Source organism: Ochlerotatus camptorhynchus, unplaced genomic scaffold (assembly GCF_037179485.1).
Source record: "Ochlerotatus camptorhynchus isolate MF236.1 unplaced genomic scaffold, CSIRO-AGI_Acam_v1.1 ptg000357l, whole genome shotgun sequence".
In the NCBI taxonomy this organism is placed as follows: Eukaryota; Metazoa; Arthropoda; class Insecta; order Diptera; family Culicidae; genus Ochlerotatus; species Ochlerotatus camptorhynchus.
The window spans coordinates 5837251-5909169 of NW_027040845.1; the positions used below are offsets into that span (position 1 = coordinate 5837251).

Consider the following 71919-nt stretch of genomic DNA (forward strand, 5'->3'; position numbering starts at 1 on the left):
TCAAAACAAGTTTGCACTCACGGCCGGCGCCGGTGGTGTAGTGGTAAGCGCGACTGCTTTCTAACACCCCGATGGGTCTGGGTTCAATCCCAGCCGAGGTCGGTGGGATTTTTCTGAGGCATAAAAATCTCTGGTCACGTCTTCCTTCGGAAGGGAAGTTGGTCCCGCCCCATGTATGTGTGTTGAATGGGTGCGATATCCTACGCAGATGTAGAAGCTGCCTTCCTGCACATTCGATTACCGTCAATGGTTGGCATTCGATGTCCGTCGGTTATTGGCACTAGATTGCGGAACAGAGACCGACGTTAAATAAAAGAAAGAAAAAAAGAAAACAAGTTTGCACTCACAGGGAGAGGTTATAGAAATGGTGGAAATTAAATGAATTTACTTCGGAAAGCTTTTATGTTGAAATGGTTGCCTGGGTTGTGCAAATCTCGGTGCCAATATTTAATAAATGTTCATTTTGATCTTTTTTAGGCAAACATATTGATACTCACAATTTTGGATGGAAAACGCAACGGAACTTCATTTACTCAACACGTACTATTCTCAAAAATGGTTCTAGATGGTTTTCAAAGAGATGACAAGATGGTAAATCAACTTTATTTTGCGTAATTTAGCAATGCTGCATCGCAAATAAGTTGTAAACAACACAAATGTTTACAACTTATTTGCGATGCAGCATTGATGATGTCGTGAAATGAAATGAATACATCATATGAAAGTTCATCTGAAAAAGTAACAGATGCACCCCTAATAAAAAAAAAAATTAAAATAAACGAATGATAACCCAAATGATTTAACCATTCCACAAATGGTTAGGATTATACCAGAACACGTCGTTAAGCAAAATAACCATAACTATTTTTTTAGAGACAACAGTCTGATCGGTAGAACGTTTTCCTCTTCAATTTGAAGGTTATATTGGAAAGATTTCACGCAGGTTTGATCAAAATTAGGATTTAATGCTACTTTTCACGAAATTTATATGCTACCTGTCAGCATTATCATCATCATGCAGGGGCGACATCTGCACTGAGCTCTTACTGAAATCTCCCAATAGAAATAGTGACGGTTAACGCACGCGCACTCGGGAGCTTCGCTGCCCTAATAAAAATGTTATGGTTATTTTGCTCAACGACGTGTTCGGGGTATCATCCAAACAATTTGTGGAAAAGTTCACCAATTTGGGTTATTGTTCGTTTATGGCGAGGTTAATGGTATTTACACAGACAAACAGACATAAAAAATTGAATATATCTCACTGTTTAACCTCTTTGCTAAAACATTACCGCCATCTGTTGAGTACACTGTGTTGGGTAGTACGCTGAACAGATGGCGGTAGTGTGTAAACGTCAAACGCAAGGTAACTGACTATGCGCGCCACAGGTGGCGGTACTACCAACTACAATACTTTTTAAGATGACCGTAAAATGCTTGTTCGATGAACCTCGCGATTAATATTTGCGAGTGTTATGTCTGTTTATCTGTGGTATTTATTTTTAGGGGGTGCAATGTTAATAATTATTTTCCTCTGACTAACCTTAAAAATGTATGGAACTAGAACTGTCAAAATGAGTTTGACAGTGATTTGTTATTTATTTTCCTCGGATTTTCACTAACACGCTCTCACATATCTCGCGTCACTTTTCAAATAGACCAATGTAACAAATGTAAACAAATCGAGTTAAGCGATACAAACTATTGCTCTTCTATCATTGTATGTGATACAAAAACATCCATCCAAATTTACTTTCTTTTGTTCAAGATAATCATACGTAAAAAATTGTCCAATGTACAGTTTGAAATGATGGGTACATGTTTGTTACTTCGGTCATTCGGACTGCCTAACATGATTGGTGCTCAATTTCTAAAGGCGGGGCCAACCTAAAGTTAGATACTCTACTCTGAAATCTGTGAAAGGGAATCTAGTATCATGTAGACAAAACGTCCAATGTAACACTCATTGATTATGTCATTTAGAAAAATCGTCCAATGTAACATGTCCGAAGTACAACGTGACTTGTCAAAACGTCCTATGTGGTTTTTTCTTTGTTGTAGCATGACATTCAAAGTTAAATTGTGATTTTATCGTTTCTACTGAATTTTCAATGTTATTATTCACTGACTCCATTAAAAATGGTTTTGCAAAATGTACACGAAACGAAAATCAATTATTTTATTCATGTGTTTCACTTATACATTTTTGCCAAAACATCAGCCTTATACATTCCACAAGATGAACCGCATATGTTCTATAAGAATGCATAAAAGGTATATGTGACCGCTTATACATTTCATTTGACACATGATCTTCATTAACTTGTTGCAAGCAGCTGGGTGATATGCCGCCATGTTATTGAAACCAACATCTGAAACGTCACAATTCAAGTGTGAACTGCAAAAATGGCGTGACTGCATTGTCTTATTTTTATCAAATGAAATTATTTTCCCTTTCATGCCATATAAATGGTTGACTTCGTGGTAGAAAATCAACACAAAATGTAAGCAAAAATATTAAGAATAACTAAAATATCAGTCACGTCTTTTTTGAAATTCTGGCATGAATCTTCTATTTGTTTACAAATTATTAGCTGTCAGTGGGGCCCACGACTCGCGGGCCCGCAGCGAAGTTAGCTCTTTTCAAGGCAAGGCAAACAAGATAGGGATGCCACCCAGCTGGTTGTAAGGCGTCTGCTTATTAGTTGACTTATACATTTTATGAATAATCAGCAATAGAAATTTGCCAAAAGGTATAAGGAGATTTCTAACCGTGTATTGTTTCTAAGCAATTTAAATAATAATCTGTCGAACTTCAACTTCGATTTTCTCAAAATGGTGGATATGTTACATTGGTCTATTTGAAAAGTGACGCGAGATATATCGAACGTGAAAATCTCTATTAATGATTATTTCTTTGATCAGAATTCTTTGCCTTGGTTTTTCAACGAAAATACAGTTTATCCGTTTGCGACGGGTTCCACTGTTCCTGATGACGTTTGAACTTGACGAACGATTCCATCTGATTCAGACGTTAGCGCGCTGTCAATTTTGACAGCCCTGTCATCGAACGCGGGCACGCAAATTTCGCCCGTCTAGAGAGCGACAGCATCATCGCTTCTTCTCTTGCACTCCTTCGCGTCGTATAGGCGACCAAAGTGGCCGACGAAAATTATGGGAGAGTAACCGAGCGAAGTTTTATTTCATTCGCGTATTCGATACATCGCAGTGATGGCGGCGTAGCAATAAGACGAGAGTGTATTGAAAAGTATTAGAGATTCCGAGACTTGACTGTGCGCGAAAAAAGAGATCCGAAATCGTGAAACGGCCAGCGGAAGTTAATTTTTTTCCCCGGGAAACCGATTGGAGCCATTTCCGATTCGTTTGGTGCCGTCGAACCGGAAGCAACAGCGCACTATCGGACTTGAGAAAAGCTAGAAAGAAAATTTTTCTGGGCAGCCTTTCGTCGCTCGCTCCTCCAACATTACTCTTCTACTACAACTAGGCGTACGCACACATACACAGCAGAAGCAAGAGGAGAGAAGAAGACGACGAAGAAAAGAGGGGCTGCTGCAATTTTTGTTGTACCCCAATTTTTTGCGTTTTCTACTTTATTTCTACGCTCATTTTTTTGATAAGAAGGACTAGTGGGCAAAGTGCTGACTAGTGCTTTCGATCGCGGACGATTCAATCGCTTCCGACGATCCGTGTGTTTGGTAGAAAGGTGTCCTCTTCCCAAGGGGCCCTCTCGAAGCGAGGGTCCGCCGTACTGAGAAAAGAGTATCAACTGGGGGCAGCAAGCAGTAGAAGCAGGAAAAAGAAACGGGAACCTTTCAGTGTGTGCATTAAATGGTAATGCATGCCAGGAAACCGCAGCGTTTAGTAAATGATGGGTAAATTCTGATTTTCTAATTATCTTCTTCGGTCGACGAGAAAACGTTCCGGAATCGGGAAGATTTCTCTTGACGCCCAGAGGTACAATCGAAGGCAAATTTGACACTCCACATCAAGAGGAAAAAACGGGGCGAAAGCAGTTTGCCTTCATTTTTCTCTTTCTCTATTCTCTGTATGTCATGATGGTGAAATTTGCCTTCGCCGTTTTCGATTCTACTTAATTATCATCGGGAAAGAGTGGCGACTAATTTTTGTTTTTATCCGTTTGCTTCTCCCTCACAGGTACCACCAATCCCATCAATATCAGGTAATTATGAAAGGGCAATTCGCACAATTATAAACAGTCCGCCTCCGTCCCGTCTCGGAAAGGACCCGGGGTCAAATCAATCGATTTTTTTCCACTACACTACTGCTGTTGTGTTCCCCCTGCGTTCCGCCAGCAGAAGTTGATTGAAAATAGTAAAATTTCGCCCTTCCGGGATTGCAACTCTAATACTGGGAAAAAGCTAATCCCGTCGCTGAATTTGTCTAATTCTTCCGACATTTTACTTCCCATCACCTCCTTCACATCCCCCACCGCGCGCAGCTGGAGAAGGAGGGCGATCCATCATTTTGGGAGGCTTTCTAAACATTCTCGCCCCCAAGTCTCGAGCTGTCTAGTAATATGCCTACGTTTTGTTTTATTGTTTCTTTCTTCTATCACGAGACGATCATGTTTCTTGCTTGTTTTCGGATCGTTGGACTTTCTGTTTCTGCCTATTTTTTCGTGCCGCGGTGTAAAATAGTGTAAATAAATCGAAAAGGAGGAAATTTACAGTTAGCAGCAGCAGTACCACTGGAAAAGTGCATTCGAACAATAATGTAGGGGTAAAATTGGTGTTCCATGGATCGATTATGGTGCACTGTTTTCAGGGAAATAATTTAAAAAAACAAAGTTCATTGTTCAATTAATTCGCTGCTTGATGATGGTTCGATAGACATCTCAAAATGCGGTATGTTTTTATTGAATTACTTATATTACTTATTCACTAAGAAGTGCCATCAAATCCCGCATATAAATGTGATTTTTCAGTTATTTGAAGTCACAGTAGTTGTAGTTCTTGTGTAAAGTTATGACTTTCTCCAAATTGTATGTGTTTCTATCGAGGATTCTATTTTGAAGAAAAGTTCGCATGAAGAATTCAAGAAAAATAACTTCAAATTAAAGCAATAACATTTCTAGAGATTTTTTTAAAGAAATTTACGTAAAAATTCTGATGCAACCTTGAATCATAACAGTGCATTTTCTTGAAAAACAATTTATATGAAACTTCGTGACGTATATGTACTTCAGTGATTCCAGATAATAACTTCTAATAACCATAGTAAAATCCAAAGTGATTGTAGTGGCAAAATATATCTCGTGCAGTTTTATAAGCTTTTCGGTAGAAAATTCAAGAAGAAAGTTAAACGCACTTTTCACATGAATTCTAAGGAATTCTTTATAAAAAAATCTCTCATAAGGCCAACGTGAAAGATCTCCATCCTGGACGACTGGTTGCTTTCTCATTAACCTGGGCCTAGGTCAAATTTTTGCCAACTTATTTTAATTGTTGTGATGCCATCGCCATCAGCCCCCTGCATGGATCTTCCTCTGTTGTGATGACCTGCGCTGAATTACAATCCACTTACGTTCTAGAATGTTTGTTATGTCGGTTTCAGATGACATATCAAGAGCCACATGTGAAAAGGGCATACAAGCTTTTTGTAAACAAACCTTTGTAGACCCTCTTCTCGCCAACCGAGGGTCGCCCACGCAAACTAACAACATCATCAGGAAGGGGAAACCTTCCCCTATCCGGCGATGTTTTTGGTTTGCGTTGGTGTCATATGCGTGGCGAGAAAAGGGCATAAGAATGTTTGTTTACAAAAAGCTTGTATGCCCTTTTCACATATTGTTCTTGATATACGGTGGAGCTCAGCATTCGAGATCCAGTTGTGAGACCACCAAGCACGAATTATAAGACCAGGCAGCTTTTGAAGGTTCTGTGTTGAAGTGCACCGCGTTTCATTGGCGGGCAACAGCATAGATTTTCACGTTGAAATTGATCTCCATTTATGTCGTAAATTCGCAAAAACAGCCTCCTGCCTTCTTAATTAGTGCAGCTATGCCTAACGTTATCTAACGTTCAAAATTGAAACCATTAGGGTTGTTACAAATACGCGGATTACGCGATTTTCGCGGGTTTGACGCGCATTTGTAATTTCGGTTTGGTGTGCAGTGAAATGGACGCGGAATACCATGAAGTGCCATAATTCGGGCACATAAGCATTGTTGAAATTACAAACCAAATTTTTAATATGAGGATATTTTGAATTAAGATTGGTATTAGTGTACCTATCGCTCAGTGTATGAGGAAAATATAAATTTAGAAAATATTACAATGCGCGGAGTTGGCGACGCGTACAATTATGGCACTTTATGGTAGATCTCTTAGCATGATCTCAACTAATAGCGAATTCGTTTATTATCAGGGTTAACACCAGTTCCAACCCAGTGCGAAACCGAACTTTTTGTCAGTGTGAACCTCAACCTGAGCTAGGTTTTAAAAACAAACGAGCAAACTGACGTTTGTCAAAAAACAAGCAGACTCAATCTTGATACCCGATCCAGGTTGGAACTGAATAATAAACGAATTCGCTATAAGTTTCAATTTGTATTATTATAATTATAGAGTTTTGGCACTCAACAAAAATGCTGTTAAATTTAACCTACCCCGAGCTGGCTTTATTCGAAGACAACACAACAGTGGGAGAGTTGCCAGTCTTCTTGATTTGTTGTCTTCGCTTTATTCCAAGGGGGTTAGGCTCTGTGGATCTCATTCGTCAGTTGACCTACATCCTAATTTGTTTGCTTCAGTCGGATCAGTTATGATGATTCAGGAACCACCGGACAATACAACAGGTTCCAAGAATCATTGCTTTCTGAAGGCTGTTCAGTTCTCTTCGTAGTTCAAACTCTTCAAGAGTACGGGGAACAATTCCGGTCGCTGAGATTACCATCGAAACTATACGCACATCCTACAGGTGCCACATCTGCTTCAACTCCTCCGCCAAATCGTGGTACTTCAATATCTTGGTCGGGAACGTTGACTGAACATTGCGAACTAACGGTACCTAGCGATATCGATGACGGTTACCCGCTTCATCCTTTTGTCGTAGATCACAATTTCAGGATGATTGGCACGAATGTGGACATCCGTAATGATCTCGCGATCCCAGTACAGCTTTATGCAACTATTTTCCAGTACCTGGTTTATTTGCTTCTACATCAACAGACTGGGTTTAGTCCTAATGATGGATTAAGCAATACTAGGAAAGACAATATAGTCAAGAAGTAACAAGCTACAAAAGCCGTGTAGTCCAACTTAATTCCTAATTCTTAAAAATATATCACGGTATCTCTGACGCAGCGTCTCGCGTGCCAAGTGAAAATCAAATAAGGAAGCAACACGATTAAAAACCCTTTGTAGCCCATTGATAGCACCATACGAACTATAGTTTGTACGACGAAAAGGTATCCACAGCATTGCGTTGTTACGGAGTGCTCGTGGTTAACGTCGATTTGTTGTAGAATAGAAAGACAATCGATTCTGCCCTGTAGAATGTCTTCCACAAACAGGGCCATTGTCGTATCTCTTCGACTCCACAAAGGATCCAGGTGAATTAACTGGCACCGACTTTCGTAGCTTGGAAGGCGATGAGGATCCTTCCAAGGCAATCGTCGAAGGGCAAACCAGATGAATCGTCGTTGAATGGACTCTACTCTTTGTACACTGTTTTGGTAATTTGGATTCCATACAGGGACGAGGGAGCAGTAAAGCGACTTCAAACAGTAGATGTCCGTGAAACTTTTAGCTATCCTGAAAATGAAGCCGAGCGTTCTGGATGCCTTGTCGATCACGTACGAGATATGCTAGCGGTATGTGAGTTGACAATCTAAGTTGACTCCCAGAGCCTTAATGTGATTCACACGATGTACGTCAACGCCTTTTAGGATATAACTGAATGGAATTGGATGTTTCTTCCGTGAGAACGTGATTACTGAACATTTGATTGGATTTACAACAATGCGGCTCAGTTAGTACCAGTTAGCAAAAGCGTTGAGTCGGAGTTGGAGAAGGTGGCAGTCAGCGATGGCTCGGATTCGGAGATAGATTTTCATGTCGTCTGCGAACGACAGTCGTGGACCGTCGAGGACGAAATTGACGTCGTCGAAATACACAAGAAATATCAACGGGCCGAGGTGGCTACCTTGCGGAATACCCGAAGTGGCAGGGAACGAAGGAGATCGGCAGTCGTCGATTGCAACTTCCAGGAGGTAGGAGACTGCCGTTTATACCGAGCCCATCCAGTTTGGCGATCGCTATAGGATGGTTCAACTTGTCGCAGGCGGCTGATAGGTCAGTATAGATGACATCTGTTTGCATAGGGTCTGTCATACTTTCCGTAATGTACGAGGTGAGACACAGAAGCTTGGAAGTAGTCGATCGCCCTGCCATGAAACCATGCTGGTCTTCGCTCAAGTGCTGCTTGAAGTGAGAGACTAATGGTTCCATAACGACCAACTCGAACAGTTTAGATATGGCACACAACGATGTGATGCCGCGATAGTTGTCAGACATTTCTTACAGAAGGCAGAGAGGAACCACCAGGCTATCGATGTGTTGCTTGAGAAAGACGGAAGGAACTCCGACAGGTCCCGGCTTAAATGAAGACATCAGTTGCCCCGTAACGTGGGTAGATCACCTTTTCGTGGTACGTTACGGGATGTAAGATCTACCACCGATTCCTAGTCCCGACTACTTCAAACTAGGGGAACAGGATTTTTCAGTAATCCAAGGAACACATCTTAGTCCTTGTTACTTTTTATGCCTTGTTGATAGTGACAAGACTCGGCTTTGTCTACCAAGGATGATCTTGAAACAAGGCAAAAAATGAGTTAGTTGTCTTCATCTATGTGATTCCTAATCTTCTATCCGTTGTTCCCTAGTTCCTGACTACTTCAAACTAGGGGAACAGGATTTTTCAGTAATACAAGGAACACATCTTAGTCCTTGTTACTTTTTATGCCTTGTTGATAGTGACAAGACTCGGCTTTGTCTACCGAGGATGATCTTGAAACAAGGCAAAAAAATGAGTTAGTTGTCTTCATCTATGTGATTCCTAATTTTCTCTTCGTTGTTCCCTAGTTTGAAGTGGTTAAGACTAGGGTTCTGATGCATGGTCATTATCGGTGTCATACCTTAATTTTGTTGCTAAGGAATCCAATTTTGACTGACAAAGGGGCGCGCCTTTGGAGAGTGTTTCAACACTCTGAAGGATATAAATAGCGGGACCTTACAATTAGAGTCGGATCCTTGCGATAAATGCAAGAGTGGCAACTGTAAAAAAATCGAATACTTCATCATATCACAATAGACATGCACTAAACTAAGGACACGGGATATACTACAATAGATCAATTTACTGGTCGCAGTAGTGTTAGGTCCCGAACAGAGGAAAAAAAAAAAAAAAAAGACTTCAGTAGCGAAGCCGCTCTAGTTATCATAGCGAGGTCGATGTTGATAGCTGCTGCTAGAGACACGTGATCGTCAGGTAGATTCTCATCCGAGAATACAATCGCAAACTTGGTTGAGAACAGACGGCAAATGTCCTGAGGGGATGAAGCTTCTTCGCCGTTCAGTACCATAGTCGATGGAAGGCCAGACTCCTTTCGTTGCTCATTCACATAATTCCAAAAAGTTTTCGGGTGAGATCGAACATCTCGTTGATAACGCCGATAACATTGGCGACTGGTTCGTTGATACGCAAGATTGATCCTCGCACAATGGTCCTTGAGTTGTAGGGTGTGGTACTTGGTGTAATTTCTTAGCGCGGCTCTTTTGGAAGACTTTAACATACGGAGTTCACTTGTTTGCCATGGATGATGATTACCTTGTTTAGGAACTTAGGTCGCTCAGTGACGTAAGCCAAAATATGCGAGAGCGTTTGGGCAGCTGCATTGTCATCGGTAGGGACGAGTATCCTGTGCCAGTCCAAATTCGAAAGAAGTTCCCCGATGCTGTTGTGGTCAGCATTTCGGAAATCGTAGGAGACTTCTAGGGGGGAATGACCTCAAGAATTTGGTTGTCTTCAAGTGTAATAACTAAAGGAGAATAGTGTGGAACAGTCTTTATCAACGGAGAAACAGCCATAGACAAATGCGGAGCAGTATCCTGAACGGTGACGAAGCAAAGGTCTAAGCTACGATTGTTCTCATGAACCACGTGTTAACCATGATCCAAAAGGCTTACAGCTCCAGAGTGAAATGTAGAACGGTTGTGGTCCGGATACAGGAATCCACCGTCGCCAATGATTATCATCTCGTCAGCAGCTGTAGCGATCTCCATTATAGCTCGAATAGACTGATTGTGGGACTCAATTAGCGTAGAGTCGCTGGACTGGTAGGTACTTGTAGTGCGGTACGTACTGGTTCACCAAGTTGTGCTCCAGTGCAAGTTGTTGGTGCACAATCTTAGCGACATCGTTGTGACAACCGAGATACGCTACTTCTGCCAACGCTTGGCAACCTGCAACAACATGTCTCCCCCTTGGGGCAAGACAGCTTTCGAGCAGGGGTATAATCGGAGTTAATTTTGAGTAACTCTGAGTAACTCGCATTGCTCAACAAAATTTACGCATAGCAACCAGGTTGTTGTGTTGAGACCAATGCTGCAAGCAAAGATAATTCAGCGGCAACATTTCAAAGGGGCGTAATTGCATTTATAAATTTGTAATACGTATTTCAACATTTTAAGCGGTGCCCTTTCAAACTAAAGCTTAACCGAAAAGATATTTCGGCAATGGAAAGGCAATTGCACTTTCGTATAGCACGCTGCGAAGCATTAGCAACCACGTAATACGGACAAGGTTGCAAAGACTCATTTCAGCTAAAATAATGTTTTTCGGAATAATAAAACCAAAAGATGGTATGATGGCATGTTTTACTTGTAACTTACAAGAAGAGGTTACAAAGTATGCGTTGGAAACATAAAACCTGTAAATTTTGCTTTCTATGAGTCACAATCAGCGATTTGCTGATCGCTGAGTGAGTGAGTGAGTGAGTTTGTGAAAAATCGCTGATTGTGACTCTCATGAAGTGAAATAGACAGGTTTAATATGTCAAACACATTCTTTGCAACCGCTTCTTGTATCCTACCAATTCAAAATTTGATCATGGCATCTAATTATTTCATAATTTAGAAAAACATTGTTTTAGTTGAAATGAGCCTTTGCAACCTTGAATACGGATTCTGATGGACCATCACAACAAGGATTCAGGGCAATCTCTAAGACTTCGGAGAATCTCTGGAAGGATTCCAGTCAATCGAAAAGGGGATTTATGACGGAGGGACTCTGAACTAGCCTAGGGTAGAGTCGGTGTATAATGAGTCACGCCAAAAGAAAAACAGTTGAACTCGCATCATGGTTTTCGAAAGATTCCCTTTCTTTTAACTTGGCAACAGAGGACTTCTGCATCAACTTCAAATGACTTCTAGCGAGGAAAAAAAATAACGGCTGTAGTATATCATTATATCAGTGATTTTGTGGAATTATCTTAAGGAAAAATAGTAGAAATTGTCATTACTGATCATTACAAAACGTATCGCATGACAAATGTAATGCTCACTGCGTGTATATGATCATCTCTTCGGTTATATTTAATATTTAATATTGCAATACCTTTCGTGGACCTTTCATAGCATCGTAATGCTTGTTTACTTTGCACGATAGGTAGCCGGTTTGACAGTTCAATAGGTAGACTTGGCTTCACTCTTGGCGTGACTCATTATACACCGACTCTAGCCTAGGGGTGATTCCAGACAATTATTATCAACAAAGATTGCATACACTCTCAGTACGGCTTCCTGACAATATCAAAGGGGACTTCGGACAAACCCAACAGGGATTTTGGGCAGTCATAAAGACGATTTCAGTAAAAATTTAGGGGCATTCATGACAGTCCAGAGAGGATCCCAAACAATCCCAGAAAGGATTCCGTACAATTCCAGGGAGATTCCAGACAATCTCAAGGAGGACAACAGTCATCCCAAATGGAGGATTCTGAACAATTCTAAGTAGCATGACAAAAAAGAGATGAAGGAATCCCTGCATCCCTTCGACGATCGCTCATGTAGGTGTCGGAATAGAATCAACTGTGAAGTTGGCCAAAACTAATCTATTGTGACAGCAGCAGGCGATGAAAATTTAACCGGTTTCTGATCACAATCAGAAAACAACGGAAGTTTCTTGTGACAGTTGACCATTACTCTGACTTTTTCCAGCGAAAAATTTTCCGGAGATTTATATCGATCTTCCATTATGGAAGCTTGTAAATGTAATGTTGCTGGTCACTGTAAACCTCAATTATAAATAAATTAGTAATGTTGAGTTTCCTCATGCCAGAAACTAATTCCACAGAACAAGAAGCCTCTTGGATCGATTTTGGGAGGTTGAGTATTAATTTTCATGAGCTAAAATAATATTAGGTCAAATTTCAACTTCTTTAAGAGGCTGTTCATAAACTACGTAGACAGATTTTTGGGATTCTTGACCCCCCCCCCCTGCGTAGACAATTGTCCATACAAAAATTTTGAAATTTGTATGGGCCGTGGATAATTGTCAATCACCCCCCTCCCAACTGTCTACGTAGTTTATGAACAGCCCAAATTGGCCTGGAAATCACACCACCACATCACGAAAAACTTCGAAGATCATCAATCCCTAGAAAGCAAAACAGGCCCCTGGCCTGGACAAAATCAGTATCAGTTTTTGTACTCAGTTTTTGAGTAAATATGAGCAACTCAAATTTATTCGCAGCAAATATATTTAGTCTTAGTACAGCTGTCTTGCCCCTTGGTCTCACCTGCATTGCACTTTCTATACCGGTCTGCTACTTCTTCGTGCAATATGTATCTACGGTAGTTCTTCGTCGCAATAATCCGATCCTGGATGGCTACCATGAACCTTCATTCTCTGAGAAGAGTTCACCTTGCACCAACCCCGAATTCGATGCCACTTTGTCGACATGCGCTTGTTCCAACTTGTGGGGATGCGTCCCATGCAGCTCCTTGCACGATGCGACAGTTTTTAGGTCGCAATTCAACTGGTAGTCTTCCTACGCCAGATGCAGGGCGCTGAACCCGTGGTCTGCCTCACAAACAGTACGGTATACTTCGTGACGGTTCTGGCTTTCTGCGAAGTTGCTCCGCAACTGCTGAATCTGGGAAGCATATAGCGCTTGAATATCAGTGATGCCTCTTCCTCCTTCATTACGTGGCAAGGTGACTCTCTCGACGGTCGACCTTGGGTGATGCATGTGATGCTTAGTGAACGCCACTCGTACGCTCGTTCTATCACCTCCAAGTCTGTTTAGGTCCACTTTATCACCCCAAAGATGTAGGTCAACAGGGGCACGGCAAAAGTGTTTATCGGTTTTATCTTGTTGCCGGCCGACAGGAACGACCTCACGATTGATTCGATACAAGAACTTTTGCTGCAGCTCCTTCTTGATCATTGTAGGTTTCGCCGTCAACCATATTCTAAATCTCCTCCTGTTCGTTGGTGCGGAAACTACCAGTATCCATTACTTGACCCCGACGGATATTGATTGTTCGACATTTATCGACTCCAAACTCCCTCCGGATGGCATTACTGAACACCGCTACAAGTTGCAAGAGTCGGTGCAGCTTCTCCACTGTTTCCGCAAACAGCTTCAAGTCGTCCATGTAGAAGGTGTGGGTAACATTTGTGCTTCTTCCTCCACGATTCATGGGAAGGCAGAACCACAGCGGACTAAAGGTATCGCCTTGGAAAATCCCCCTTCTTATGCTGAGAATTCTGGACCGTAACAGCACTGCTCCATCAATAACGTGGAGAGATGTACGCCACATTCCCATTACGTGCTGCATAAGCCTGATGACTCCACCGTCCACATTGTACAACTACAGTACCTTGAGAAGGTACTGAGTCGTACGCGTTCTTGTAGTCGATGTACGCCATGCACAGGATCAGTGTCTGTTTTTATCATTTACCATCACACGCAAGGAGTATCGCTTCAACCCAGTGTAGATGACTTGCGTTTGTTTTGAAACTCTTCGCTGTTACGTACGAGCGAAATAAGCAAATAAGTTCATTATACATCAACGAGTACGCGTTTGTTGATATTCTCCAGTGCTTGATTATCCAACCCAAAAATTTTAAAATCAGAAATGATCCTCAAAAGCAAAATAATCAAATTCATTTAGGGCAAAATGATTATTTTGAATATTGTCGACTCCAGAGCCTAAAACCGGGATTTTATATCCGGTTCAGCTTGAGGCAATAATTTGCCATCGGTTTGTGTGTAAAAACTAACACAACACGTCCTTCAGCGCTATATTTGAGTAAAACGAAAATAATCATTTTGCATTTGATACCCAGAATCATCCCCACCAAGATGAAGACGAATATTAATATTGACAACAACGGAGGCGATAATGAACATTCAGCCACGAATGAAGAAAAACAAATCGACAGTGAGCATGCATAAGGGTCTATACGCGATGATCAATTCTCTTCGTCAATGTTCTCTTTCGTCAATAACTCGCTAGATTTAACGTTTATCAGTGCGTTTGCTGTTGCTTTTGATATCCAATACAACCTGTTACTACTCTGCATTGAACAAATTCTAGAAAATTGTTTCGTTTAGCTGTAGCAATGCAAAGAGAAAATCGATGAAGAGAATCGATCATCGCGTATTCGCCCTTATGCATGCTCACTGTCGAAATGTTGACTACGATACTCAGAGGTTGCCTTGACCAAGAGAATGTTGTTATGTCAAAATTCAGATTCATGCAGGTAGTTGGTCTATCTGTTAAGTTTGTCTTCATTTTCAGATATGTTGAGTGTAGAAGGAATGTTTTGAATCAGCACTGCTCAGGATTCTCTTTTTCTGGCGGCCCTTCTGTTCTTCGGCCATAACGTTGTTTACATTGCAATGGTTCTGTATCTTCCGATTTATTACTAATACTGACGAGAGCACTTTGTACAGGCCTGGGGGGGACGTGCTGTCAAATCAGCCTACTGATCATCTTGTATGAAACTGGTTCCAAACGTAAACAAACGCTGTAGGTTTCTTATGGCTTGTTTACGTTTGGAACCAGTTATGCGAGGTAGGCGAAGATTGTTCGTATTTGACAGCCACCTCCCCCCTTAGTACAGACTCGACAGACATGTTATTAGTCTGTATTTGGCTGAATTAGTCGTGTTTTGGTACTTGGGTAGAAGATAGGTTACCTCTCTGGTAATGAATTCTGGTAGCTGTTGGGGGTCTTCTAATACCATATTTAAGCATTCCGCCATCCGCCCATGGATTGAGGTGAAATTTGTTGTTGTGCACAAAATCTTCCTCTGCCATCACTGTTATGTTGAACAGGATTGTTACATCGCCAATCTCCGGGAGTCCTTCGCTATAGTCGGTTTTGTTGTTACGGATGTGGTTGTAGAACTCCCTTTCGCTAATGTTGATCATTCAATTTTCCTTCTTCCGCTTCGAGCTTTCTCCATAACGTCGCTCCCGTTTAGCAAGAGCACTCAACCGCTGTACATGGGTGTCAATGACCTCAGTTATATCGGCTTCAGTGAGGTCATGGAGCTCTGCGAGCTTGACAATTTCAGCAACGTCACGATGATTGTACTGTGTCAACCGACCATTCTTAGTTTGAAGAGTGCCGATTCGACCCTCTAGGCGTCGCATCCATGCGGGTTTTTGTGCGTTGGAACGTGTACGACTTTCGCCGTCTCCTTGTTGGCACGACCGCATGTTCAACGTTTGTACCACGGCCATAACTGCACAGTACACCATGAACTGCAGGTCCTCAAGTTTCTCACCGGCTTCCAAATGCTGTGGCAAAATATCCTCGGTGAGAATGCTTACTGCATTCGTTAGCCGGTAGGAATGGTGCAGTTTTGGTATCCTGTGCCGGGACATGGGGTCTGTCCCTTGGAACTGTGTAGCCGCTGCGTCCATACGAAAAGCTAGCTCATCCCGTAGTTGCCGTCGTGCTGGTCAACTGCTTGTCCAGGAGCGGTTGGCTACTCCATTGATGTGTTTACCGACTCACGTCTCTTACTCTAAAGTGATGCATTCAGTCCAACAGAACTCCTTCTCGACGTATCGCTCGATTCATTCCCTTCCCTCCGCACTTCCAGCAAGTTGTGCGACATGATTGCTCGCTGCCTAGTATACAACTTGTTCCGCTCAAGCTGGTTGGCAAATCGAGGGAACCGCTCATTGAACATATCCAGCATCCTTGATTTGCCGGACATATCCATCTCCAACCTCGTGCAATCGTAGTAGCAGCGCATCACGTACTGGTACATCTCCCTCGTCCGCATGATCCGGTGCCTTTGGCGGCCTGCCAAAATGAGCGATTGACGCCGGTCAACCACAGCATCATTAGCAGGTGCAGCATTGTCTTGGTGTTGTCCATTGCTGCCTGTTCTGTTTCGCGTATGAGTTACCCGTTGATTGCAGGGCCGCTCTTGCACCTCATCTTCCTCCAGCCCCTTCCATCTTTTTTTTCAATAGCACAGCTCAAAAAATATAGATGATAAACTGAATAATGATGCCAACTCAAAATTGATACAAATACAGATTGGCGGTTACCTGTAGCTGAGTCTTCCAGGTTTTAGAAAAACATCCTGAAAAGAAGATCAGTGGATTTTAGAGATACTCAGCAAAATACAGACTCAGTGATCACTTCAGAGATGTTTGGGAGAACTTCAGATATCTTTTGGAACTTCAGAAAAACTCTTCGGAGACGTTTAACGGATCCTCAGGGAAGCTAAGGGTAAGATTAGAGAAGGTCAAATGAAGCACAGAGTTGTTAAGATTTCTTCACAAACGTAAAGATAAAATTAAAAAAAAAAATGTAATCTTGATAAGGCTTTGGAATCCTTTATTAAGATTAAGGGACCTCTGATAAAATCTTAGAAATTCCAGAAAATTTAGGGAACCTCAGAAAAGTTCAAGGTACTCCTAAGAACTTCAACAAAGCTTTGAAATCATCAAAAAGTTCAGGAAATTGAAAAATATTCCAAGAAAGGTTCATTTTCAAATCTTTCAGTGCGGATTATACATTAGTCGCGGGATTTGCTACTACAAATTAAAAGTCATGCACATAATAGAACAGTTTAGTTCTGTGACATTCGGGCTAATCTCTCTCTATTTGCGCATATCTAGATAGAGCTGGAATTAGGGCGTAACAGCTTTTGTAAACAATGGCTTCTTTCGATGATTTCTAGAAAGTCAAGGCTCGTCAACGCAAATCAACATCACCATCGGGTAGAGAAAGGTTTGTTGGTTGTGTTTATTAAGGAGATTTTCAGCCAGACGTTGGTTCATCTCCGGGAACCCCTGAAGAGGTTTCCCCAAAGGGTAGAGGAAGACTTCCCCTACCGGATGGTTATGTTGGTTTGCGTGAGCGTTCCTTGAATTCCTAGAAATCATCTAGAGAAGTCATTGTTTACAAAAGCTGTTACGCCCTAATTCCAGCTCTATCTAGATATATCAATAAGTTCTTTTAAATGCAGTTTCGTTCGAGACCGTTCGCGGGGATTTGGCATGATTTAGATACAAGCTTTGCGTGAATTTTATTTCGAATTTCTCATAAACCCTGGACTATTTGACTTTAATTGCTGCTTGCCAAATTACCGTAATATTGGAAAGTGTAGAGCAACATCAATCGGTTCAATCCGTCAAAGAAGTCGTCGAAATAAACCATAGTGAGAGGGTTTCAAAGTAGATCATCCTTTAACGCAAGCTCAACTTCACCTATGAATCCATGAGCTCTTCGGTTACGATGAGAAACAATAGTGATGGTGAAATATATTTTCACCTCACGTCAGAGTCTTCACGGATAGGATCGGACAATGCTCCTTTATGCAGAACTCTGCTCGTGATAGCCTCGTATTGCTCTTCGATTAGGTTGATGTCGCTATTACACCTTGGTTGGAACCTATCAGAATATCGCTGCAGAGGCAGACCCAGGAGCCCATGGCGGCGGAGACTCATCTAAGAAATAAGTCGACAGGAACTTGACCTGGGCCCAGTTAAAGCAAAAGCAAGCAGCTGCCCAAGATGGAAATTTTTCACGTTGACCTTTTGTCTTTGCACCACTGAAGGTGCGCAGGATAGTATGGTGTAGAGAGGGTCTAGTATAAGAAAGGAGCGGATTCAAAACAAACTACCTTGGCAACCTATGCCTATGTGATTTCTAGCAGCACTACCAATGCAATCAATATAGGCGCTGCTCGATTGGCTCTGGCTTTGACAGTTCATTTGGCTCAAAACCAGCCAGTCCGCTCTTCTCTTATACTAACTAGACCCTCTCTAGTTTAGTGAGTGAGCCCCATAGAGTCGATCCAAGTTTTTTCGTAGTCAATGAATACCGAGAAAGGGATTATTGGGCTTTGCTGATCTTCTCAAGGCTCCATAGCGTAACAATAAGGTTCATGCCAGATCTTCCGTTCTGGAATCCTCCCTCCAATCACGTTTATTTGTTTATTTGTTTATTTAATAATTCAACTGACAATTAATGTCTTAATGAATAAAACTTAATCTAAATAGTTATGGTCAACGAAACGAAAACGGTCAAGTAACCGGTGACGAAACACATTTGCTGATACGTTAAAGTCAAATTCGCAATAAAAGTAGTTAAATTGTCGGCTGATTGCACGAATTGGCTCATTCTGCGTATTATTTCTGCCTCGTGGCTCCAAAAACAGAAATTCGCCTTGACGAAGAGGTCTCTCAGGAGCATACATATTTAGCTGGGCCAGCAACGTTGGACAGTCGATGTCACCCGTGAGAAGCTTTCCAGCAAACATAGCTTGAGCGACCGTCCGTCGCACCACTAGCGGTTCGATGCCCAGAAGACGGCAACGCTCCTCGTACGGTGGCAGGTTCGATGAGTCACGCCAGTTCAAGAAACGAAGAGCATATCTCACAAACTTTCGTTGAACAGATTCGATTTTAGCGATCCAAGTGGCTTGGAAAGGGCACCATACAACTGCACTTGATTCTAATATAGGCCGCACAAGTGAGCAGTAAAGTGATCTGAGGCATAACGGGTCCCGGAACTCATCGGCAATTTTGAAAATAAAACCCAGTTGGCGATTGGCTCGGGAAATGATGTCGTTATAATGGATTTTGAAGGTGAGCCCGCAGTCCAGAGTAACACCGAGATCCTTTATTTGTTCTACACGGGCAATGAAACGTCCAAAGAGCACATAGTCAAACATAATTGGATCGTTTTTACGGTGATAGGAGATGACGTTGCATTTTTCGATACTCAGGCTCATCAAATTTCTCGTGCACCAGTCAGCGAAAATACATAGCATACGCTGGAGATCCCAACAGTCCGAGAGGCTTTTGATAATTTTGTAGATTTTGGCGTCATCTGCGTAGAAAAGACGACGATGGTAACAACAGCGATGCCGTTTAAAAAGATCGAAAACAGCAGAGGTTCCAGGTTGCTGCCTTGCGGGACTCCCGAGTTGTTTGAGAAAACATTTGATTCCGTCGCGCCAATCTTGACTCGTACAGAGCGATTTACTAAGTACGATCTGAACCATTTCACAGCCGTAGACGAGACACCTAGTATCTCCAACTTAGCAAGCAGGATTTCATGATCCACCCTGTCAAAAGCGGCTTTTAAGTCCATGTATGCAGCATCAACTTGCCATCCAGCATCATCGTTGACACCTGCATCCTGAAGGTTAACGTTGAACAGAACATTACAATACACAGTCACATGATGCCATGCCGAGGAGGACGACTCTATCTACGCTGCAGGAAAGATTGTGTTGTGCTGTGGCTAGCTGCTCGCACGCTGAGTAGATAGAAAGAAGATTGATGACGATTCTGAAGATTTCCTGCAAAAAGATGATGCGCGCTGCAAGTATATGCGAGAAATGCAAGAAGATTTTTCGAAGATTGATTCGCTAGTGTGAGATTTTTTGAGCATCTAAAATTGAGATTTAGATGTGTCGCCCCCCTCGTGCCATGCCAATTGTTGTCACACACAGTGAGATTTCCCTTCCTAGACACCTTCACTAAGGCGACACTCCAGATGCAATATGCACGGATAGGATTGCATCAGCTTTGTGTATCATCTCCGCTTATATGTGATCGACCCAAGGGGTAGGTCATTCCGCACACCTATTTTGTGTCAACTTTTTTCTCAGTGTTCCGATTACGGCAGTGCCGGTGATAGAGCAAGCTGCGATTTTTTGTTAAATACTAATGTTATGGTATATTTGGCAACCCGGTATTACTGACAGCTTGAATGTTTGGGTTTGCAATCGCAAGAATAACATCGGTCTAGCGACAACCAAGGAGAAATGCTGGCGAGATGGACCGTGAGCGGTCTCAGTCGTCCAACAGGACACAACAAAGAAAAAAAGCCGGTGAGCAACCGGAAGTGTCCCCGCTCCGAAAATGTTGAATATTGCACTCAAACTGGAAGGAACAAGAGTTTTCCCATGATGATTCGCTGCAGAAGGTGGATTGCATTCTGACGGCAGTCGGCGTAGACGAGGGAAACATCTACAGCAAATGCACCTCGCTGCAGACCTGGCTGCTGGGATACGAGCTTACCGATACGATTACGGTCCATATTTTTCCTCACCAGCAAGAAGAAGATCGACTTCTTGAAGCAGATCGAGCAGGACGGTGAGGAGGGCAATCCGTCGGTGAAGCTGTTGGTACGCAATAAGAACGACAAAGACAAGACCAATTTTGAAAAGCTGCTGGAGGCGACCAAGGGATCCAAGGATGGCAAAACGTTGGACGTCTTCTCAAATGACAACTTTCCAGGTGATTTCTGTGAATCGTGGTGACCCTTCGTCAAGGATAAGAGCTTCGACCCGGTAGACATCAGCGTCCCAATAGGGTTCAACATGTGCTCCAAGAATGACTCCGCAGTTATCACCATCAAGAAGGCCTGCCTGGTGACGGTAGACGTATTCAACAAGTACCTCAAGGATCACATCATGGAGATTATCGATGCTGTAAAGAAAGTAAAACATGTCAAACTCTCGGAGGGTGTCGAGCAGTGTTGATATCGAACTAGTTGGACATGTGCTACCCAGTCGGGTGGCAATAACAGCTTGAAGTTCAGTGCATTCAGCGACAAGAACTATCTGCACTTCGGATCGATCATCCGTGCTCTGGGTGCGCGTTACAAGTCCTACTGCTCCAAATGTCGTCCGAACGTTGCTGGTCAATCCGATGGAAACGATTCAAAATCTGTACACCTTTTCTGCTCAATCTGGAAGATTGATGGTGATGATTCCGGGTAAGAAACTCTCGTTGGTTTTCGACGTCGGAATGGATTATGCCAAGAAGGAGGATGCCAAGCTAAAACGTTCGACTTTACCATCGGGTTAGAGTTCCGGGAGAATTCGATCGTAGTACCTCAGCCAGTGAAATTCGGTTTAAACATTGTAAGTTAATTAAGTTGAGTGAAAGCAATAAAAATTCCGTGTGATTGTGCCGTGAAAAGTAGTTCGGTATTGTTTGAAACTTTCTTGAACAATGTCTTACCGAACTACTTTTCACGGCACAATTTGCATTGCTTTCGCCTCAACCTAATTAACTCACAATTTTTTGTTTTGTTGCAAAAATAGAAGATTATTCTTGCATTCCGGTTCGTAGTACACTCCATTTGCATAGTAGCTGAAAGACTTGTGACCGGTATCGATAGTAATCGACAGCCCTCGGAAGTGATTCGGGCAGTGAATTGCTGTTCTGAGTTCCTCTAGTATATTCAATTAGAGTGAAATACACAGTCAACCAGCACGTAATGTTTTGAATAACTTCATTGACAGCTGTCCAGCAGTGCTCCCATTTTATTTAATGAACAATCCAATGCCTACGAGATTGTGCCGATGGATGTGCCCAAGCTGCGCTAAATCTACTTTCGGCACACTGTGTTGAGTGACTTGTCCCTTTTATCGACCCCTGGACCCTTTGTGGATTTAATACTCACCAAACTATTCCGGGTGGAGTCTCAGATAGCTTAGTCAGTTAAAGGTACGTTATTAATAAGCCGGAGGCTGCAGGCTTGATTGTTGGTCCTGTCGATGAAATCTTTCGAGTAGAAAGTCGACAAATCGCTCGCAAAACAAGCGTAAAAATCCTAGAGGAAGAAAACTATACCGGCTAAGGCCAGTTTGTCCTTTGTTGTTCATAAAAGTCGTCTCGCTTCCACTCAATCCATGACTACATGTCGCCAGCCTGCTGTCTGCGGATGTTGTGTAGGTCACTTGTCCTCAACATGTCGCTGTATGAAGGGCCAAGAACGGATTGGGTGGATCGATAGGCAAAGTCGCCTATACGCATCTACGGGACCGTAAAGAAGCAACATGATCGCACAATTGGTCAAAACGACGAGCCCCTAAACAGGAAGTTGCTCCAATGAGTGGGGAGAAGAGCCCGCCCTTTATCCACGAAATGTTAGGTAGCGAGTTGGCATTCCCACTCTCTTCGTCCAAATTGATTCAATCGGGTGTCCTGTTGCAACCTGGTCTATACAAGGTGTGGAGATCTAGCCCTCACGTATGTGTTGGTAGAGGGAAAAAAGTAAACATTGCTGGAGAGGATGACCACGACGTCATAGCAGTCGAAAGCAAATTTGTGAAATATGAGGTACAGCAAATTCTAGATATGTTTGCTTTATGATTGCTCTTGCTTGTATGCTTCTGTAAAGTATCCGGGAAATATCAGCAGCCGTTTTGTATTTTTATAGTAGCTACTTACTTGAAAACGGGCAAAAACTGACCAGGAGGCTGCTTTTTCCTGGTATACAGTGTGCTAATAAAATAATCAATACATTATCTCAACATTCAGTGGAAAAAAAATCATAAATGTTGGCTTCATACAGAAATTCTATAATTCATATTCAATTTCCAATGCAAACGCTTATTGAAACAAACGTTATGACGTAACTACGAGCGTGTTTGAGCGTACGGAAGAAGCAAATCGTGCGAAGCCGACTGAAAGCCGAGTGAAAAACGAACTGCACCAATACGCACAGGCCATCAATTCCACACCTTGTATAGACCAGGTTGGTCCTGTTGGACCCTCGCTTATCAGTTGTATATGTATGTAAATGTATAGTTAGGGGAAATGGATGTAATGTCGGTCTAAATGCCCCTAATTTGGGCCCATACATAAGTTCAGCAATCGACTAAATTTTCAATAGCGACCAAAAATATCCATTAGTACCGTCCCAATGACGCGTTCATCTAGATAAAATTGATAAATAGCAGCTTTTTAGCGATGGTCCCAATCTTAGATCCATAGACCAACATTAGAGCCATTTCCCCTATTTGGTTTTGATACAGTTGAATCCTGATGAATGTGGGCGTCTTAGTGGAATACCTGTATAATGAGAGAGAGAGAAGGATTAGTATTTTCCATTTAATTCCACCACTTTATTTGCTTATCCTTGACAGATACGCGTATTTCGTCTACAATGTGCAGACTTCTTCAGTGTCTTGTACTAATACTCGACTGTATTAGTACAAGACACTGAAGAAGTCTGCACATTTTAGACGAAATACGCGTATCTGTCAAGGATAAGCAAATAAGGTAGTGGAATTAAATTGAAAATACTAATCCTTCTCTCTCTCATTATTTGATACAGTTGTTATTCTTGTCTTACTCGCAAGGATCCGACTCTAAAGGGTAACCCAAATTAGATCCGATTGCGTTGCGTTGACGTAAATTTGACTGTCAAACAATAGATTTAGCTGTCACTTTGTCGCAACGCGTCAGATCCGGATCTAATGTTAGTGGCCCTAAATTGAAAGGTCCCGCTCTTTAATACCGGTGTGAAACCGGTGTAGTGTAAGCAGCAATAAACGCGAGTCATTGACAGCTCTTTATTTGTAAACAAAGGTGCAACCGATTGCTACACCCTGATTTGTTTTTTGTGTACGGCGTACAACGAAAACGACATTAGTTTGAAGCTAAAAGGGAGGGACACAACTGGCTTCTTTTTTGTCTGTGACGTGTTCTTCTTCTCTCGCGGAAACGACCGTACAAAAAATATCTCATTATGGGCGACGCAGTCGACTGTCAAAATACAAGAAAATAGATTCCCTGATTCTCGCGTTTCTATACGTTCGCCCGACCAATCAGGCGCTGGTTTTGCGTTTGACAGAACATTGGTTCATAAAAGGCCCCCTATTGTCCTATTGTCTCCTCTTCCTCTTAGGTTTGAAGTAGTTCGAATTAGGCTTCGATTGCTTCGATGGTAGATCTTAATGCCAATAACGGATAATAATGGAAAGGTAATCTACCAGGCGTTACTGGGCTCACTATGCATTATTCTATGCCCAATGCTTTACCAGCAACGTTTACCGAACGTATTCTATGGTTTTACCCTCCCCACTAAACCTCCAAACTCCTGTGACACTTATTAGAGGTCGTAGAGTTCTCTGCATCTCTCTTAAGTGAGTGTCCAACTAACATTCCTCCCCATCCTCAGCAGTTGCAAGGACGTGGCCAGGACAGTTCTCGATTGATGAAGTTATTGCTGCTTCCATCTAAGAGGCCGATCCCCAAATCTCATTCAATACAGTAGTAGTCTTAATCTATCTATATATATATATATATATATATATATATATATATATATTATATAAATGAATTTCTGTCTGTCTGTCTGACCCTGTCAGAAACTACAGAACCGATCGGCGTGAAAATTTATATGCAGGGGTTTTTGGGGCAGGGAAAGGTTCTTATGATAGTTTGATACCCCTCCCCCCCCCCCTCTTTAAGGGGCTCCCATACAAATGAAACAGAAATTTTCGCATAACTCGACAACTAATCAAGCAAATGGAACCAAACAAGTGGTGGTCATAGGGGGTAGTCCCTTAGATAAGAGGGGGACTACGTACAATATAGCATGTTTTTTTTAATTGGCGCATAAACTCAAGCTAATATTGAATCCCGAGCAAGGTCGGGCACACTCAGCTAGTATAAAATATAAAACGATGGTCTAGAGGACTTGTACCACCAATGAATTTGTGCAACATGCTTAAAACGAATGCAAATACCTAGTTATCTTCTAGAGCCGTCACTCACCTTTCGTGCTGCTTTTCTTCTTGCGGTCATTCAAATTTCACATCAAATAACAACCGTTTCTTTCCTTTTTCTTGCAGAACTCTAAGTACACCTCCTCCAAGAGGGACTACGAACGAGAGGCTAGCCGATCGGGGGGCTATGGACGCGATCGGGATAATTCTCCGGCAGGAAGCTCGCTAAATAATGGTAAATTTATAAAACCTACCTTACTAAAAGACCATGCTTGGTTAACAAAAATGTGTCTGCATTTCCATTCAGGCAATTACAAATCAATCTCACCAGACTTGGACTCACCGAGGGATCGCGATCGTGATCGAAACCGCGATCACGATCGAGACAGGGATCGCGATCGAGGCAGCGACCGGTATCAATACGGAATGAGTAAGATGCGAGATAAGGACCGGGATCGCGATTATAAGAAGGACAAATATTCAGGTACTCGTTGGTAGTTCATGAATGACTGTTTTGCTGCAGAGGTATACAACATATAACTTCAATTACAGATTCCCTACGATCACCGAAGGAAAAACGAAGTCGCAGCGATCGGGATACAGACCATCGATCGAATCACGACCGGCGGTTAAAGTTGTCCGTATCGGAGAAGCGCGGTGGCTCGAGCTCGAATTCGGACGATCGCGAACGGGACCGGGAACGGGAGCGTAGCGAGCGTGAACGCGAACGGGAACGGGACCGTGATCGATTACGAGATCGCGATCGCGATCGTGGTGGTGGCGGCGGTGGCGGCGGCGGAGGCGGTGGTGGTGGAGGCGGAGGGGGTGGTGGAAGCGGAAGTGGAGGTAGTGGCGGCGGTGTAGGTGGCAGTGGTGGTGGCATAGGTGGCGATCGGGTTAGTCGCATTGGTGATTGGAGTGAACATGTCAGTTCATCTGGGAAAAAGTATTACTACAACTGTAAAACGGAGGTGTCCCAGTGGGAGAAACCGCGGGAATGGATCGATAAAGAAAGGTACGAGCGTTTTTTTGTTCTATACAGAAGCCAATGACTAACCGGTGTGGGCTAATTGTTTCAGAATCATGTCCAAGGACCAACATAGAGAGTATCGAGACAAAGATCGCGATCGGGACCGGGACCGAAATGATCGCGATCGTGATGATCGGTACTCGTCCTCTGCCGGCAGCCGGTCAACGTCGTATGGCAAGCATTCCAGCAGTAAAAGCAGTAATTCGAGGATAAGGTGGCCAGCACACGAGTTGCACAGGCGGAGGCATGATGGTAAGAATGGTCACACACGGTAGAATATTATGTTGTTACCAGTTTGTTTCTTTTTTTTTTAGAAAACCAAGACATGGACATCAGCCCCGGCGATTCAACGCCAACATCGGAGGCAAACTATTCCCACTCGAGTACTCCAACCAACCAACAGGGACACGGCATTAACAGTAATAATGCGGCCAATAACGATGGCAACAATGCCGGGACGGGACTGATGGCAAATCAGCTGCCCCGCTTGTTATCGAACCCTATGTCAACGCAAAGTGGTATTGCTATGCCACCCCATTCACAATCACAATCCTCATCCAGCTATTCGGCAACGGTGTCCACTTCATCTCCATCCGTACTGCAACAGCAACAACAGCAGCAACAGCAACCGCACATGCTTGTTGGTCCCAGTGGCGACCCTATGCTGAGCTCGAATACTCCTGGTCCGCCAGGATCACAGCAGCATCATCATCATCATCATCATCAACAGCAATGCCAACAGCAGCTACAGCAACATCAACAACAGCAGCAGCAGCAACAGCTAGGCCAGTCACCACATTCATCTGCAAATGCATCTGCCACTAGCTCGAACGTGTCGTCGTCGTTAGCCGGGCTGCCGAAAATCCTTTCACAAATCACCGGCAACAAGACGATAGAACACAACGAACTGAACCCGCAGAAGGCTCTGCAGACCATCAACAATGCACTGATGATGCAGTCGAGGCAAAATCCGAACGGACCTGCGTCCGGATCGTCGATGGTGGATGGCAGCGGGGGAGCGAATAGTTTAAGGTAGGTGGATTATTTTGGATTTGGATGTTGCTATTTCCTTGGAAGTGTTGGGTCACATTTCTGAAAGCGAGATTTCAGATACATTCCATCCAAGGTGCAATTCGCAAGTGATCAATTGTTGCTTAAAGTCACCGCATATCATTCTGCTCCATGCTTTCTTACGCCAGTACTGGCTGTACCTGCTACCAAAAACAAGTCAGTTGTATTTCTGCCGTGAATGCGAATTTAATTCGTTGTTAGGAGTCGAACTCTTTAAAAAAAATGACTAGACATCATCAAGTACTTCGTTTCACGATTCTATAACATTCCCCAGAATGTAGCATTCCCCAGAAAAGTATGACATGTATTAGATTGACTATTTTTGTTTATTATAGTCACTCTAGAGAAAAACTTCTTAATGGATCAAGGGGTTTTCCCTTCTTTGAAAATATAAGAAAAGAAAATAATTAATTCTTTGGATATACGATAAAGAAGGGAATATTCCCTTCTTTGAATATATGAAGAGAACATCATTAATTCGTTAAATGTATGATAAAGAAGGGAATATTATCTTCTTTAAAAATATAACAAAAGGAAATAATTAATTCTTTGGATAAACGATAAAGAAGGGAATATTCCCTTCTTTTAATATATAAGGAAAATATATAATCAATAGTTTTTCGCAAGGGATTCGGGGTAATGCCCATTCGGGATAATAACGTGTGGAATAATGTTATAAATTTGTAATCGGTCGTTCAACGTTCCATGCACCGATTTTTTAATCCATCACGAGAAATTCTTCAACTCAGATCGAACAATTCTTCGATAAGGTTTAACAGTTTCCGACTGGTTGAATTGGATTGCATAATATACCCTTTGACTTTTTAAATGATGTACGAAGTGCTCGAAAACTTGAAGGTTGTTGAAGGTTTCTAAAGAGCTATAAAATGGTTTGGAATTGATAAATACATAGTTCCATAAAACTAAACGTAGTGTATCGTCAATAGTAAAGTGAAACTAATCAGAGTTTTATCATGAAAAATATATTAAATCAGATATGTAAAATTTATCAAGAAAATTGGTATTCAGAAGATGTATTACAGGTATACCTCGATAAAACGTAACTGTCACTTTTGACTTTCATCGGCAATATCTTGCTAAAAACAATTGAAACATATACATTATTATTACCAATAGATTGGAGATTATCTCATCTGTCCGATGTTGTTCTTACTTTGCTTGTTAGAATGATCGTTTGCTAGAAATCGGCGGTCAATAGTGACAGTTACGTTATATCGAGGTATACCTGTATTCAGTGTACAAGATACTTGCGGACCTGTTTATTTATGGACGCCTGTTCTGTAATATAGAACTGAAATATAATATCAAATGACAAAAAAAAAAGTGATAAATTACTAATTTCATCATCTTTTCTGGGGAATGTTATAGAACCCATTTCACAGTTTCCCTGATAAAACATACCAAGTCTCTTCCGGGAAAGGTTTAAAGTAAATTCAAACAATGATGTTAAACTTCCACAAAAGTTACACGCTTATCGAAAGTAACTCAGAGACTGAGTCAGGTTGACTCACTCTCTTTTCTTCCCATAAAAATTTTACTCACTTTCGTAAAACAGTTGAGTTACTCAGTGCTATGAGTATTGGAGATGAACTAGCCAGTTGGCTCAGAATCTCCTTAATAAAACTTATGACCATACTTGAATGTATTGTTTTCTTACTATAGTTGATAAGGTTAACATCATTGGGGCTTCATCCAGCCTGTTGAAGTAAAACAAAAATAGAACTGGAAACTCGCTGGAAAGCGAGAATGGACGGTAACCGCACCTCGATAGGATCTTGCTGGCTTGATGTCCTCCGGCTTTGGTACTGAAAAGATATCTTCGGTACAGTTTTAGCTGAACTTGGCTTGTCTGGTAGATGTCCTACTTGTTGTTGCTCATTAGACTGCGAAATTAGCTTCGACCCTGAGTGGATTTCAGTTGACATTGGGGCCGTCTTGAATACCGGACGTGTTCCGACCTAAACGCCGGATGGGTTCCGGTGGAAATCGGCAAAGGTTTGACCATCGGACGGGTTCCAGCTGACATCGGGAACGACTTGAACTTCGGACGTGTTCCGGTGAACATCAGGAAAAGTTTCTACACCTGACGAATTCTGGATGACATCGTCAACGGATCGATCACTGGACATATTCCAGCCAACTCAGGGCTGGTAGCAGGTCACTTTTTAGTGACTTGGTCACTATTTTGAAGCCAGTCACTAAAAAGTCACTTTTTACACCAAAAAGTCACTAAAGTCACTATTTCCCTAAAAATAGTCACTAAAGTCACTTTTTCACTACTAAAATACAGTGAAATTTAAAAATATCAACAAAATGTTTAAATTGGGTAATTGGCACTAAGAAAGTGTACAGTAGTTTTAGCAAAATATACATATATGTTAAAAATTGAAAATTTTGACCAGGGTCACCAGTGAACCGCAAAGTTTAGAACACCAGAAAAACTATTGGAAAATGTCTTTAATTTTGATTAAAAATCGGGGAAAATATACCTCCTTTCCCAGAAAATAAATTGTAAGCCTTGGAAACTTTCTAAAGGTATTCGTCTGTGATAGATTTTCAAAAGTCTTTCAAGGATGATTAAGACCTAAGTAAATTTAAGAGAATTTTAAAGGATTCTAGGGATGACACCAAGATATATCAGAGAAGAATAACAAAGTACAAAGTAAGAAAGTCTCATGTAAAATTAAGTGCTCTGATGACCGGTTTCTTTATCTCCGCTTAAATTTTAAGCCAGGTTTACCCACATAGTTAAACTTGGTGTAACACATATGAGCGTAGCTTTTGATTATTGTTTAAATTATTAGAGACGTAAAATTCAGCTCCGAAACAATTGTGGAAATAATTCAAATATAATTGAGAGTGAATTTTAACGAGAGTTCTGAGAAGAATGATTGGATGAGGATTCTAGGTCCAAATCTACTAACAATTCAAAATTAGTTCTGAAATTTGGCTTAAGGGAGCTCTAATGAAAATTGCATGAAAATCCCGTGAACTCCAAAGATGGTCTCTGCGGATAGTTCTAAAAGAATTCTAGGATGATTTCTGAAGATACTTCCAAGAGAATTCTTAAGAGTACGAAATAAATTCCGAGAAGATTTTCAAAGTTATTCTGTGATGGATTTTTGTTTTGAGAAATCTGAGGAAAAGGAAATTCTAATGAGAATACGAATTGAATTTCCAATCAAATGCAGGGGAAAAGTCCAAGATTATTCGAAGCAGAAATTTATGAAATTTCTGAGGTCAATTGGAAATTCTAAAGAGAATTCAAATAAATTTAAAATGGATTTATGGAAGGAGCCTTCAGGGAGTTCCTAGAAGAATCAATCAAACACGAAAATAATCTACTTTAAATAATCAGACATAAAGTGGAGATTTTATACGATAGACGAGGAGATTAAATTATGGAGTTGATAGTTCCGTTATAGTACGACAGTGTGAAAATTGTATATACAAATAGAGAGCGAGCAAAGGACAATTTTGTGGAAGGTACGAAACGGGTAGATGTTTACGCCAGAGACTTGAGTGTGAAACAACATCCCTTTTGCCAGTGGTGGCAGGGGGGAACTCCCCTCACCATCCCTCATTAACGGATGAGCTTGGTAAAGGAGATGCTCTACCCGATTCGTACCTTCCTCAAAATTGTCCTTTATTCACAAATTTCACACTGCCGTACTATAACGGAACCATCAACTCTTTACTTTCATCTCCTCATCTATCATATAAAATGTCCACTTTTATTCTGATATTTGATGTTAAGCCTTTCCAACTTCGAAAATAATCTATTTTCAAGAATTTTGTTGATTGTTCTGCGAAGAATTTCAAGAATACAATATTATTTTTGCAAAAGCTTATTTGCCTCTAAGTTTAAGAGAAGGGGAATTATCCTAAAAAAAATTCTTAAGATCATTCTGAAGAAATTCTGTGAAAAGAGCGAATTATCAAAGTTATCTGCCTAGATATAACAAAATTTTAAAAAATTCGAACGCAGAATTAAATTAAAGCTCATAAAAAAATGGGAATTTCTGTTTGCTAGTCATCATACAGATGTAAATTATTCAAATCACTTCAAATGCTCTTCACAGGAGATTCCGTTGTGAGATTCGATTAAATTAAAGGAATTTATGAAATTTGATTTTAAGTTCCATGACATATCAAACTGTATTTGAATTTCTAAGTAACCATATAAATGGTTCCTTATTTAGTATTTACAAGTCACTATTTGGTCACTATTTCCATAATTTTAGTCACTAAAGTCCCTACTATTATATCGGATCAGCACTACCAGCCCTGGCTAACGATTGTGCTACATTTCCCCGAATGTCGTTTCCCCGAATGTCACTTCCCCGAACGCCATTTCCCCGAATCCCAAACAAACATATACCCCATTTCCCCGAATGCCATTCCCCCGAATTACATTTCCCGAATGTAATTTCCTCGAATGAAATCCAAAAATTTATAAAATACTTTGACTGTATTACATTTCTATGGTTGGTTTCGCGAGCATTAAGAAGACATCTTTGAATATTGCAACAATTAACCTTAAAAGAACAGCTCATGATAAAAAAAAGGAAAATCTCTGTACCAGAAGTGGAAGTGTAAAAATTGGTAATATATTTTTAGGACATTTTCCCTTATTTTATACATGAGCAGTTCTTTCGAGAACTTTGGCAAAACTAATATCGATGATTTGACGGATTGGTAATAAATTTTTAGGAGATTTTCCCTTCTTTTTAAATTTATTTAGGAGATTTTCAGCCGTAGACATATTTTATCCTTCTTTTATAAATGTTTTTTCGAAAACTTTCTCAAAACTTGTGAGATTGACGTAATGTATTTTGAGGAAATTTTTCCCTCTTTTATAAACGAGCAGTCTTCCGGGAACTTAGACAATATGTGAGGTCGATGGATTTAAAATTGATAACATAGTTTTACGAGATTTTTTCTTTTATAAATTCAAATCGAGGAATTTGGCGAAACTTCTGAGATATATGATTTGACAAATGAATCGAGGAATGCTGTGAGTTTTACACTCACAACTACTGACAACATAGCGCCACCTTCTATGGACGAAAAGTTAAACCGAAAAATAATGTATGCAGATTTCAATATTTTTATTAAATTTTCGTTTGTGGAGGCGAAACGAGAAAAAAATATTTGGTAGGGGTGTTGCGCCATAATATAAGCCACCTTCGGTACCAATATTTTTTTTCAAAGGGCCAAGAAAAAGGCTCTAATTTAATAAAACAATCATTTCCGACTTTCTGCGTACAAAACAAATCGCCATAACTTCTGTTTATTACTGTCACCTGTTGACATTTGATTGCAATAATTTCCGAAACAAGTTTTGCTAAATTTCCCGAAAGAACTGCTTATGTAAAAAAGTAGGAATAAACATATTTTACCATTTTGTCAAACCATCGATCTCTCATGTTTTTCCAAAGTTCTCGAAAGAATTGCTCGTAAATAAAAGAAGGCAAAACCTCCTTAAAATTTATAATCAATTTGTCAAACCGACGATATTTTGCCAAATTTTTGGTGCTCTTTGGTTTTGGTCTGTCTTTTTGGTTTTGGATTATTATTCTATATATAAAAATGAAAATGCTTTTAACGGCTCAATACATTAATATAGGGGAAAGCGGGGCATAGTCAGCATCATGTGCTTTGGCAATGCGTTTCTAGCTACTCGAAGCAAATTAATTGGTAGCTGGGTTAATCTCATAAACATTCCATTTGCATGGCTTGAAATTTAATCTGGTTTGCAATCTGCTCACTATGCTCAAAATATAGTAAGAAAATTGCCAGCAATAACGGTTGGAAATTTCCCAACTTTTTTTTTCGGGGAAATGGCACATTCGGGGAAATGGCGTTCGGGGAAGTGACATTCGGGGAAACGACATTCGGGGAAATGTAGCACAATCCTGGCTAACATATACTTAGGCTAGGTTTGAACACCGCACGGGCTACTATGGATATCGGACACGGTTTGAAAATCGGACGGTCTCCGGCGGACATCGATAAAGGCGTTAACATTGGACGGTTTTCGATTGACATCGTCGAACGGCTTGATCACTGGACACAACTGACATGGGTTAGACTTGAACACCGATCGGTTTCTGACTGATTCCACCACACCAGCATATGTAGTACCTTCTGTATTTCATTCTATTGGTGCTTTTCCGGTTTGTTCCGGGTGCTCCGCTTGAGTAGGAATTCATCTCATCTGACTAGCATAAAAAGCATTCGTTTTTAATCCCATCATAAAAAACATTCCCCTTCCGATTGAAGCAATGAATTCCATGTATGTAAGTCCAACAGAGGATCATATACTAATGGGACAATCAGGATGGCCATTGTTCAATCGGGAACGCAAATTTTTCATTCCTTTAAATGTTAGTTTTGAAGAGAAAATTGAAATCATGAAAGTTAAATGGTAAACCCCCTATTCTCAAAAATGTATTTTCATGGCAGTAAAAGGAATTGATAATTAAGCAATAATATGAAATCAATTTTCAATTTCTCGAAAATCAAACATATATTACACAGAACATTCCTTGGATTTTCTTTCATATTTGTGGGGGAAATGTCGGCTTCGGCCTACTATCGTCAAGGGGTAAACAAAGTCTCAGAGCACTCAAATTTGGCCAATAGATGCTTTGAAACACAATGTATCCACATGCCAAAATTGAGCTCTCAATGATGTTGCTTACCCCCTGACGATAATAGAATAAGATATTACCGAAGCCGTCATTTAACCTATATGAAATGACCAAAATCTGTAAGTAGCGTTTTGCTTTCGCTATCCGCAGATTTTGTTGTTTTCCGCGTGCTTTTCGACTTTTACTAAAGCAATAGAGTATTCGTTTTAAATAGTGTTAACCGATCATTCAATTGATAATCATCTAATGAAGAATATTGTGAAAATTCGATGACAAAAGATTGTTTCACGTAGTTCAGTTGCTGTCGCGTCGCGCTGGTGCTTCGGTCGGATTTCCTCAGCATTTGTTTCGGTGCTCCGCCTCCGCTCTTTTTCGTTTCTTGCTGCTGGCGTTCTGCCTTCTGGACAATTGGAGTTCACGAGATCTCTGTTAACGTTGCTAGATGTATCGATTTTCGAACTTGATACCGATATACAGATATGGTTTCTCAGAATACCGATTTTTTAAATAATCAAAATGATTGCCTGTCCACGCTGAACTGTTCGAGAAAACCATTGTGAGAGATTTTTACCTTTTTGAATATCTCATGTTTTTAAAGCCTGCTCAAAACATTATTCTTCAGGAACTTCTTATACTTGATACTCTTTAGACTAATGTTTCCATTTCCTTGCCGTTTTTGGCTAACCAGGAACTTACCCCGTATGTTATTTTCCGATTCCTACGAGAAAGTTATTTCGACATCCCTTGGAAGTTTCTTTTGACTTCGCTCGAAAGGTTCTTCCATCTTCTATCGCCAATTTTTTTTTTTCAATTTCCCCGGAACTTCATGCTTAAAGTGTTTTATTGCGGCTCCATGTTTGCTTCAGGAAACCTGCAGGAACTTTTAAAAAGTATTGAATCTTCAGAATACTCTAGACTTTTGGAATAAGTTTAAAGATCTGTCAGGGTAAGTTCCGATGAATTAAAGAAAGTTGCATTAAATTCTGTTAAAATTCGAGAACACCGGGAATTTCAGGATAGTGTATAATTTTGGAAACTTCACAAGTGCAAAGCACTTCAGGAAAATTTAATGGTTTTCAGGACTGTTGCATTTTTTTCCGGGAGAATTCAGATAACTTAAGGAAGCAATTAATTTAAAGGAAATTGATGAACCTTTAAACGAGTTCCGGGTTTATGAAAATTTTAGAAACGTAAGAGAAGTCAAATGAAGATTATAAAATTGTGCGATCATATTAAGGGAAGTTCCTACAACTTTTAAACATTTAAAAAATTGAGAAGATCAGAGAATGTCATTGCTGACGTTCCATTCATTTCAAAAATACTGTCAGAGCACTTAAGAAGTCCTTCAAAGAAGATAAGAGATTTTTTTCTAGTAGTTTCATTATAATCAAGGAAGTTCCGAGTACCTTGAGGATGATCAGAGAACTTCAAAACAGCTCCATAACTTTAAGAAAATTGCAAGAACTTTCAAGGAGTTCCGAGGAATTAAGTGATATTCCGAAGCAGTGGCGTCGCGTAACCTCACTTTTTACCTGTTCAACAACTTTGAAAATGTTATTTAGGGTCATGTTTACATTCATATCCGTTTCAAAAGGCACAGGGTATTCTAGTTTCACTGATTTGTATCCATTTGATCCAATATTGTTTTGTTTGGTTACGTGTTGAGAGTTGTTGAACAGGTAGATTGAGGTTAGGGCGACGCCACTGTTCCGAAGTGCATTTCAGGAATGTTCAGGAAACTTCAGGGGCACTGTTGGGTCTTCAGGGATGTTTTATAAAAAATAAGGAAAATTACTCAGGATCATTAGAACATGTAAGAACTTCAGGGAGTGTTGCGCAAACATCCCCAAGATATCTGTTTCATCCGGATTTTTTCCCCAACTTCTCCTTGATGTTTCTTTCGACTGATCCGTAAGCCCTATGTCTTCCGACTTTCTCCAGAAGTTTCTTCCAATCTACCTTATAGTACGTTCAGATGTAATATAGGCTTTCGTGCAATGAGCACTCATACGTCAAATTTTCACCGGAAATCGTAGGTATGACTGTATATTACATGATATCAGCTCAGCGCTGCCATTTATACAGATTTATCTGTATTATACAGATTTTTTAATCTTAATACAGACCCGATACAGAATACAGATTTATCACAGATTTTTAAATTACAATACAGATTTATACAGATTTTTATAAAATGAATGTTATGGTGTTTTTGACAGCATTCACAACCAGAGGATCAACCGCTTTCGGATGCATATGGAGCTGGTAGTAAACGATTTGAGATTGTATGGGGATTTACAGTATTAATCGAATATTTCCAATATAAGCATGTATGTTAAATACAAGAAAAGTGCCCGAGCACATTAAAATGGTACAAATACAAGTACTCGTAAACATTTTATTTGTATTGAAAATGTATTTCGTAAGAAATTGCGGATTTTCTGATATTCTCCATACTGCAAAAATGATTTTACCAGCACTGGCGGGGCGATATCTCTCGACTTTTCGGTGTAACTACCACACAAATGATGTAATTAATTGTATTCATCTATATTAAAAATATCAAATAGTAATGAACTCGTGCACTTTTTTGCATTTAAAACTGCTTATCAGGAAGATAATGAATAGAAACTAAAATCTCCATACATTTTCAAACGGCTTCATATCACTCTTATAAATAAGTACGGACGATATCACAAATGGCGCAATTATATCCCGTATGGTTAGTACGATAGCCCGAATAGGTGGTTAAGCACTTTTTATGGTTATTTTGTATGCACTGTATTTGTAAAACAACAAAACATGATTAATTAAGAAAAAAATCGTCAATACAGAAAATACAGATTTTTTAATAGAGTGGATACAGATTTTTTATAAAACCACCTGGCAGCTCTGTATCAGCTATAGTCTGAACGCACTATTAGGAAGTTTCTTCCAGCGTCTCCAGGAAGTTTCTTCCGTCTTCTCCAGGAAGTTTAATTAAACTTCTACCAATTGTATCTCCCAGAAATTCCGTTCGTCTTCCTCTGGATCTTTCTCCATAAGCCATTCTCTGTAGGTTTTTTTCGGCTTCTATTGGAAGGTTTTTCTGAGTTTCTTTTGGCTTTCCCTAGAAATGGCTACTCCTGGAATTTGTTTCAGATTTCCGAATCTTGTTTGGCTTCCTCTGCTTCCGAAAGCTTCTTCAAATTGTCACTAGAAGTTTCTCAATATTTGTCTTGGAAGTTCCCCGGAAGTTTTTCCGACTTCTCTTAGAACTTTCTTTAAACTTTCTCCAGAAGCACTAATTTATTCTTCCGCTGGAGGTTTTATCGGCTTCCTCCAGAAACTAGTTCAAACATTGCCCGAAAATTTCTAACGACTTCTCCTGGAAAGCAAATTTTCCTTTCTTGTTTTTGTTTACACGTTCATTAACTACGTAGACAGTTTTTTTTTTTTTTTATTCATGACCCCCCCCCCCCCCCCCTTCGTAGACAATTGTCCATACAAAAATTTTATAATTTGTATGGGCCGTGGACAGTTGCCAAATTCTGAGGAGAGTTCCAAATGAATTCAGAGAAGAGCTCCAACTAAATGCTGAACAGAAATTCGAATTGAATCATAAAACATTCCAATTATCGGTTACAGTAAACTTTAATGAACGTACACTTGTGTAATGATATAATATTTGTTTTCAATTATCCTCCGGATCGGAATTCTCGGCATAGAACTCCACACTGGTGCTGATCTTGCGGGGATCGAACGTATTTTCAAAGCACTTGCGGAAAATGTCCCGTAATTTTTCCTTTTTCCGCTTCCGATCGGCAACGGCTTCCGGCGACTCGGGCACCGTTTCGGGAATATTCAACGAAACACGGGACGACGTCGAAGGAACAGGAGGCTGTGCGTCTCCGGTGAAGAGAGCTTCCGAGCGCAGATGCGTCAAGTTGGGTCGTTTTGCCTTTGGGTGTTGCTTTTGGGAATCGGTCCTTCGTTTACTGGAGGTCGGTGTTGCTGCTGCCAGCAGGTTCTGGCTTTCAGAATTCGGATCATCAGAATTACCTGCAAAGACGACGTCATACGAGTGTGGATCATCTTCCGTTCGCAGAGGTGGATTGTTTGGCAGTGGGACCGCCGCTGGAGGGTGATCGATATTTTCGATGGATGCTGGTGTTGAGAGGCTGTGTAAGCCCTCGAGGAATGGTTCTTGGTTGGGTTTGGAATTCATTCTGGAAGGTGCTTCACTTCTTCTTGCATTCGGAGTCTGTTCGTGTTGTACCGTTTCCAGCCCCGTTCGATGGCGTGTATCATCACCTCGCAAACAACTATTTCTGGATTCCATCTCAGACATTTCCGTTTGATCGCTAGCCTGTTGGAGGTGAAAAGAAATGATAAAATTAATTTGTAAAATGCAGACAAACTGCCAAACAAACCTGACTGATCGAAGTACGGCAAGTGTCGATACGTTCGCTATCGGTGGTCCTAACGGTTGTCCCCTTCTTCTCTCCCAGCTGATCCGTTAGCTTTCTGTTCGCTCGCTGGACGCTTCTGTTCTGCTTTTCCAACCGTGGTCTCATCGTTCCCATTATGAACCGAATCTGCAGAACATCATCTTTCTTCATCCGGATCATAAGAGGGCCCCCTGCCTGGTCGAAATTCATGTCCACTATCATCCGATTGTGTTCAGCGTAATGAGCCATAGCTTTGAATTCCTTGTAGCAGAATGTTATGTTGGAAGGAGATTCCAAATCGTATAATTTAAACGCTGAGCATCCAATCGATAAAGTGGATCTCATAGTTGTTCGGTCCTTGCTGGTGTTTTCAATGTAGTTAGAAACAATTGTTTCATCAGTTTTAACATCGAAATTGACTTCCTTAACCGTTCTATGAAAGTGCATCAATATCCGGTTGAATACTTTGTGATCCCCGACCACCTTATTAGCGAATGTCTCGGGCAATCGCAACGAATTGATGTGTTCATGTTCCAGCAGTGGAATGATGTGTGTTTTCAGAATGTCCGACTTACACTGGAACTGGAAAATGATCTTCTTTCGATCGACCTGCAGCCAGATCTTGCAAACCTGAATCGTTGCCAAGCGTTTGAAGATTTTCAACATCGGTTTGATGGATACTTTGCAGTTGTTTTCCTCGAACCGATCGTTCGCTCCCTGCCGGAAGCTGATGAAGTACTTCGTACTGAAGTTGGCCATCACGTAGGCGGTGTTGATTGAGTTGATGGCTTTGAGCGACAATCCCGTCGGAAGCGCTTCCAAGTAGAGCTCATTCCCGATTTTTGAGAAGAAGTTTACCGTTCGAGCGAGAACTGACACGGAAGATTGTGTGTTTTAGGTTAGGCTCTTGCAAGCGTCTACAGAACGAACGAAAATTGTACTTACTCTTCATGTTCCGTCCGGTGATGATGCAGTTCATTTTCACTGGTAACTTTTTCGATTTTCAATGTAAATTGGGTGAAAATTGGAAAATTATCACAAACTAGCGGATAAACAAACATTTTTTCGTGTTGTCACTTGACAAGCCGCCACTTTGACGGACGAGTGACATAGTTGATCGATCATGCTGTGTGTAGTCCCGATTGCTGCCAGCTCGTACCGCTGTGCAAATACAGCGGTTGGGCGATAGAAAGTATACTGAAACAAGGACCTTAGTTAGGAATGCTATTTTGCAGAAAACACTTATTTTTAATATACTCACGCTTATTGCCGTTAAATCTACTATGAATTCAGTATAGTTGACTATGAATGTTCACAAATTTACTATCATTCTGGCAAAACTACTCTGCTTGCTCAAAATGCATAGTAATTTTGATAGAAATACATAATTGTAAAATTAAATGAAATTGTTTTCTGCAAAAATCTATTGGTGAAGGTATTTGATTTAAAGGAATTTTTTTCCAATGGATTTTGTTTCAGTTTAGTGTCGGTTTTCAATTTAACTTTGTCCAGAAAATTAATTTTATTCCATTTTTCCACACAGGGAACACGCACTGAATTCACCGTTGTATAATGTTTCCAACCTGTCGCATCCTTCGACGCCGATGTCGTGCGGTGGCAGTGGGCTGCATAATCACAGCAACCATCAGTCCAACAATCTGAACTCGTCCACCTCGGCGGCGAACCTGAGCGGGGGCAGCAATAGCAGTCAGCTACTCAGCGGGGATGGTCCTCCCACGCCCACCCAAGAGATGGACCTGGTGTTACCGGATCATCGGAAGAGTAAGTACCTACACCTGTTTTTTGCCATCTAGGTTACATTCACATTACACATTGAACCGTGAATTTACAGTGGAAGGTACGAGCACGACTACGACAAGTGCCGTGAGCAGTCTGCAGGGAGTGATGACCTCGTCCCAGAGTGGCCGATCTCAAGGACCGAATCTGACGCCCAGTTTAGCAAAGTACTTCCGTGCCGATTTGATATCCCACGTGACGGGATGGCCGTCGGAAATACTGGAAAAGACGGTAAGACGGCTTTTCACCACTGAAATCTCCCGATACCATATAATCAATCGTGTAATTCAACTAATGCGAGCTAGCTGGCTTGTGCGGCTGTATTCTTTTCTCCGTTTCAGGTCCAGAAAATGTCGGAGGAGGCCCACATTCTCGGTGATCTACAGTGCAGCAAAGTATCGGCAGATTTAAAATGTGCTAGGAGTGTAGTTAGAATAACGGAAATCACGGCGACGCTGCAAGAACAGAAGTGAGTATCAAGTTTTTCTTTCATGTTCAGAAATAAAAATTTACTTTAATTTGACGGTTGAACAATGTTAAACGTTAAAAATTGTTCACTGGCATTGAAATTGGTTGCCAGGGCTGGTAGTAGGTAACTTGTTAGTGACTAGGTCACTATTTTCAAGTGAGTCACAAAAAAAGTCACTTTTTTATGACCAATGTTCAGAGTAAAGAATTTGCCTTTAAAAACTCACATCAGAGCTGAATTTGGTCACAAATTTGTGTTAGAAAGATTAATTACAAATCAGTGTGTAAACAAAAAAGGAACGAGAGATTCGACCCAACGATATAGTTTAGTCCAATAAGATACTTTTGAGTGAATTGCATATACCTACTCAAATTTACGTAAATTAAACTTAATTTTGGGTAGAATATACTTAAGAGTAGGTTTTTTTTTGCTGGTGAAACTAATATATGAGATTTACTCAAATTTGGGCTATTGGGCTGAACCCCGGAATTGAGTGAAAAGTACTTAATTTTGGGTAGTTTTTCATCTCCGTGTAACGTTGGCTTTGTTACATCTTGATCCTTAAAGTTTGCCAGGCCTAGGATGCCAAAAAATGGTTTATCAAGCTCTCGACATTTTTTTCAAAAGGTCAGGAATTTGAAAAATATCCGGACTTGTAATCCGGAATCAAAACATTTCCAGGGGCAAATGCTATGTTCAAGACCATAAAATGTTTTCAATGTAATAGTCACTACTATTATATCACATATAGGGGTAAGAGGGGCATAGTGAACATGTGGGGCATAGTGAGCATCCCGTGCATCAACTTGGACTTCCGGCCGTTCGGAACAAATTGGTTGGTAGTATGATCAATATCATAATGATATTGAACCTACTACCAGTTGATTTGTTACATGCAGTTAGAGATCCAGGACCAAACTGCGGGATGCCCACTATGCCCCACCTGTTCACTATGCCCCTCCTTCCCCTACCTACTACCAGCCCTGGGTTGCAATAAATTTCGATTGTCTGCAACTAGGGAAAAGTGGGGCTAATAAGCGAGAATATGAGTCGATCAAGGTGGTCACTGAACCAGGTTGCAGAGATACATACATACATTTATTTGTACAACATCACATTTAAGATAAGACATAATCAACAATAGTACGCCACAATTCTCGGTCATGCCCAATGCTCGCTAGATCACGCTCTACCTGATCCGTCCATCGTGCTCTCTGCGCTCCACGCCTTCTTGTGCCAACTGGATCAGTATGGAACACCAACATTGCAGGGTTGTTGTCCGGCATTCTTGCAACATGCGCTGCCCACCGCATCCTTCCGGCTTTGGCCACCTTCTGGATGCTGGGTTCGCCGTAGAGTGCAGCGAGCTCGTGGTTCATTCTTCGCCGCCACTCACCGTTCTCATTAGCACACGTCGCTCGAAAATTCCGAGTGCTTGCAGGTCCTCCTCGAGCATAGTCCATGTCTCGTGTCCATAGAGGACCACCGGTTTTATTAGCGTTCTGTAAATGGTACATTTGGTGCGGGGGTGTATCTTTTTTGACCGTAGTTTCTTCTGGAGCCCGTAGTAGGCACGACTTCCACTGATGATGCGCCTTCGTATTTCACGACTCACATTGTTGCCAGCCGTCAGTAAGGATCCAAGGTAAACGAATTCCTCCACTACCCCGAAAGTATCCCCGTCTATCGTGACATTACTTCCTAGACGAATCCCGTCATGTTCGGTTCCGCCTACTAGCATGTACTTTGTTTTTGACGCATTCACCACCAGTCCGACCTTTGCTGCTTCGTGTTTCAGGCGGGTGTATAGTTCTGCCACCGTTCCAAATGTTCTTGCGATAATGTCCATGTCGTCCGCAAAGCTCACAAATTGACCGGATTTCGTGAAAATCGTACCCCGGCTGTTGAGCCCGGCTCGTCGTATTACACCTTCTAGAGCGATGTTGAAGAGTAGGCATGAGAGTCCGTCACCTTGTCGCAGTCCCCGGCGAGATTTTAATGAACTGGATAGTTCACCCGAAACCCTTACGCAGTTTTGCACACCGTCCATAGTTGCTTTGATCAGTCTGATCAGCTTCCCAGGATAGCCGTTCTCGTCCATGATTTTCCATAGCTCTGTGCGGTCGATACTGTCGTATGCCGCCTTAAATTCGATGAACAAATGATGCGTTGGGACCTGGTATTCACGGCATTTATGGAGGATTTGCCGTACGGTGAAGATCTGGTTCGTTATCGATCGGCCGTCGATGAAGCCGGCTTGATAACTTCCAACGAACTCGGTCATTTTAGGTGATAGACGACGGAAGATGATCTGGGATAGCACTTTGTAGGCGGCATTCAAAATGGCGATCGCTCTGAAGTTCTCACATTCCAAATGGTCGCCTTTCTTGTGAATGGGGCAGATTACCCCCTCCTTCCACTCCTCCGGTAGCTGTTCTGTTTCCCAGATCCTGACTATCATCCGGTGCAGGCAGGTGGCCAACTTTTCTGGGCCCATCATGATGAGTTCGGCTGCGATACCATCCTTACCAGCTGCTTTGTTGTTTTTGAGGTGCTGAATGGCATCCTTAACTTCCTTCAGCGTAGGAGTTGGATCAGTTCCGTCCTCTGCTGCACTGACGTAGTCGTTTCCTCCATTGCGCTGCTTCCACCTTTCAATCACCTCACGTCCGTCCGTCAAGAGGCTCCCGTTCTTATCCTTGCACATTTCGGCTCGCGGCACTAAGCCGTTGCGGGATGCGTTGAGCTTCTGGTAGAACTTCCGTGTTTCTTGGGAACGGGACAGCAGTTCCATTTCCTCGCACTCCGCTTCTTTCAGGTGGCGTTTTTTCTCCCGAAAGATGCGGGTCTGCTGTTTCCGCTTCTGTTTATACCGTTCCACGTTCTGTCGGGTTCCATGCTGCAGCATTATCGCCCGCGCTGCGTTCTTCTCCTCCAAAATCGCTCTGCACTCCTCGTCGAACCATTCATTCCGGCGACTTCTTTCCACTTACCCGATGGTGCTCTCGGCTGCGTCGGTGATGGCTGCTTTTACTGTACTCTAGAGGGGACACATCGAGCTCGCCCACCTCTGCGCGTATGCTAAGGCGACATCCGGTTGCTTCAGTCGCTCTAGGTTGTACCGTGGCGGGCGTCGGTATCGTACATTGTTGATGACGGAAAGTTTTGGGCGCAGTTTTACCATCATCAGGTAGTGGTCAGAGTCGATGTTAGCGCCACGATAGGTCCTGACGTCGATGATGTCGGAGAAGTGCCGTCCATCAATCAGAACGTGGTCGATTTGCGATTCCGTCTGCTGTGGTGATCTCCAGGTGGGGAGGCTGTGTTAGAAAAAGGTGCTACGTATGGCCATGTTCTTGGAGGCGGCGAAATCGATGAGTCGTAGGCCGTTCCCGTTCGTCAGCTGGTGGGCGCTGAACTTTCCAATCGTCGGTCTGAATTCCTCCTTTTGGCCTACCTGAGCGTTTAGGTCTCCTATGATGATCTTGACGTCGTGGCTGCGAACTGCGCGTAAAATGCGTCCTTCTCATCATCAGTGCTTCCGGAGTGAGGGCTGTGCACGTTGATTATGCTAAAGTTGAAGAATCGGCCCTCGATCCTCAACCTACACATTCTTTCGTCGATTGATCACCAACCGATCACGCGCTTCTGCATTTCGCCCATCACGATGAAAGCTGTGCCCGGCTCGCGTGTGTTGCCGCAACTCTGGTAGATGGTATGATTACCTCTAAACGTTCGCACAATGGATCCTGTCCAACACACCTCCTGCAGCGCTACGATGCCGAATCCGCGGTCCTTCAGTAGATTGGCGAATATTCGGGTGCTCCCGATGAAATTGAGAGATGGACAGTTCCACGTGCCGAGTTTCCAATCGCAAGTCCTATTTCGTCGCTGGGGTCGTTGCCGTTGGTCTCGGTTCGTATTCCTCTGTTGCTGATTTTCCGTTGCAATGCTTTTTTTACGGCTGGCTCGCAGGGCCTGACACCAACCCCCTAACTTTCCGGAGGACCAGGGTGCACAGTTGTGCTTAGAATCCTTCACTGGTACTCGAACATAGATCAGCCGCCCCTAACATGGGGAACAGATACTGTTGTGAGCCGCTCCTCCTGGAAAACAGACGCTCAGGCTTGCCGAAGCAAACCCCCCCCCCCCCCCTTCCCTGTCAGCCTATGACCAAAGTTCTCACCGGGGTTGGTTACACGATCTTCCCTAAGGTTGCTCACAGTTCCCGGCCGGTACCACGGGGAGGTAGGGATAGGAGTTGCTGGGAAGAGGTTAGTGATCTCAATGGGATCTGTACTGCGCATTACCCAGCATTTACCGACCAGAGACCAGGTTGCAGAGATATATAACATTGATAACTGGTGTTTATTATAAATCGACAAAAAAGGGGTGGTCTCCAGCGGCGGGGGGTAGGTCGATTGGATTAAGACTTTGGATTTGCCAATATTGGTCCATAATAAGTTATTCCACCAAGTTTGGTTCAAATCGGAGAGGGTCGATGCAATTTTGCAAATTTACTCGGTCACTTGAGATGGAATGACCTAGGGGAAAAGTTGGCTTCGGCAATACTTTAACCTATTATCGTCAGGGGGTAAACAACGTCCTTGAGAGCTCAATTTTGGCATGTGGATACATTGTGTTTCAGAGCAACTATTGGCCAAATTTGAGTGCTCTAGGACTTTGTTTACCCCCCTGACGATAATAGGTTAAGGTATTGCCGAAGCCAACTTTTCCCCTATCTAGAGAATATAAAGCGAGCAAATGTCAATTTTGAGAAAGGTATGAATCGGATTGATCACCGCTTTTACCAAACTCCCCTGTTGGAGAGATATGGTGAGGGGCATCTCCCCCCGATCAACTCGATTCGTGCCTTCCTCAAAATTGATCTTTGCTCGCTTTCTATTTTCTGTATACAATTTTTACACTGCTGTACTTCGTGTAGGAACAGGGCATTCTTGAAATAGGTCACTGGATGTACAATAGAGCTGTCACCTTCCATCTCATGGGCTAAAAATGTTTGCACCTATGATATAGGATAGATGCAGACAGGTTTCACACACACACACACAATTTTTACAATGCTGTACTTTAACGGAACTATCAACTCTATACTTTCATCTCCTCATCTATCGTATAAAATGACCACTTTAAGCCTGATATTTGACGTTAGACATCTCCAACTATGTAAATCTGTTACCTTCGCGCATGAAGTAATACAAACATGATTAGTTAAAATGTGTTATATTAACAATATGATCCACTTAGCTGGCGAACCGAATTTTTAGCGATGAATGCGCCTTTTGTCGAGCTTGAAAAATTTCCTAAACCATTTTTTGACATCCAGGCCTGGCAAACTTTTTCAAGTACAAGAAGTAACAAAGCCAACGTACTTTTGTGTGGCCAAAAAGGCTACTAACGTATTTGTTTATCTTCACAAGGGATACACCAAATGAAAAATTGTATAATATTTTAAATGTGCGTATTCCAGCATATAATTTTATTTGATGACAATAGTGACAAATTTACATGTGCTAAATGTAATTAATGCAAATAATTTGACTTTTATTTTTGTAATAAAGCACCTAGATTGTAATTGCTACTGACCTTATTCAACGTTAGATGGTGCGTGAATCAATATTTTTTGTTTCGCTATTGCCATGTATGGGGAATGCAGAATGGATCATATTGTTAATATGATATATTTGCTGTCAATATACAGTTTCTCTAATAGTGGAGAATATTTTACCGCAAATAGTCTAAGAGATGTTACTGAAGATTATCAGTTGAACAACACTGTATATTTTATTCTACATCGCATATCTGTCTTTTTTTTTTTGCTATTCCAGAATCATGTATCTACGGCAACAAATTCGTAGACTAGAAGAGCTAAAGTCGGAAAACTCTTTTATGTCCGATGATCTATAGCGCTATTAAATAAAAAGTTAAATTTATATAAAAAAATATAGAAAGCCCTGCAAAAAAAATAAACTAGGAATCATCCTTTCTTTTTAAAGGAAGATCAAAGAAGAAAATTTAAAAAAATACCTAACTGGGATGCATGTTATACACTGCAATACAAAACTGATTGATACAAAGCTAAAACATCAACAACAAATTAACAGTCGGACAAACATAAACACATCCATGTATAAAAAATGTAGAAGGGATTTTTTAGAAACAACCCTGCTCGGATATCCGCGAGTCGACAGAAGGATGCAAGGAGAAAGAAGCTGAATCACATAAGCATACATTCATCATGATAGCCTCCCCCCATTCACACACACACATACACTAATAAATTGCGCAGAGAGATTCACACACACACTTTTACACATAACCGTTGGGAATTTCTAGGATGACTGAAGATATAAAGCAAATCGTACGAATCATCAAAGGATATGATTTTAAACTGTTATTATTATTATATTTATATGAAAGATAAAATGGAAGGTCAAGTTTATGTTCTCTTTTCTCAAAAAAAAATGTAACCTATCAGATATTTGATCAAAACTTGTTTAATGTTTTCTAAAAAAAAATCAAATAAAAATATTGCACCCGATGTTGAAAAAAAAAAATCATTCAGTAGCATATATTGAAAAATAGTTATAATCAGCCCCCGCATCTCCCCATCTGTCTCTATACGAACTGCATTCATGCCGGGAAGAGGACGTCGTCGGCAATATCTCTACAATACTACTACACACTTTTATAGGGCCTCACACGGATGACGGTGAAAGGCACTCTTCCGCGAACTGTTTAGGTAAACAAAAAAAAAGAATAAAGAGGATACATGCAACAAAAAAGAAGAAGAAACAAGTTGAAAATGAAACTGATACACGTTAGAAGCACTTTCTAGAGAAAAAACAAGTAAAATACAAAAAATGCTAAAAAGTAGTCTAATATTCATGTATATTTCATTACTCTATAAGTTACTATTAAGACAAAGTAAAAGCGTAAAATCAATTAAATAAACAAAAGTTGACAAATGATTGAAAAAAAAACATCAGAGCAACGCGAAGAGAACACAGTTTTTAAGCAGCGCTTGACGTACGTTCAATTCGTCGTCGTTGGAGCAGATGTAACTTTTTTTTTCTGAATAACCTTGGTAATCTTGCATGCAGATAAAACTAAACAAACAAAAATATCGGGAAATCAAAGTAATCTAACTTAACGAAATGTACTAAAAGTAGAGAATCATAACTGTGAATACAAAAAAAAAAACGGCGGAAGATAGACCGACCAAGACGGACGAGACTGACGAACGGACGAACGCGGACGGAAAGCAGCAAAATTGAAACATCTGGATCCATCTCTTTGATATAACGACAGAAAACAAGAATCGATAACAAAAGAAAGAAAAACATGAAAAATAAGTCATAGGGAAAATAGTAAAGTTTAGTAATATGAAATAATACAACAAAGTATATTTAAATCAAATGACGGCGAGGTGCTTTTGTTGGAAGTGTATAGAGAACGTTCCGGCGACTGCTTCGATCGATTCTAATAAAAAATAATCCCACATTTATCCACCTGCGGTGAGATCTGACTCTTCTTTAGTAATTTAAATTCCTAACAAAATGTGCCAACAATCACTGAATAATGTCAACGTGGATCTGGTAACTCACTGCGGAAAACGAAAAAAAAAACCCTTGATGCCTATTCTGCGCCGCGAATGAGGTGAGGTGACAAAAGTCACCGCGAGTGAGATGACTATCCATTTGATTTGCACGACCCAGGCTGCAACTCACTCCCAAAAATCAATTTTTGAACCTCAAATGAAAGATTAAAGTTCCTAGAATGGCACCCTGACCATTATTTCTCCAATTTGGCCATCTAGGTTACCTGCCATCTGTTTCAATAGGGCACAAAAGTAAACTTCCATAACCTCATGTAGTGGTACCGTCCGACGGCTCTAAATTTATGATTTTTCATCCAGAAGTAAATAGACGGTACCAGTACATGAGGATCAGGAAGTGGTCTTTTTGAGGCCCTGCTGGAACCGGTATCTCGTATCCAGATGTAGCCAGATCCACCTGTTGGTCGATGGCATGATGTCCATTTACTTCTGGATGAAAAATCATACATTTTGAGCCGTCGGACGGTACCAGTTATTAGGGCTCGGGCCAAGGGGTAATCAACTCTGCACACTGTGCCGAAACATAGCATGGCGCACTATTCGGTTCTTTAGGACAAACGTTGACAAGTAGGATACAATCAACATAATATAAACCGGCCTCACTGTCGAGAGTTGACGTTTTGCCAATCGTTGCTAAGGTTGACTTCTTTGTTTACTCCATTGGGGTTCACATTGGGTTCGGAGGAAAAATGCTGTGAGTATTCCCCCTTATACTGCGAGTCACGTGACTCTCTCTCACCGGTGAGGTGACAATTGTCACCTCGTGTGAGGTGACTCTCCATGCAAATCAAATGGAGAGTCACCTCACACGAGGTGACTATTGTCACCTCACCGGTGAGAGAGAGTCACGTGACTCGCAGAATAAGGGGGATTGTCTGCACCATGAAGCTAAGTTTCAGGGCTATTCTGCGCGGCGTGTGAGGTGAAGTGATGGTGAAGTGACAATTGTCACCTCACAAGTGAGAGCGAGTCACCTCACCTCACACGCCGCGCAGAATAGGCCTGTTTATCTCATCCGATTCGTAGTAAAAATCCCAGCGGCTCGTGGTTTCATCCAGAACAGCTTCACGCCAACAAAGTTCTTCCACACCATGGTTGGTCAAATGCCTGTAAGATCGTCCAATACGACGGTACGGTGCGGAATGCGATCGGCGCACTGAATTTTTGTCCTCAGAACGGCGACAATATTGTGAAAGCTGCGGAGGATTTTTGTTTTGTTTTAACAGGTTGTTATGCAGAACGAACGATAAAGAAAAAAAAAACACATCATAGGGGGTAAGTGATGGGTTTTGTATGTCGGCCTGGTTTGAATCGCGGTCTTGCCAAGGGGGGCCTTCCGGGATAAATTTTTTAGTGTTTTCTCCTACGTTTTTCCTTAGGTATCCTTGCCAGTCATTGGTTTCAATTGGTATGGACTTCGATGGAAAATCCACAGGACTTTATAGGGAATATTCCGTCAGGTCCGGACGATTACCTTAGCGAAACAGTATAGGATTTATAAGAACAGATCAATGCAATTAAAAATGCAATTACATTCTCTTCCGTGAGTACAACCCGTCTCAGTTCGTCTCAAAAGGATCCGGTGTGATGGGTGCCCTAATAAAAAATAACCATAAACGAACGATAACCCAAATCATTGAACTATTCCACAAATGGTTTGGATGATACCCAGAACACGTCGTTAAGCAAATTAACCATACAATTTTTATTAGGGAATCAATCAATTATAAGGCCTTGCGCAATCACGAAAGTGCATGACGCATGACTACACTGGCGGTTTTTTTAAACTTTTGGTAAAAAATTGACAGATGGAAGGTTATCTTCTTCTTCCCTTTCCTTTATATACCGACCTCGGCTGGGATTGAACCCAGATCCATTGGGGTGTTAGAAAGCAGTCACGCTTACCACTACACCACCGGCGCCGGCCCACACACTTTCATCTCGATTTTTAAATCAAGATTTAAAGCTAAATAATAACTTCACTGTTTGACACTAAACAGACAAACTGACAGCTCACTCCCATACAAAGTGACACCGAGGGGCGCTAATAATGTGATTTTTGCAAATGTAATCGTACTTATTTAAAATAGTTTCAGTGTACCAAAATTGATGAAGTTTTGGGTTTGGGTTCAACTTTTAATGCAGATTACGAATATGCATTTACCTGAATACCCTTAAAGAACCCAATTATTTTGTTTCGAACCATAAGAAATCTAAAGCACAGGAAGCTTACTATGCCCTTCCTTCCCCTACAAAGAATATAAATAAAATCGATGTTGTTTCATTAATAGAAAAAAAAAACTAATCATATTTATTAATTTCCTCCAATATTCACGTCGGCACTCACAATTCGAACAGGGCGGTCATCGCGGGACAGGAATTTACACTTGACAGGAAAACGAAATTTTTGATACATTTTTATTTTTCGCGAATTACATAATTCATTTGCCGAACAAAATTACCAGATATCCGCCTGGGCAGCATCCATCTGCTAACTTATGCCTAATCACTATCTCCCAGAAGCAGAACCATACCCCGGATCCAGCCATACGTCGCTAGGAATCGCCGTTCTTACATAACGATGATTTTGGTCGGTTCTTGCTTCTTCCTGCTGGTGCACCGTTTAATGGTACTTGTAGTTCCTGTGGTGCTTCAGCTTACCGTAGTTGATGGCATAGAAGAATACCATTCCGCCGAAGATGACCTGGAAGAATGGGGCGATTCCCATCCGCTTCGGCTGCCAGTACTTGTGTTGCCATCTCCAGTAGGTACGGCTCAAGGCACCAGCGACAGCCTTTGGGTTCTTGTCCCGACGGCCGAACCAGGCACCGATTTCGTTCAGCTTAACCTGTCCGAAGGGGGTTTCCGACTTGCCATAGTAGCGGGCTGGGTCGTACGGTCCATGGACCTTCGGATTGTACTCCGCCGGATAATCACCGAAAGCCATCGCGCACTCTTTTCTGCAGCTTCACTCGTTCGAACGTTCCGCAAATGGAGGGTGCGTGCTTCTCTGGCACTTTTCGTGGTTAGACTGCGAGCTGTCTGGTGAGCCGATGGTCGACGACAGGTGATGGTGAGAAAAACGAACAAAACGGTAATTTATGTCTGACTGACATTGATTTTTTTGAAATATTTCGTTCTATTTTCAAATGCTGTTCAATTTACATTTTCATTGAGTTTTACAGCGAAATAGTTGTAAAGATAATGTTCACCATCTGCCGATAAAATATAGAGATAAATCTGACGAAAACGCTGCTCCATATAGGCAAAAAAACATGTTTTTATAATCCATTCAATCTGATAACAAACGGAACCACCCACTGTGCATTTGAAATATTTCCAAACAACACAGAGAAAAGTGACAAGGCGAGAGAGAGCGAAACATCACCGCTGGAGGCACACGAAAAACGAGTTTTTCACCCGATTGAGCAGTCTCGCGCGGTGGTAGGTCAGAACGAAAGAAAAATATGTTTCACATTTTTCCGTATCAAGTGGCCATCTAGGAAAACCAAAACAGGACCAGTGTGTTCCCGGCGGAAGTGGTCAGTCGGTGCGGGTGGACATTGATGGTGAAGTGAGTGTTATGGTTCGGAAAAGGTGAAGTGAATTTCCAACTCGATTCGTCGCGGAAGAAAAGTGCATTTTTTTCTCATGTGGATGGTATTTTGTGTTTTATTTTTTTATGCTCTCGCCACCCCTTCGAGTGGGTTGGGGAGGAAGAAGATTACCACCCTGCTGTCAACAAATCGAAGCATAAAATGTATAATGCACAAGCCGGAGTGAGGAATTTTATGTTGCGATATAGCGGTGTGCGGTGCTCCGATAGTAGAACTATTGGTGCAAACAATTTGCTTATTTGATTAATGACAAAATATAGGTCCAGATTTTGGTTTTTCTCCTAAATAGTTAAAAAAAAAGGTGTGATTTTCCTGTGCATTAACATTCCCTTTTTTATCTTTATTTCTTGTATTTGTAATGTTTACATGTATGAGTTATCAAGCGACACAGATGCGTCTTTTCAACTCTAGTTCTTTTGAAATTTCAATTATTATTAATTAGAGTTCCTTGTCCTATCAGGCTTGTTTAGAGAATGACCACCTTGGTGGGATTGATTTGTTTTAAATTGGAAAAAGCAAACTACTTATAACTACTATTAACAACTACAACTACTGTATACACTTAATCTACTTTATACAAATTGCTTAACAAAGCATGTTCTTATATATTTCATTTTTGCACATTTAGTCTTAACTTTGTTAATTCTGGAATCTATTTTGGGAATGCCTGCCTCTTCGTGTAAATTTATTATTCTAGTGTCGAAAGGGCGATCAAGAACCATCCTCAGCATTCTGAGCATTGACATTCCTGAAGACTGTTTTTATAGTTTGCTTATTTGTCCAGGCTCATTCGCAGTAGCTTTACGGACGCGATATTCAGTTTTTGTATAACAATATTCCTAAAGGTGTTTCGCTGTGAGTTCCTTATTCTCACTACCACTTTGAAACTTTAAGTGCACAAATATCAGCTTCCACGACACGTACTACAATGAAACTGTTACTTTACGCGACTGTACGTTTGCTGCACTGCAGCATACATGCAGTAGCAATTTCAGGTGAAATGGGTCTCTAATTTCCGAGATTTTTGTAATTGAAATTTCGGGGTAGGAGTGCATTTATAGCCTATGTGGCGGCCATTTATGGACTCTACAAGGAATCACCTTAAAACTAAATTTAGTAGAGCGAGGACCGATTCCTCACGGCGTGCTCGAGGTTAGTGGTAACAAATAAAATATGGACTGTTGGATGATTAAATATTCATGCTTTGTAGTATGTATAGTTTCGGGCTTGATTGATTGAGTTTGAGCAAGTTTAGTAATTATTTTTTAATGCCTCTAATGCCAAAAAATCCTTTTTTTATGGGTATTTTCACCTAAATAACTATTTACTATATCCAGTATTTTACGATCGCTTATGGCCGCCACAATCTGGCTGAGTTCAAATTTGAACGTTTACACGTCAAACGACACAACCCAAACGTCAAATCATATGTTCCTACCAAAAACTCAGCAAGATTGTGGCGGCCATAAGTGCTCGTAAAATGCTGGATTCAGAAAATACACTTGCACACTAGCACCGCGTAGTGAGAAACTTCTGTCCACCAATAGTCAATAACCTACTGAACAAATTTACCGAAGACTGTAACTTTGTATGACCTGGAACACAATATATAGCATATTCAGGAAATACACTTGCACACTAGTGCTACATAGTGAGAAAATCCTGCTCTTCCGTCCACCAATGAAAAGTCCTTGCCCACTGAACAAATTTGCCGAAGGCTGTAGCCATCTATATGGCTAGGATCCCAAGATATAGCATATTCAGGAAATTTACTTACATATTAGCGTCGCGTAGTGATAAAATGCTGAGCTTCTGTGCACCTACCAAATGTCCTTGACCCACTGAACACATTTGCTGAAGACAGAAACCTTCTGTATGGTCAGGATAAGGAGATATTCCATCTTGGAACCATCTATGACAAACTCCGTATTCTGTGTATTGGTCCATTTACGCGGATTCTATTTAAACAAAAAACATGCTATTATGTTCAAAACCAAACTTCTTTAGCAATACACGTTGGTTTGACATCGATAGGTTATTTTGCAATAAAAGGGTAACGGAAAATCTACATAATATGTTTTTTTTTTTTTTTTTTTCTTTATTTTTGTGATTTTTAGCCGTAGGCTAGTTAATAATATGTTGTACATACTAAGTGATCAAATAAACATATAATTTTAGATAAACGATTAATAATTATACGGAAGACTCGGCAGAGATGTTAGGATGGTTACCTAATGCTAGAAACCTATACAATAAAAACACCTTCGCGAGTTTCAAAGGTTGATTTAGCAGTCGCGAATTCAGGCACCGCTGCGCCGACATCAAGATGAAAATCAACGGTGCCGCTGTAACCGTGCAGAAGACCGTTTTTGACAACCGCCAGTTTGCGCAAAAGTGACCGATGTGTGTAAATACACCCGTCGTCGTGCAAGAGAAAAGAGACAACAGTGCGAGAACGAGAGCCGCAGTTCGGCTGAGTGCGCGAGAGCAAAACGGAGAGACTTTTTTTTGTTGGGTGTCGAAACGCGCACGCACACAGGCTCACAAAAAGCAAGATGGCCACCGTTGTTCGCTCTTCCTCGTCGTCGACCGTCGTAACAAAAATCTGAAAAAAGTGCAAAAATCAGGATTAATATCTGTGTTTTCTTGGCGTAATTGTGCAGTTAAGGTGCCGTGGAAGTGATTAAGGTAGAAGATTGTGCCCCGGGGGCAAGCAATAGGACATAAATTGCTCCCGAAAGTAGGTGGAAAATTGGTGTCTCTTTTTTGTGTGGTCTGTTCGGGGAGAAGTTGCAGCAGCAGCAGCACGAAAGGAAAAGTGAAACTCAGCGCAGTGTCTTCCTGCTGGTATCGATTTGTGTTTGTTTTAATTTTTCTTCCTCTTCGGGGGATTGGCTTCCCGAAAATTGCTGTGAAAAAGGCTTGCCGTGGGGGGAACTTGAAGAAAAAAACTGAAATAGTGAAACCCGAACAGGATTTCTTGAAGCAGCAGCAATGAGCTGAACTTGTTGGGTGTCCCATTTCGCCTGAGCAGCAGCGCGAGAAAAGAGGAACCACTTGAAAGAACCACCACCAGCAGCAGCACCACACACGGAAAATGGTGAGTTTTTTTCTTTTGTTTTTGTCACGATCGATTTTTCCGTATGTCTGATGGAGTTTTTAAATTGTACCGTTTTCCGTTTTCGTTTTAGACGAAGCTGGTGCAACAGCCGTCTTCGTCGAGTGCTGCTGACCAGCAGCCCCTTCCGGAAGTTTTGGAACAGTGCGGTGACGATCAAGGGCAGTCGCCACAGGCCAGTTCCACTCCCGCGAAGGGGGCAACGACGCCCACCTCGAAGCGGCAGCCACACCAACCTCTGTCGAACAGGAGAACATCAACACGTTTGACCTCAATACGGAATGACAGTCTGTCATCATCATCATCATCCTCATCTTCATCTTCATCGTCACTGTCCTCGGCGGCAGATTTGGAATCCGTTCCGGATATCAAATCATCGTCGAGTGAGGATGTCTTCAAAGTGCCATCAGTTACCCCGGGAACACCCGGAGAGGAGCAACCAGAATCTGGGATTATATGTCGGTTGCCATTGGATCGATTACAAGCAATCTTGGGTGCGCTAAACATTTTGAAAAGCCCTGCGGACAGTGAGTCGGGAACTAGCACCAGCCCTAGCCCGACATACAAGTTGCTGTGTTTGTATTGCGACCGCACTTTTGCGAGCCAGACACTGATGGCAAAACATATCGATCGGGTTCACCGAATACCCAAAGATCGTCGAAGTAGTAGCCGAGTGGTGCCAACGGTGAGCGATGGAGCATTTCCCAGCTGTAGCTATTGTAACAAAGGGAAAGTACTCAATCCTGCCTCGGAAGATCTCTCCCAGTTGTTCAAACACCTGGTCGATCAACATTCCGATCGTTACTTTGCTTGCGAAGCGTGTGCCCTGCGATTTCCGAGCGACGAGTCACGAGACTCCCATATGGAAGCACTACATCAACCTGCCGTCAGCGCTTCAGAAACTCGCACCAGGCCCAAATCGAAAGCAGCTTTGAAAAGTTTCAATCTTAACAAGACGAAAAAATGCGACATTATCACCACGCCCCTCACCATACAGGTAGATTTCGACACGGAAGCAATTAAGAATCTCACAATCGAAAACATTGAAGCCGTAGATTCGCTTTCGGCTGCACTAGGCATTGCCGCCAGTTCAGCTACAAATTCTTCCACCCGGCTCAGAAGTTCCGGAAGAACCTCTGCCCGGTCCGTAACGGCTGCGGCCGGTTCTGCCAAATCGAAGGTGTTCAAGAAATCCGACAAAATGCTAATGCGTTCCTCAGAACAGACGCTTTCTCGGCTTGGGATTGCTCAGCATCGGACACCCCGACAAAGTCGACGAGCGGCCTGCGCCAAAAATCGGCGAAAACCTGCTACCGACAGCGCCAGTTGCTCCTCTTCCATCTCCGGGACGTCATCTTCCCAACCGGACAATCACTACAACAAAATCACCAAACTAAAAACCATCCGCTCGACGCTGAACAATCCGAGTGGAAGTTCCGAGACCGATTTCGTCGTTTCCCGTGGCAAAAACGACATTATCAGCACGTATGATGAAGATTTCTACGAAAACGTCAACTTTAATGTCCGACAGAATCTAAGTTGCTATCTGGACGGTAAACTGGAGGCCCCAACACCGAATGCACCATCCCCGAAGAGTCCGGTAGCGACTGTCCCGGCGATTCGATCAATCGTTGTAAAGAGCCCCATCCAGCCGGAATGCAAAATCCACGAAGCAACCAACCTGCCAGCGATGACAGTTTTCCCCACGCTACTTACCGTCGAGCAGTTCGGAACCGATCTCATGCCGTTGACCAAAATGAAGAAACCCATCACGAAAAATTCCTGGAAATGGAAGTGGGATTTTGTCAAAAAGTACAAGTACGTCAACGAGAATGGTAAAATCGTCAAGAAAATCAAACAACCCACTCTCGGACTGCGAGACCTCTCCAAGCTTGACATGTGGACACAGCTGACGATGCGAACCAAGCACGAATTGATTCGCAATCGCCGGAATATCTGCGAATCGCGAAACTACCTGTCCGACGTTGGCGATACCCTTCGCCAGGATCAACGAAAGCAGGTCAATGAACTTAATCAAATCCTGGACTCACGTCTGTTGCCACAAATCAATCTCGAACAACATGATCAAAGTATTATCAAACTGGAAGCTGAATCCCACGAGGAGGGCGGCGAATACTCCGATCAGTACTCGGAAAATCAAGTATCCAACACAATCGATGAAGACTTCATTGCCAGTCTGCAGCTTCTCAAGCTTCCCGACTCCAGTCGACTCATGCAAGTGGTCCTCAGTGGCGAGTGGGCCCGTCCACGATGCTACATATGCTACTGCTGTGGAGACAAGTTCAACTCTCTCAAACAGATGGAAGAACATAAAACCTTCCGCCATCCATACGTCTACTCAACGTACTACGAAATCGTCGGCCGCGAACTCATCGAAAAGGAACTCTTCAAACATTTCTTCATCCCTCTCTCGGCTCTGACAATGCATCGCATCCACTACTCACGCCTATCATCCTATCCTGGGTACGATCGCCGATTCCTACCAGCTCGGCAACCCTCTTCCGAATCGGCTGCCACCATCACCGAGATCAAAAGTGAGGATTCATCCTCGAACGAAGCTACCTCGTTTTCGACGACAACCTCTTCCTCATCGCTCCTATCCATTTCCGCCAACACGGCCAGCAGCAGCGGTTCTTCCATCTCCTCCCGTTCGGCCCTGGATATGCTCGTATCGGCTGGAAACGACTACACCACTTCCTTCACCAGCTACCCCACGGACTCCGCGCCGGTCCGATGCTCAAAATGCAGCAAGGAATGCGTCAACACGTTGGTTCTCTATGCACACATTCTAAACTGTACCAACGACTACATTTGGTTGCAAGCGAAGAAACGAATGAAGTACCGTCGGGCCAACCGACGCCGCAAGGGATGCAGTCGTGCGGTACTGGCCGCCAGGAAGGCCCAAATGTCCCACAGTGCCCAAGCGGCGGTGGAGAAATCCGAAACGGCGAGCAATCATTCCGGAGCGGATGCCGACAGTAGCAGCAGTAGCAGCGCGGGATCGGAAAGCAAGAAGAAATCAAAGTCGTCTCCTCCGAGGCCGAAGGAAAATGACAGTAAGTTGATGGTTTTCATTTTTTTCGGCATGAATGACAAAATACACTGTGGGAAAGTGGGAAATAAATGGGATCGGTGATGATTACTATCTAATGCAAAAAACTGGGAAGAAATCGCTTTGAATAAAATTCTTCTGTACAGTGAGGCGAATTAGATAAGATTGTGTCCCAATTGCCAAGAATCGGTCGATCGACAACTCCGGGTTGAAATTAATAACTCAGCAAATGCGATAAGAACCGTTTATTATTCGACGAAAGGATTTCTTATTTGAAACAGAATTCATAAGTTTGGCTTATGAAACTTATAATACACTGCATAAACATAATCAACTGGGTTGTAGAAATGCTCTCCAAAAGAGAAATATCAGCTAATCTAGGAGATTCAGTAGTGAAAGTAACAGCTGTAAAAGGCTGTCCTCAAGAAGGTGTTCTTTCTCCCCTTCTGTGGTCTCGTAGTTGTTGATGACCTTCTTTTAAAATTAAAGCATCAAGGATTCGAAAAAATTGGGTTTGCGGATGACATTTTCATTATAGTCCGTGGAAAATTCGATTAAGTTGTTTTCGACAGAATGCAAAAAAGCATTAAAATTCACACTATCGTGGTGCAAAGATATGGGATTGAATGTCAATCCTACAAAAACAACTATTGTACCTTTTACTAGACGTAAAACCTCTATCACTGGTCTTAAACTAGGAGACGTAAAGCTGTCACTATCTTTAGAAGTAAAGTTTTTAGGAGTAACTTTAGATAGTAAACTCTGCTGGAACAAACATATTGATCAACAAATAGGAAAAGCAACAAATAATGCTTTTTGGACCTGCAAAAGAACGTTTGGAAAAATGGGGTCTGTAACCAAAAAATGATACACTGGATATACTCGGCTATAGTTAAACCCAGGATTACCTACGCCTCACTTATATGGTGGCCGAAAACTAAGCAACAAAAGTTACAAAAGCTTGCAACTATTTCCATAGCTGGAGCAATGCGTAGTACTCCCTCTACTGCCTTAGAAGCTGCTTTACACAATATCCTTCCTCTTCATCAATTTATTCAACTGGATGCAGTGAAAAGCGAGGTGAAAAGTGCTCTAAGGCTCAAACGGTCCATGCATTTCTTCAATTGAGATCTTATTGGACATTTGAGCATTTTAAAAGAGTTTCAGATAAGTCAAATTTCCAAGTTCCTGATGTGACTCGCGTTGACTGGGATGCAGGAAGACTGAATATTAGTCCTGGATCATTAATTTTTTATACAGATGGCTCGAAACAAGATAATATGGACGGGACTGGTATTACCGGCCCTGGGATTAACTTCTCGGTGTCCATGGGAAAATGGCCGACAGTATTTCAAGCTGAAATATATGCCATCTTAGAATGTGCAAAATGCAAATATTTGCATTTGTTCAGATAGTCAAGCGGCGCTGAATGCGTTGAAATCAAAAACTAACCCGTCAAAATTTGTGTGGGAATGTACTAAACTATTGCAGCAACTGTCCTGTCGAAATTCGTCGCCTAGTATGTCCCTAATGCTGTTGGGAAGTGCGTACTGCTCCCGTAGTTGTTGGTATTGCGGACACAGGCATAGGATGTGTTCCACCGATGCAGTGGTTCCGCAAACGTAGCACATTCTGTGGAACTACGTCCCACCAAAACTATGTGAGATCCTTGTATGGCCTGTCCAAAGACGAGAAACCACCTTCTGGTCCCGTAGTTTAGACATATCCGTCCACTTGCTCGTCGTTCCTTTGATTCTTCGGATGAAGCGGGATTGGGATTGGCACCAGTCTGTTTCCCAGGCTTCCCATATTTTGCTGACTATCCATCGCTTTATGTCCTGTAGTGGCACTTCGTTGGTGTAACGGGGGCCAGCTGGTCCAGACCCTGCCAGGCTGTCGGCTTCGCTGTTTCCTGGGATACCGCAGTGCCCAGGGATCCAGGAAAACACCGTGTTCGGAGGTGTGGCCTCCACTATACCCTGTATCCAGGGGTGACTCATGGTCTCCGATGTAAGGGCTTGTATCACGCTGTACGAATCGGATAGCACCAGTATGGGCCGGTCCGATGGTGTTGTAACGGCAACAAAGATGGCCGCAGCTTCGGCGGAGAAAACCGAGCATTGTGGCGGTAGGCTGCTACTCATCGGTGCTGAAATTCCGGCTACTCCAAGCGATCCGTTCGTGTATATGTGGGCATGGGTTGGGTAGTCCGAGCCTAGCAGTTCGGCTACTGTTCTCGTCAGCGCTGCATAGTTATCTCCAGCCTTGAACCTGCTCTTTATCCGACTCTCGATTTTTGGTGAAGGTATGCGCCAACTTTTGTCTCCGTACTAGTGGACCTCGGTCACTGGGGGAAGTCCGAATTGGCAGTCATGCGGAGGAGTCTGTTCCCCTCATCGAGGAGAAAGATCCTGTCATTGCGGTAAAGTCAGCGGCTTTCGTTGCAGTTGCTGCGGTTATACGATGGTGGAAGGGCAGAATACCCGCTTCGTTGCATGCGGCATCGGCGGGCGTTGACGGAAAAAGATCGATGACAAGCCGAACGTAGGTGTTGAAAGTTGGTGCTAGTATCTACACGAGCTTTTCGATGAGGATGCACGTCATCTTAAGACCGTACAGTAGGCGACTATCGATGACGGCTCTTGCAACCCGGAAACGAGTGTCGCGATTGTTAGACCGGTGGGGGCGAGAGATGGTGCGGATCAAGTTGATCCTACTGTGGCAGTCGTTCTTGATCGCCTTAAAGTGCTGCTCGAATTTGCGGGACCGGTCAACAAGTACCCCCAGAATACGGACCGTCTTCTTCAGTGGTATGGGCTGGCTTTGAACTTTAATAGGTGGCCCACTGACACGGTGCCGGGATGGACACACGTGGCATCTGACGCTTTTGGTGGCCGAAAGCTGGAAACCTACCGCGCTGGCCCACCTGGCTACAGCGGAGACTGCTGCCTGGGCCTTGATCCTGTTACGTGCTGCTGTTGGGGCGATAGTTACGATAAGTACATCGTCAGCATACCCGAAAATGTAAACAATGTAGTCCTCCGAGCTAAAAAACTGGGAAAAAACAAAGGTATAGTACAACTGGATCAGTGCCTTAAATTCTCGGCAATCTAAACGTTTTATAAGGCCGAACGCTTTTCATACACAAAAATTAATGAATCTTTCGAAAAAAGGTTTGAGGACATACGCTGGTTTAATAATAGGACACTGTTCTTGTAAATATCACCTGAAAATCATTGGTAAACTTCATTAAGATAAATGTCGCTTTTGTAACTTAAAGAGTGAAAGCTCTGAACATTTGCTGTGTGACTGTGTTGCACTATTTCATAAATAATGCAGATGAGGGGTCAGATGAGACCTTGGGAAATCTGGACTGCTGCTCCCAATCAGGTAATAAATTTCATAAGGAATGTATTACCTCGTACTCTGCGAAGGGACCGTAGGTCGCCTTCTACTTGGTTGATCCACATTACCCGCTCGCGCCTCTTCTTGTTGTTTCTGTTGGATCGCTTTCGAGAACCATTTTCACGGGGTCGTCGTCCGGTAATCTCCGGTAGTCGCCCAATTTTTGCAATGTGGACGATGAATGGAACCAGCAGGTGTTTCCATTCATGGTTTATTCGCCTTTTCCACGTTCCGTCATCCATATGCATTCCACCGTAGATGGTACGGAACACCTTCCGTTCGAAAACACCAAGGGTGCGTTGGTCCTCCAAAAACATAGTCCATGTCTCGTGGCCATAGAGGACCACCGGTCTAATCAGCGTCTTGTAGATAGTCAACTTCGTGCGGCTGCGAATTTTATTCCCTGCCATAATGAGTCTTTGAATGTCTCTGCTTGTATCATTTTCGGTGGTCACCAGTGAGCCCAAATACACGAACTCGTCGACCACCTCGATTTCGCCACCGTCAATCTGAACTCGGAGTGGGAGACTAAATGTTTTCCCTAGAACCTCTTCCTCTCATGTATTTCGTCTTCGATGCGTTGATGGCAAGTCCAATGCTCCTAGCTTCAGCCTTCAGTCTGATGCGAGGGGGACGACTCTATCTACGATGCAAAATGCTGTGGTTAGCTACACGCACGCTGAGTAGATAGAAAGAAGATTGATGACAATTCTGAAGATTTCCTGCAAAAAGATGATGAGCGATGCAAGTAGATGCGACAAATGAAAGAAGATTTTTCGAAGATTGATTCGCTAGTGTGAGATTTGTTGAGCATCTAAACTTGAGATTTAGATGTGTCGCCCCCCTCGCACAGTGGTGCCAAGGGTATGAAAACACGCGCTTTTTTATTTATGCTGAAATGGTTGATTAAAGGTACTAGGTGTCTTGTGAGAAGTTTCTCTGGTAACAACACTCCTTCTTATGGTAAAAAAAAAATTAAAGATTAATCCACCTAAAAGTGAGATGCAAAATTTATTTTTTTAATATGATGAGATACAAAATAATTGTGTTCGGCAAAGCTGTAGAGAACATTACTGTGAACAACTTTTCTGATAACTATAACTTTCTAGTTCTTATAACTGCTGAGATATAAAGGTTTTTTTTTGTGGAGACATCGTTAAAATCAATTTTGCACCTGTAACTTTTTCTACAATATTTCTACATGTTTGGCATGTTCTACAAAGATGTTAGAAATATCAAATTACATGTCTTTTCAGAAGACAGCAAATTGCTATCATTAATATTTGAAAAGTTATTTACATTTTTTGGTTGAAAATTATCCAACTTCCAATACCAATAACTTCTAAACGGGCAAAAACGAGCAGGCCATTCTTTGAGCAATTGAAAGTACTAGAAAATGCAATGAAATGGTTAAGAAACCAGACCGCCCCCCACGTGACCCTTAACCGAAATACTTGCATTGAAACTTGTCACTTTTCAGCATTTGAAATGGCGATTTTATGAAACCACGGGACTGTTATCGAATAGGTGTGAAAAGAGGCATACAAATGGATAACCAAGCAACCTGGGTTATTTCTAGTGACTAACAAAATGACTCGGGATCTAAACCAGACTACCCCCAAACGACCCTTGACTCAATCGCTTATGTAGGTACATTAAATATTTTTCGATTTGTCATCTCTGATGACCAAAAAGTTGCAGAGCATCCCAGGAGCACAACTCACTTTTGTTTTTCAGTAGTTCCCTGATGTTGGAAATTAACGAATCAGAAGACGGTGAAGAAGATCTGTATTCGTGGCTTCTCTGGAAAACTTTCTTGTGTGGTGGGTTCTGTATCGCTTGGTAGCTTTGTTTTTACTTTCCTGGGCCTCTTCAGATAGTTGCCTAATGGGTATTAGAAACGAAGAAATCACTTTCGCCCCATGTATGAGCACTTTATGAACAAACACGGGGAGATAGTACCATGTATATAGATCGACTAGTTTACGAGCCGTTTCTGTTCCGTAGCTTTCGAACCACTCGCAGTTAATTTCGTAGCCTGATGATAGTATAAGAGTTATTAGTTGAATACACATTTATCCAAGTATTCATATGATTTATTACATGACGTAAATTTCCAACATGAGGGAACTACCGAAAAACAAAAGTGAGGTGTGCTCCGGGGATGCTCTGCAACTTTTGGTCATCACAGATGACAAATCGAAAAATATTTAATGTACCTACATAAGCGATTGAGTCAAGGGTCGTTTGGGGGTAGTCTGGTTTAGATCCCGAGTCATTTTGTTAGTCACTAGAAATAACCCAGGTTGCTTGGTTATCCATTTGTATGCCTCTTTTCACACCTATTCGATAACAGTCCCGTGGTTTCATAAAATCGCCATTTCAAATGCTGAAAAGTGACAAGTTTCAATGCAAGTATTTCGGTTTAGGGTCACGTGGGGGCGGTCTGGTTTCTTCACCATTTCATTGCATTTTCTTGTACTTTCAATTGCTCAAAGAATGGCCTGCTCGTTTTTGCCCGTTTAGAAGTTATTGGTATTGGAAGTTGGATAATTTTCAACCAAAAAATGTAAATAACTTTTCAAATATTAATGATAGCAATTTGCTGTCTTCTGAAAAGACATGTAATTTGATATTTCTAACATCTTTGTAGAACATGCCAAACATGTAGAAATATTGTAGAAAAAGTTACAGGTGCAAAATTGATTTTAACGATGTCTCCACAAAAAAAACCTTTATATCTCAGCAGTTATAAGAACTAGAAAGTTATAGTTATCAGAAAAGTTGTTCACAGTAATGTTCTCTACAGCTTTGCCGAACACAATTATTTTGTATCTCATCATATTAAAAAAAATAAATTTTGCATCTCACTTTTAGGTGGATTAATCTTTAATTTTCTTTTACCATAAGAAGGAATGTTGTTACCAGAGAAACTTCTCAGAAGACACCTAGTACCTTTAATCAACCATTTCAGCGTAATTAAAAAGCGCGTGTTTTCATACCCTTGGCACCACTGTGTCTCGGTCTGATGTACGTTTCCGCCATCGTCTCAAAGTTCCGTGTCATGATGTCGGTGTCATCGGCGAAGCCAAGAAGCTGGATGGACTTCCTGAAGATCGTGCCACTCGTGTCTATCCCAGCTCTTTTCACAACTTCTAACGCGATGTTAAATAGCAGACACGAAAATCCATCACCTTGCCGTAACCCCCTTCAAGATTCAAAGGGACTCGAGAGTGTCCCCAATACTCGAACAACGCACATCACTCGGTCTATCGTCGGCTTGACCAATCGCGTCAGTTTATCCGGAAATCCGTACTCGTGCATAATCTGCGATTAGCTGATCTCGATCGATTGTGTATGCGGATTTGAAACCTGCAGAACCTGCCGTATTTCGAAAATTTGTCCCACGAATTCTGTTGCAAATGGCAACAGGCTGCGGCATAGAATTTGGGAGAGTACCTTGTAGGCGACCGATCTCCTCCTCAACTTCTTGAAGATCTTGGGGCCGGTAGCCTGTCGTCTTCTACGCGTGCTCCAAGGTTTGTTACCGTGCCACCTTCGTTTTCTGCTGCATCACCATTGATGTGCTCGTCATAGTACTGCTACCACCTCTCATTCACCTCACACTCGTTCGTGAGAAAGTTACCGTCCAAGTCCTTGCATATATCGGCTTGCGGCACGTAGCCTTTGTGCGAACTATGTAGCTAACTATGTAGCTATGTAGAACTTCCGTGTGTCGTTTACGCGGTACAGATTTTCTATCGCCTCACGATCTCGGTCTTCCTGCTGACACTTCTTCCTTCGGAATACCGAGTTTTGTCTGTTCCGCGCTTGTCTTTATCGCTCCACATTCAATCTCATGCGGCGTTGCAGCATTCTTGCCCGTGCTGCATTCTTCTCCTCTACTAACAATTTGCATTCGCCGTCAAACCAGTCATTTCTTCGGTCCGGGATTTCAATACCTAGTGCCGCTGCAGCAGTACTACCTATGGCTGAACGGATGTCCCTCCAGCCATCTTCAAGAGAAGCTGCGCCAAGCTGCTCTTCCGTGGGTAGTGCAAATTCCAGCTGCTGCGCGTAATCCTGGGCAACTGTTATGCACCGTCGAGAGTTTTGAGTGCATGCATACTGCAACTAGATAGTGGTCCGAATCTTTGTTCGCACTGCGGTACGTGCGAACGCTGATAATGTCGGAGAAGAATTTCCCGTCGATTAGAACGTGATCGATTTGGTTTTCTGTGTGTTGGTCAGCTGATCTTCAGGTGGCTTTGTGGATATCCTTGCGGGGGAAAAAGGTACTTCGGACTACCATACCCCGAGAGGCTGGAAAGCTTACGCATCGGTCTGTACATTGCCTGTAGCCCGATGACGATTTTGACGTCCACGTCGTACACCTGCTCCAGTTGTGCATAGAACGCTTCTTTCTCGTCGTCGGGTCTCTTTTCGTGTGGGCAGTGCACGTTGATGATGCTGTAGTTGAAGAAACGGCCCTTAATCCTCAACTTGCACATCGCGGTCGACTGCCAACCAATCACGTTTTGGTAGAAAGTAGCCGCTCGCTGCCCGCTTTCCATACCTTCTGTTCCGTCCAGCAAAGTTCCTGCAGTGCTACGGCTTCGAAGTTGCGTGGTTGAAGTTCGTCATAGATTAACCTATCGCAGCCCGGGAAGCCAAGCGATTTACAGTTCCATGTTCCGAGTTTCCAATCGTAGTCCTTATTTCGTCGCGTAGGTTTGTGCCGATTGTTCCGATCCGTATTTCTTTCTTCGGTATTTGCGACTTTGTTTTTTTTTTTCATGGCGGCTTGTTGGGCCTGCCAGAGTCCCACGCTGGCACTAGGACGGTGATCAGCCGCTCCTAACATGGAGAACAGACGCCGCTTTGAGCCGCACCTCCATGGTGAACAGACGATCTGGTTTGGTGAAGCATTTCCTCTATCACCGTTCTTTGGTTTCCGCGCCAGTGTTCGCGTCGCACCTCTTCACTTTACTATTGCTGGACTGGCAACATTGCCCAGGCTATGCCACCCAGCAATGCGTATGATAGATAAGAAGTGAAAAAGAAGTGCGAGGTTCAACTTTGATAAGACGAAGCTGCATCCATTTATAGACCCAATTTGAGAACAGTAGACAGACATTACATCCACGTACCTGGAAAGTTTTCATGTTAAAATGGTGAGTTTTACAATTTTCAGTCGTGCCTAATTTATATCCAAATAATAAGGATATCTAAACTTGCATGTTGACAGTGATTGCAGCTCAATTATTACATAAGATACGGCATAAAATGTAATTGAAGGCTTCACATATATAAACTATGGTTAGGGACATATACCCTATAAAGACATTTTCAAGGGACTTAAAGAGAGAATTTCTAATTTATTTTAGAAGAATTCTGAAAGGAACTTAATAAAAATCGACACGAATTTCATTGATTTGCCTCATGAAAAATAATGTCGATAAAAAAATAATTTAAAGGAGTAGCCTGGAACCGAACCAAAGACGTTGATATTACGAGCCCTGACTGAGGCACTCGATTGTCAACGCTTGCGAAAATGGAATGGCTAAAGGCATATAAGAGCTACCTCATGTTAGACGAAAATCTGTCATAAGTCGTGCTTGTGAAATTCATATGTGTCGTTCATAAGTCGAGCCTTATGAAATTCTTAAATCTATTTGTATTAAGCTAAGTCAATTTTTCACAGAATCCCAAATATTACCAAAAAAAATCCAAAGTTCCGAATCTCTAAAGCCGTAGATTCCAAACCGGAACAATAAAGCAAATCAATCATTAACTGTTCCCTCATTCTTGTTTCCGCAGGTGACATCGTCAGACGGCTGACGGCCAACCTCCCTGCAAAGCGTGTGTCACGGCAGATACTGCAGGTCACCAAGCAAATCCGAAAACGTCCACAAATCAACATCGTCAAAGGCAAGAAACAGGTCGTTTCTACCTTGGCCCCATCCAAGGCGGGAGTGCCCCGTGGTGCCAGTGCCGCTGCTCTCAAGTTACGAAGTGGTAAGATTGCAGCTGTCCCTAGTTCAAGTAAGAAGGTACCGGTCAAGGCTAAGTCTAAACCTAAACCACCGGTAGAAGCAGAAGAAGAAGCGAAAGAAGAACCAAGTGGTAAAGCTGATAAGGAGGAGGAGATCAAAGAAGAGACGACGAAGGATGATACCAAAGAGGAGCAGCAAGAGAAACGGGAGGAAGAAGCGGAGAAAAAGGAAGACAGACAGAAGACTCCCGTTATGAAGAAAAAGAAGTCGGTACTTCCTCGCGGGAGGATACTTCCGGTTCGTGGTAATGCATTCGGCAATCGAGGAATGCAATGGAAGGGTAAGAAGGTGCTTCCGTTCAGAAAGGGATTGACTGGCAATAGTCGGACGTTGCGAAGCGGTGTTGTGAAGGTCATGCCCACCGTCGGTATCCGAAAGGTTAAAGCGAAAAGCGTTACGCCGACGAAGAAGGAATCGCCAGAAAAGGAAGACAAGGAGACAGAGATGAGTTCACCGACAAGTGCGAAGAAGAATAGTTCTAAACGAAAGGGGAGTAAAAGTCCGGTCGAGCTGGAAGGTAAGCAGGAAAATTCTAATTCGAATAAAGAGGATGAAGAGAAACAAGAGCCATTAGAGGATGTAGTGGAAACGGGAGAAGAGGTTAGTCAACACAAAGATGAGGAGGAAGAAACTGTGAAAAAAGATCATGACGAAGAAGAAGCTAAGAAGAATACCAATGAGAAAGAGGATCCCGTTACCGAAGAAGTGCCTAAAGAAAGTTCTAAAGATGATGATTCGAATAAAGTTGAAGAGAAGCCATCTGAAGAAAAAGTAGCACAGGTGGAAAATGTTGTCACGCCCGTGAAGGAAGTTGAGTTGAGTAGGGATGAGGTGGCTACTCCTAAGGCGTTGGAGGCAATGGCGGAAGAACCGCATGATCAACCCATCGTCACCCAGCCGGTTACACCGGTCAAGTCTCCATCGGTAAATTCGCAGCCACCTTCGACTCCCTCGACACCATCCTGCCAGCAAGCCAATAAACGAAAACCGAAAAAGCTAAACGACTGTATTGCAATGTTGACTGGTAAGCTGTCCGAAAAGCTTGGCGTTGACTTTTTCAACCAGGCCATAGGCAAGAATCCTGGACCGAAAAATACGGTTCCATCTGTCGAAACGCGTGCCTCTAAGCAATTATTGCTTCCGGCTCCTAACATGGTTCCATTACAGCCACCTACAATTACCGCCATGCCTCTGCAGATAACTCCACCTCAGTTGGCACCACTGCCGCTGGTAATGAACACCCGACGGTCATCAGTGTCATCGCAACCTCCAATGCTCTCTCCCGTATCACCCATCGTAACGCCAATGGAAGAAATTTCCGATGAACCTTTGAATTTGTCGAAGAATAGTCCAATTGGCAGAAGTGCTCCACCTCGAACGAGGGATATGTACAATCATCACAGACAGACTCACCATATGTCACCTCCACCGCCTCCATCGCCGACGAGCCTGCATTCACCGCATCAGCTTCCAACTTCAATGCGTCACCCTTCTCCTCAGCCTCAGCCGTCGCAACATCAACAGCAACAGCATCAACAACAGCACCAACAACACCAGCAACACCACCAGTCCCTACAACACCATCAACCGGGTCCATCGACATCAAACAGAAACCTTCCGTCAATCAAGCTTCCACCGGGTCTCATAATCGAACGAGTCGAGTTTAAGTCTAGACCCGTCATATCCAAGGAAGCTCCATCGGTAACCATTGTAGCTCGCCGACAACCTCCTCCTTCGATGGAAAGTCGGGAAAGTCGATCGATGATGCATCATACTACATCTGAATCACAACCATCACCTCAAACCGTAACGAGACGGCAATCTATTCATCAACAACAACAGCAACAGCAGCAACAACAACAACAGCAACAGCAGCAACAACAACAACAACAGCAGCAACAACAACTACAACAACAACAACAGCAGCAGCAACAACAACAACAACAACAACAACAGCAGCAGCAACAACAACAGCATCAACAGCTCTACGGTGACCCGAGGAAGATTACGCCTCCATCTCACCAACAACAGCAACAGCAGTTGCCATCGCCGAAGCAGACCCAACCACTACAGCAGCAGCAGCAGTCGCCGTATCAATCAGCGCCATCAATAGCTTCGACGCTACGCCAGGAGCGGCCTCTGGAGAATCGTATATCGGTTACCATTACGGAAGCGAAAAACGATCGCCATCACAGTCCAGTCGCCAAGCAACCTCCGGTTACGTTGAATATTCCCGAGCGTTTACCGGTTATCGATCGAGCTCCACCTACTGTTAACCCTACACCGCTGATTATTCCCACCGTACCCATTCCTAATCAGCCACAATCAGCATCCTCCAGCAGCAGTAAACGAAGTCGTCGCAAGAGTGTTTATGTGACACAAACTCCGCCAGTCAGCGAAACACAATCCCATGCCCCGGCACCTCCGGTTCCTTCGGTTGCACCACCAGCGCCTGTTGTTTCACCAACGTTCCTTCCAGGACCATTTCCATTATTCCCGCATTCCCTACTTACAGGCCCACCGCTTGGGCTTGACCTTCAACGGCTGGCAGCCGTAGGTCTTCCTCCCCATCTGAAACCACCGGCAATTCCACCTCTCTCTGTGCCCGCTCCTCATGCTCCTAGCACGGCCGCTGCTGCTGCTCTTCTCGAGAAGATATTCCTACCGAATCGGGATGTCATCGTAAAGCAAATCGAGAATGCTGCCGCCGCCGCAGCTGCTGCTGCGGCTGTCGCTGCTGCACAACCTCCTCCGGCGCAAATTTCACCCTCAAAGAAAACATCCGAAGAAGCCGTTCCAGTCGTCGAATCGCCCCCGAAAGATAAAACATCAACCTCGGAAGCCACTCCTCCTCCACCCGTCGAGAAGAAGGCACAAAGTGTGATAGTTTCACCCCCAACAGCTACACCCATTGCAATCCCAACGACGGAAATCCCCGCTAAAGACCCTCTACCGACCACCGATACAGAAGCAAACAGGTTTACAGAACCACTTCCGGTGCCTGCCCAGGATCCAGTCGAACCAGTAGACGTGATTCCACCCAAAGAGCCAGAACCGACGAAAGAGAAAACACCTCCCCGAGAGGAACATCCTCCGAAGAGCCCGGAAAAGTCAATACTAAGCACATCACCGGAGGAACCGCCTGTCGAAATTCCAGCAGAACCCAAGCCCTCAGAATTGGGACCGGAATCACTCGAGCCCTCGAAAACGTCAACTACTCCCACTCCCGCTGCGCACAGTTCAGCAAAAACTGTCCGCAAGCGGCGAAAGAATGAACTGGCTGCCATTCTGTCCGACCAACTGCTGGAAAGCTTTAAAGAAGTGGACCAAAATGCCCTGCAGGATCTGAAAATGATGCATGATATGTCCTGTGAAAAACCGGATATAAAGTTTTCACTCGAACAGATTCCGCAACTGGCCAAAAGGAAAGTCAACATTCGTCATCCGCAATCACCGGTTGCCACTGGAAAGAAGACACCGGCAAAGAAAGGTGCGAAAGATCAAGCAGCTAAGGATCAGACAACTGAGGAGATGCAAGAGAAAGACAAAGTTGAGGAAGTCGATGAGAAGACAGAAAATGAAGAAAACGAAAAGAGGGAAAGCGTGGTGGACCAACCAGAGCAGATCACTGAAGAAGTGGAAAAACATGTTGAACCTGTAGTTGAGGAAGCCCAGAAACCTACGACGGCGAAGAAGAACGCGAAAAAGGTTTCGGAGAAAATTCTTAAGAAGGTAGAAGACGAGCCTCCGAAGCCACCAGAAACGGAACCGGAAAAATCGGCCACCCCTGTGGTAGCAGCGCTTCCGGTTAAAAACCCACCAAATCGCCGAACACGCAAACTATCCATCGATATAGAACGGATAGCTACCTTGGATAGGAAAGGACGTCAGAACTTGAAGGCGAAGTATTCGAAGCAACTGGAAAGCTTAGACATAGCTGAAAAACTGAGGGAATCTCCTGCGGATAAAAAGACCAAGACAAAGGCGACTAAAAAAGACGACACTGTGCAAACGCCCAAAGAAGAAGACACGAAGAAAAACGAAGACAAGCCTCAGGAAATTCAGAAACCTTTGGAAAAACCGACGGAAGTCGAGACTATCGAAAAGGCACCAACTCCACAGCCTGTGGTTACGAGTTCCAAAAAGAAGTCGCAACCAAAGTCTCGATCAAAGACACCGTTCCCGTTTCCAAAGGAAAAACCATCGGAGAAGACGGATTTGGATCGGCTGAAGGATTCGTTGAACATCGAAACCCCAATGAAGAAACCAACGATTGGCAAGAAAAAACAAACAGCAGTCGTTGAGGAGTTAACTAAGGAGCCTGAAAAGACAGAACCGACGACGGAGGCTCCAGCTCAAAAGAAAATAGCTAAAAGAAAAGGTGGAAAAGCGGACAAAGAAGAACCTGCAGTTGAACCCAGCAGTACATTTCCGAACAAGAAAAAGAAGGAAGAAACTGAAGAATCTGAACT

The 71919-nt window shown here is 42.6% G+C and overlaps 4 protein-coding genes across 5 annotated transcripts in view; 2 read left to right on the plus strand and 2 right to left on the minus strand.

Annotated features, from left to right (window-relative positions):
- Positions 1 to 3181: 3181 nt before the first annotated feature.
- Positions 3182 to 47979, plus strand: wcy (wacky). 2 transcript variants are annotated; one of them, XM_065231497.1, is made up of 11 exons: positions 3182 to 3893; positions 4177 to 4201; positions 25192 to 25300; positions 25373 to 25549; positions 25618 to 26080; positions 26145 to 26347; positions 26410 to 27127; positions 39817 to 40055; positions 40126 to 40301; positions 40376 to 40539; positions 46389 to 47979. In XM_065231497.1, the coding sequence occupies exons 1-11, from the start codon at positions 3850 to 3852 to the stop codon at positions 46465 to 46467; spliced, it is 2397 nt and encodes a 798-aa protein (XP_065087569.1). In that variant the 5' UTR covers positions 3182 to 3849; the 3' UTR covers positions 46468 to 47979. The 2 variants fall into 2 exon arrangements, with proteins under 2 accessions (XP_065087569.1, XP_065087570.1); XM_065231498.1 differs by having other exon boundaries at positions 40412 to 40539.
- Positions 37444 to 39472, minus strand: Rad9 (cell cycle checkpoint control protein Rad9). The gene is made up of 3 exons (XM_065231519.1): positions 39219 to 39472; positions 38256 to 39145; positions 37444 to 38191 (listed from the first exon to the last, which is right to left on the minus strand). The coding sequence occupies exons 1-3, from the start codon at positions 39250 to 39252 to the stop codon at positions 37517 to 37519; spliced, it is 1599 nt and encodes a 532-aa protein (XP_065087591.1). The 5' UTR covers positions 39253 to 39472; the 3' UTR covers positions 37444 to 37516.
- Positions 47980 to 50582: 2603 nt separating the features above from the next.
- On the minus strand, positions 50583 to 51230 carry ATPsynF (ATP synthase, subunit F). Its single transcript, XM_065231614.1, has one exon. The coding sequence runs from the start codon at positions 51123 to 51125 to the stop codon at positions 50802 to 50804; it is 324 nt and encodes a 107-aa protein (XP_065087686.1). The 5' UTR covers positions 51126 to 51230; the 3' UTR covers positions 50583 to 50801.
- Positions 51231 to 54021: 2791 nt separating this feature from the next.
- LOC135709207 (titin-like) overlaps positions 54022 to 71919 on the plus strand; it is a 27022-nt gene continuing 9124 nt past the window's right edge. The window contains exons 1-3 of the mRNA XM_065231434.1: positions 54022 to 54895; positions 54987 to 57990; positions 67212 to 71919. The exon at positions 67212 to 71919 is cut by the window's right edge and continues 9124 nt beyond it. Coding sequence (XP_065087506.1) covers positions 54893 to 54895; positions 54987 to 57990; positions 67212 to 71919 — 7715 coding nt within the window. The 5' untranslated portion in view covers positions 54022 to 54892. The remainder of the gene's footprint in view (positions 54896 to 54986; positions 57991 to 67211) is intronic.

What these genes read in the sequence shown, in the direction of transcription:
- wcy (XM_065231497.1), top strand. Translation starts at nt 3,850, where the DNA reads ATGGTAATGCATGCCAGGAAACCGCAGCGTTTAGTAAATGATGG. An exon ending in ACCAATCCCATCAATATCAG is followed by an intron (nt 4,202 to 25,191) that starts GTAATTATGAAA and finishes TTTTTCTTGCAG; the next exon opens with AACTCTAAGTACACCTCCTC. An exon ending in GCACAGGCGGAGGCATGATG is followed by an intron (nt 26,348 to 26,409) that starts GTAAGAATGGTC and finishes TTTTTTTTTTAG; the next exon opens with AAAACCAAGACATGGACATC.
- Rad9 (XM_065231519.1), bottom strand. Translation starts at nt 39,252, where the DNA reads ATGAACTGCATCATCACCGGACGGAACATGAAGA. An exon ending in CACCGGACGGAACATGAAGA is followed by an intron (nt 39,146 to 39,218) that starts GTAAGTACAATT and finishes CTTCCGTGTCAG; the next exon opens with TTCTCGCTCGAACGGTAAAC. An exon ending in GCCGTACTTCGATCAGTCAG is followed by an intron (nt 38,192 to 38,255) that starts GTTTGTTTGGCA and finishes CACCTCCAACAG; the next exon opens with GCTAGCGATCAAACGGAAAT.
- ATPsynF (XM_065231614.1), bottom strand. Translation starts at nt 51,125, where the DNA reads ATGGCTTTCGGTGATTATCCGGCGGAGTACAATCCGAAGGTCCATGGA.